Source organism: Lepidochelys olivacea (genome assembly GCF_965140295.1).
Source record: "Lepidochelys olivacea isolate rLepOli2 genome assembly, chromosome: 10".
NCBI lineage: Eukaryota > Metazoa > Chordata > Testudines > Cheloniidae > Lepidochelys > Lepidochelys olivacea.
The window spans coordinates 78,205,935-78,268,018 of NC_140420.1; the positions used below are offsets into that span (position 1 = coordinate 78,205,935).

A 62,084-nucleotide genomic window follows, 5' to 3' on the forward strand; every position below is an offset into this window, starting at 1 on the left:
TGAATTTTTCCAAATATTTGATGAATCAGAAAGTCCAAAAAAACCATTTTAGGTGAAACAAAACGTTTCATTTCAACAAAATCAAAAGGTTTCATTGCGATTTCAACCATTTCAAGTTGGTTAAAAAAAAAAAATTAAAGACAACTTTGAAACCAAAAATTTCAAACCTAAAAATCCAAACGTTTTGTTTAGAAAAAGGCTACCCGAAACATTTTGATTTTCTCTGATTTTTTTCTTTGTGACTGAAACAATTTGGTGAAATTGAAGCAAATTCACAAAAGGTTTCAGAGTCACCAAACCTACATTTTTTGCCAAAATCAAGCTTTGGCCAAAACCATTCACCCAGTTCTAGTGCAGTGCTTAATTTGTAATGAAAGACATGCTGGGGCTCAAGCAATTAGGTGCCGGGGCTCAAGCAATGTTTTTACCTTCATAACAGACGCAGCAAGCCCAGAGGTGCACTGCTGGACCTATGAATTGCCAAGCCGAGAAGTGCTGAGGCTCAGCCCTGGCAAGCCGTGGCACAAATTCAGCACTGTTCTAGTTTCTAAGGCATTAAACTCAGAACAGCATGGAGAAAAACAGGCACTCAGGCAGGTACTGATGGATTCCTGATCCTGCAAACACTGATGTACACAGGTAAGAAACCCATTTAGTTCAGTGGGGTACTGGGCTCTGTCAGCAGGCTCAGATGCGAAAGAGAAAGTGTACGAGTATGCTTGGCAGAATCCAATTTTTATATCTTTATCGTTTTGACAGAAAATCCTGGTGTTTATTTTTAAGCATTTTTGTTGATTTACGTTGTCACTGTTGCAGGAAATTATGAGAGAGCTGTCAGGCAACAGGTCTTTCCTGACAGTTGAGATATATAATACTTAAAACACCGAATCACCAACATCCCATGTCAAAACAGACAAAGCGCTTGTCTTCATGACGGCGCTAAAGCGGCGCTGATGTGGTCTGTCCGGCAGAGGTGAAAGTAAGCCGGTCTGGTCCGGCATACTGGCAAGAGCCCGTACGCCGTGCGGGACCGGACCGGCTTCCCCAGGTGGCGCTTTAAAGGGCCCAGGGCTCCAGGCACTGTGGGGAGCCCTGGGCCCTTTAAAGTGCAGCCCAAGCCCCATTGCCGGGGTAGCAGCAGCAGAGCTCCGGCGGTGATTTAAAGGGCCAAGGGCTCTGCTACGGTAGCGGCGGCTGGAGCCCAGGGCCCTTTAAATCGTCCCTGAGCCCCGGGGCTCCCAGCCGCCTCTGCAGCTGGTAGCTCCGGGGGTGATTTAAAGGGCCCGGGTATTTAAAGGCCCCTCCTCTTCCAGCTGAGGGCATGCCCCCTCACTCAGGACTCCGGAGTACCGGTAAGTCCTTTAAGTTACTTTCACCCCTGCCGCCTGGTGAAGACGCACCGTGTAAATGGGAGAGCGCTCTCCCGTCTCAGGAACGACTCCACCTCAACAAGAGGCAGAAACGACGTTGGCGGGGGAGCGTCTCCCACGGGCCTATCGCCGTGTGGACACCACTTTAAGGCGGTGTAACTTATGTCGCTGCGGGGGGTGGTTTTTTCACACCCCGGAGCGACGTAACTTTTTACGCTGGTCGTGTAGACCAGCCCATAGTACATGCCCTTAAATCAAATGCCAATAAGTTCCGGACACAGGGTGACCAGACAGCAAGTGTGAAAAATCGGGACCGGGGTGGGGGGTAATCGGAGTCTATATAAGAAAAGGACCCCAAAATCGGCACTGTCCCTATAGAATCGGGACATCCGGTCACCCTATCAGGACCCAGCATTATTCTGTACATTGTAATTATTATGGATGGAAATATTTCCCCTCCCGTTTTCGGTACGGGGAAATCAACGGTTACCAACATTTACCAAAAAGGAAAGGAGTACTTGTGTGGCACCTTAGAGACCAACATTTACCAGTAAAGGCCCAATCTTTCCAGGCGGGCGGCCCAGCTGCGGGCTTGGCTGGGCTGGGCACAGGCCTTGTGGGACAGGGCCACGCTCTCCTGGGGGGGGCCCATTCATTCTAGGCCGCCTGCTTGGGGCTCCTGACTTCTTTGGCTCCTGGAGGGAGGAGGAGAGTGACCCGGGATGGGGCCACTTCCCAGCCACCCTCCGCTGGAGCCCGGCACCCCTGAGCCAGCCGCGTTGGGGGGGCTCGGCTCCGGAGCGCGGCGCGGGGGCTGATTTTGGGGCGTCTCCCCCGGGTCTGGCCGGGGAGGAGCCCTCAGCCCGGGGGCGGGGAGGGGGGCACGGCTGGAGAGTGTCATTTGACACCATCTTGGCAACAAAGCCGCTGGCGGCTGCCGGGCTCCGCGCAGCGGCGAGCGGCGCCGCATCATGCCGGGGGCTTGAGGGCTCGCCGGGGCTCGGATCCCCTCGGGGCGCCGCCGGGACCCGAGCGATGCCGGGGCGCTGACCGGGGAGCGCAGCCCGGGCGCTCCGGCGGCTGCAGCATGGAGGACGGGCTGGGGTCCGAGGAGGAGACCTGTGAGTGGGACCCGCCGGGCGGCGGGCGGGCGGGCCGGGCTGCGGGGCTGGAGCCGGCCGGGCGGCGGGTGGGCTCGGGGCGGGGGTGGTGGGGCTGGGAAACGGGGCACGGCTCAGTGGAGCGTAGGTGCAGAGACGCACCTGCACACTCCGCGAGCTCACACTCACGTTCACACGCAGACACGCTCAGCCAGAGCACACTCAGGCACACGCAGCAGGCGCACCCAGAGAGACACGCACTCAGCGAGCTCACACACACGTTCACAGAGAGACACACACTCAGCAAGAGCACACACTCATGTTCACACACAGACACACTCAGCAAGAGCACACAGACAGACACACACTCAGCAAGAGCACACACACACGTTCACACAGAGACACACACTCAGCAAGAGCACACAGACAGAGACACACACTCAGCAAGAGCACACACTCATGTTCACACACAGACACACTCAGCAAGAGCACACAGATAGAGACACACACTCAGCAAGAGCACACACACATTCGTTCACACACAGACACTCAGCAAGCTCACAGAAACACATACATGCCGACACACTCAGCAAGCCCCCACAGATAGAGATGCACACACTCCCGCTCTTATTAATTCACACCGACACTCAGCAAGCTCACACCATCACACTCAGCAAGCTCACAGACACACTCAGCAACAGCACACACTCATGCTCACTCATATTCATTCACGCCCAGACACTCAGCAAGCTCACACAGATACAGAGAGACACACACTGAGCAAGAACACACAATCATATTCACTCACACACAGATACTTAGCAAGCTCACACACTCAGCAAGCTCACAGAGACACACACATGCACACTTAGCAAGCTCACACTCGTATTCACAGAGATTAACTCAGCCAGCTCACACACTCATTCACACACACACTCAGCAAGATCACTCAAAGACACACTCAACTGACACGCACACACACACAGAGGTGAAATCAAATAAAAATGGGGGCGGGGGGGGGTGAGAACCCATCGTTATCAGGAAAGGCAAATATTTTTAAAACTACCTTAAAATAAAACCCATTTGGAAGAGGATGGACTCTTTTACTCCTACACAGACTATTGTTAGTCTTTAGGTGGGAAAGGGAACTTTGCCAAAGTTGAGACTATGGAAATTACTTAAGAAACCTGCCCTTTGGGTTTCATTCATACATGAATGAACATGAAAATAAGACCAGGGATTGCTGTGCGAGGGATGCCATTTTTATTATTATGTTCCTGTTTGTCATTAGACTGTAGAAAATGGAAGTGAATTGTCATTATTTGTAAATCCATTATTGGGGGTTTTCTATAGCGCCCATCATCCTAGTATTTGAATGCGTCCCAGGTAAATCAGGTTTGCATGTTGAAGTCCCTAGGGATTTAGGATGTTTTTTACAGAGCAGGAATTTCCCTGCAGTTTCTATTTTTGATGCTCTTTCAGAATGGCTCTTCAAGAGTTCCGGACCAAATTCTGCCCTCAGTTATGTCAGCATAAATCTGCACTATTTCCTTTAGAGTCAAGGGTTTAGCTCTAGATTGACTGTACACTGGGGTGATTTAGGGCAATTGGGCCCACTGGGTGAAATCAGGGAAGTTACTTTTTTAATATTTTATTTTTACAGGAAACGTTAGAAAAACGGGCCCATTCTTATGGGCTTTGTAGAGCACCCTGTAGACACTGAGTGCTCCATGCATTATAAATAACTGTGGCATTCCAAATATTAAAGTAACACTCAGGGTATGGCTGAAAGCCAGAGACAATTAGACAGGAAATTTGGAAGAAATGAAACTCAAATCTTAATTCACCCCATTGTAGCAAGTGGGGATTGCATACATCTTTTATATGGAATTGGGTAGGTTTTGCGATCATTCTCAGTGCATAAACGGTAAGGCAAGTGGGATGTGGACTATAGTTTTAAATTTTCCTCACTCCTATTACTAACATATTAGACTATTGAAACAGAATTTTAAGCACCTAATTTACTTTGCATAATTTCTTTGATTTTCTTACTTTTGCATTTCTCTCAGTTTGGCTACTGAAATGAAACTGGTTAGTTTTCGTTTTTATTTATAGTCAGTGTCAGCTTTTGGATCTTAGGTCTCCAGTAAAGCAGGTGATGGTTTGAACTAAAGAAACCTCAGAAAATTCCATTCATACATAGGCTTTGTAAAATCTGGACAGGGATCTTTTCTGTAACGCATCATGCACTTCTATGACGGTAAATTTAATACCAATCATCATCCTATTTTCATCACATACTAATTCATGATCCCTCTAAGCACAGCATGGAGTGATGGTAACACTGCAAGGCTGAAGCAACCAGAATAATTGATCTTCTTTGTGTTCCACTGATTTAAATAGAACAAAGACCGTTATTTTAATACATTTTTGCCCACAAATTTCCTTTGCTGTTTTTCAAAATCTCTTGCCCAATAAGCTTTCTGCAAGTGATACTTTCAAAGCTGGAGGGGGGGAGAAACAAAGGGCCTGTGTCTGTCTGGGTGATGCTTTTGCCGGGGACAGAACTGGAATGGGAGTCTTAGAACTTAGTAAGTAATCTAGCTAGATATGCGTTAGATTATGATTTCTTTAAATGGCCGAGAAAATAAGCTGTGCTGGAGGGAATGGATATTCCTGTCTTTGTGTCTTTTTGTAACTTAAGGTTTTGCTTAGAGGGATTCTCTATGTTTTGAATCTAATTACCCTGTAAGGTGTTTGCCATCCTGATTTTACAGAGGTGATTCTTTTTACTTTTTCTTCTATTAAAATTCTTCTTGTAAGAAACTGAATGTTTTTTTCATTGTTCTTAAGATCCAAGGGTTTGTGTCTGTGATCACCTATGCAAATTGGTGAGGATTTTTATCAAACCTTCCCCAGGAAGGGGGTGCAAGGTTTATGGTGAGGATTTTGGGGGGGGGGAAAGACGTTTCCAAATGACTCTTTCCCAATAATAAACCCGGTTAGACGTTTGGTGGTGGCAGTGAAAGTCCAAAGGCAAAACAAATAGTTTGTACCTTGGGAAAGTTTTAAGCTAAGCTGGTAAAAGTAAGCTTAGGAGGTTTTCATGCAGGTCCCCACATCTGTACCCTAGAGTTCAGAGTGGGGAAGGAACCTTGACATTTGACGATTGAAGCTAGTGCCCAAACTCCCCTTGTCTTCGGTGGGAGCAGCAGGGCCGTCCCCTCTAGGATACTACTGTTCCCCATTCAGCTTTGTGTTAATCGTGGCTCTGTTGATGGAAAACCTTGGCAAGGTGTTTTGGGAGATGGGGGGCGGAGGGTCGTGGAAAGGGAGGAATGAGCAAAAGGAAAGTTGAAGTTATGTCTCTGCCACTCATGAAGCCTGGCATATGGATTATCAGAATGTATGGCAAAGAGTACACAGTTGATGCTTAATTGGTACTGATATAGATATAGAGAGAGTGCATATATAAACACACACTATGCACCCTCAGCTGATGTAAAACCACAGTGAAGTCAATGGAGCTACATCCATTTACAGCCACTGAGGATTTGGCCCAACAAATCTACCATCATCATCTGCCTTTAAAATCCCCAGCGCTCATCCATGCAGCAGATTTGTCAGGTCGAAACCATCCATCCAGTTCCGCCATCTGCCCTGCTATGCATCTCTTTGGCTTGACGGTCAGTTAGGCAAGATGGGGTGAGAGGGCAAGTTCCTCACACATGGTATCATTCGCCCAGGTTACATCATCCCACCCAAAAGCATAGCTCTGAAGATCCCTAAAAAATGGGTTTTGTCCTGCCCCAAAATAAGCAAAACCAGAAAGCTGAAGTTCTTCATATGCTGATTTGGAACCAATTTCTGATGTGTTTATAGCAGTTTAGCCAGTAGGGCACTGTCTGTCTCGCTCATGTGTGACTTTGGAAATCTCTCAAACTTTACCCTCAAACGCTGTCAGACACGGAGTATTAGTTTGTAACAATGAAACTGGCCAGTTACTGTTTATTTCTTGTATTGCAGTAATGCCCAAAAGCTCCAGTCAGGATCAGGACCCCACTAGTTAGGTGCTGTACAAATGTAACAGACGACATCACCCCTGCCCCCAAAGCGTTTATAATCTAATGTAAGACAAATTGCTTTAATAAATAGATGGGAAGGGATTGAGAGGATGAAGGTAACCCCGTTAATAACATACAGATACACTGGCTAGAGATCTCTTGCTGATTTGTTGCTCTCGGTTTCATTATATAATGGCATGTACATTTCCCCAGACTCTTGGTTTTATTGCATTCATTGTAAGGTGGATCGTAGCTTTCTATGAAAGGCAGTACAGCTATATTAAGCTACATACTCTATTACACACGTAATGGTGACATATGGTAGGTGACGAATACAAATATTGCATAACTGTAGTGTTTGACAAAATAGAATCATAGAATATCAGGGTTGGAAGGGACCTCAGGAGGGACCATCATCTAGTCCAACCCCCTGCTCAAAGCAGGACCGATCCCCTATTAAATCATCACAGCCAGGGCTTTCTCAAGCCTGACCTTAAAAACTTCTAAGGAAGGAGATTCCACCACCTTCCTAGGTAACGCATTCCAGTGTTTCACCACCCTCCTAGTGAAAAAGTTTTTCCTAATATCCAACCTAAACCTCCCCCACTGCAACTTGAGACCATTGCTCCTTGTTCTGTCATCTGCTACCACTGAGAACAGTCTAGAGCCATCCTCTTTGGAACCCCCTTTCAGGTAGTTGAAAGCAGCTATCAAATTCCCCCTCATTCTTCTCTTCTGCAGACTAAACAATCCCAGTTCCCTCAGCCTCTCCTCATAACTCATGTGTTCCAGTCCCCTAATCATTTTTGTTGCCCTCCACTGGACTCTTTCCAATTTTTCCACATCCTTCTTGTAGTGTGGAGCCCAAAACTGGACACAGTACTCCAGATGAGGCCTCACCAGTGTCGAATAGAGGGGAACGATCACGTCCCTCGATCTGCTGGCAATGCCCCTACTTATACATCCCAAAATGCCATTGGCGTTCTTGGCAACAAGGGCACACTGTTGACTCATATCCAGCTTCTCGTCCACTGTAACCCCTAGGTCCTTTTCTGCAGAACTGCTGCCGAGCCATTCGGTCCCTAGTCTGTAGCGGTGCATTGGATTCTTCCGTCCTAAGTGCAGGACTCTGCACTTGTCCTTGTTGAACCTCATCAGATTTCTTTTGGCCCAATCCTCCAATTTGTCTAGGTCCCTCTGTATCCTATCCCTACCCTCCAGCGTATCTACCTCTCCTCCCAGTTTAGTGTCATCTGCAAACTTGCTGAGGGTGCAATCCACACCATCCTCCAGATCATTTATGAAGATATTGAACAAAACCGGCCCCAGGACCGACCCTTGGGGCACTCCACTTGATACTGGCTGCCAACTAGACATGGAGCCATTGATCACTACCCGTCTGTTCTCTAACCTTTTGTAACTTTTCTGTTATCTCACAGACCACTATAGCCAACTGTTTAATGGACGCCATAAAAGCAGGAGTCCAAGAACTCTCATCCATCCACAGATATAGTGCTGTAAATGACAAGACAAAGAAACTTGCTGGTGTTAAAAGCCAGGGATGAGTTTCTAGGTGACGCCTGAACAAATATTGACTAGAATGAATCATAAATGACATTGTCCATCTGAAACTCTGACATTCCCAACAGCTAAGGAGTATGACTTGAGAGTTAGTTATGGGCAAGGTAGAAATTAGATTTTTCTCTTTCCAAATGTGATGCCCAATTCTTCAAAGCAGGTCATGCCTGAGAAGTCCTAGTACAGAGGTAATCCCATGACAGTCAGTAGGATCGCCCAGGAGAGTAAGGATAATTTACCTGAGTAAGGGCTTCTGGGATCCCCCACTTGTATGTTTATTCTAACTATTGTCTAGGATCCTCCCTTGACCATCACTTCAGGGCTAGCTGTTGGGACCATGCTGGATTGTCTAACATCCTATTATACTTTGGACAATGCCGTTCAGAGACTTAGAAAGGTGATCATTGCTGTCATAGGTAAAGCAAGAACTAGAAATCCCCATTTGTATTTGAAAGCCAGAATGAGGCACATTGTAGGAGCAAAGAGGTATAATTCACAAACCACATAAAGACTCAAGAGTGGGTTAAAATCTGACCATGCTTGATTTGACTAACAGAAATGTCAGAAAAACCAACCTTTCACCAGTTGGTCAACACAGACCTTCCCAAAAATTAAGCTGGACACTGGGTTAGTTACATGGCCCTTGTGCTGTGCAGATGCATCAGAGAATGTCACACTTCCTTGGGTGGATTCTTGAACAGGCAAATACTGGCCTATCACATCCTTCATCTTCCTTTTTTCTTCTTGCTGACATACATGTCCTGAGTCCACTGTCCATTGTAAGAAGTCAGGGGAAAGTAGGTGGAAAGACAGGGAAGGAAATGGTAACATCACACTAATTGTGGTGGAAAATCTAGTCCCAAATTCAAGGTTAAACCAATTTGGAACAATGGAGATGGAACACATGAAAACTTGAGCCCAGAACATATTCCCCCAGAGAAAAATCCATTGACGAGCCAAAGTTACGTAGAAAAATCTACAGCCTCTAGACCTGGTGTGTTCAGCGGGGGCATGGATTGGCCAGCTGTGGATTGGGCAGGGGCATGGCTCTCCTAACCCTTGGTGTATCCTGAGTTCCATGGGGAAATCCCATAGATCAAGAGATCCTTGCAGACTGGGAGGCCCAGACACCCTGAGCCCCACATCCACTGGGGCTTCTTCACTGGTATCTGGTCTAACATCACTGTCCAGGGGGGAGGAGGTACAGAGTGGAAGCTGATACTCATGGCTCCGTCCCATTCCTGCTCAGCCAGCTAGCGGGACTCGAACAGTGCAGAGTTCATGGAAGGGGGGTTTTGAGGGGAGGCTGCTGTACAATAGATTTGAGGTGGATTCCTTGTCCATCAGTGTCAGAGGGGATAATCTGGCCTCTGACGAGGAAGTTCAGGAGGCAACATCTGCATCTGAAGTGAAAAAAGCGGCCCCCAGAAATCTGTAATCCCGAATGGCAGAAGGATGGCAAGGGTGGGCCGTTGAGACCATCACTCTATACTAAGGATTCTCACTTTAAAATTAAGGGGCAAAAGTAGAGCAGTGCAGAGCAGCCAAGATGGATCCACAATCTGCTGAAACAGGTTTAGTGTCTGAATTAATAACTTGTCAGAGGAATTCCCCTGGAAGAGCAGCGGCACAGACAGAATGTGATCCATGAAAAAATCCCTCTGCAAAATGGCCAGACATGTTTCCTCCTTACAAATCCAGCTGTAGAGCCTCTCTGTCAAACATGCTGGAAAGATGCAGAGTCCAGAACTGGGGTTTGATCTCATTAGTTAGCAGGAAGGTTTATTCAACAAAGCAGGGAACTGGTGTGATGTGTTAACCCAGTGCCCCATCTGAAAAGTAAAGCCATTTAACTCGCTCCTACCGCTGCAGGATTAGTGCAGTTATTCTTAGCAGAAGTGATGTTCACAATAACCATAGTCTATTAACGTATTTAAAAACTAGTCCCTGCCACCCATGCTGGGAGATACTTAAGGAACCTCACTATACTATGCAACGCTGCTGACTCATGTTCGCCCTAAAGCAGTTACTGCTTAATTAAGACAAGGGGCCAGATTCTTATTAACACTAAGGCCCCTTTACTTTGCTCTGGCCATATAAAGAGGCCTTAAAGTGAGCATAGCTGTAATTTACACTCACTTTAAGACCCCTTGACAGCAGTGTAAAGGACCCTAGGTGTCAATAAAAACCAGGCTCTTCCTATTTTAATTACATATGAAAACCTCATTCAAAGAACATCAAGGTTGCAAAGTCAAGCACTCAGAGGTTAGGATACGCCAGTATTAAGGTTGCCCATGCAACCTTAATTCAGCCCCTACATGTGCATATGATACAATCTTTAACTACATCATTACATGCAAAGGCACATCCCTGACACCAAAGTGACCCCCTGCCAAATTCCAAACCCCTGCTCCAAAGCATGGAGGCGCTAGATGTTCTCAATCAAATGATTGTAAGAATTTTTTGAACATGGGCAAAACACTGTATTTTTGCCCCCAATCTCATTCTCAGAGCAGCTGTACTGTTCTTGCTGAAACTTTCCCCAATATATTTCAGCTTAAACACTTAAAAGTTTGGCAAAGTTCTAAGCAATTAGAAACAGGGTCTTTTAATGGGAAGTGTCGGACAACCTTCCTGTAACAGAGAGAAAAGGAAGCGTGGGGTTATAGCGGATATATGGGACTGGGGATGAAGAGGGGAGGAGGCTTATTTCCATCTCCGCCGCTGACCTGCTGAGGTGACCTTGGGTAAATCACATGAGCTTTCTGTGCCTCAGTTTCCTCAGCAGCAAAATGAAGGTAGTAAGACAATTACAGAGGGACGGAACAAATACCAGCAGAGGGAGAGTAAGATAGGGATGTGTAGGAAAGAGAGAAAGGATGTGTTTGCAGCTGAGGTTTGCAAAGAACGGGAGAGTCAAGAAGACAGAGAGGTGGAGGTGACGTGTTCTTCATGGCAGGAACTGCAGAGGAGAAGGCCCTTGCGCCTACAGGGAGGAGACTGTGTGGAGGGACAGAGGAGGCCAGTGCTGAATGACAGCGGGAGCGAAAGGGCCACGGGGAGACAAGATAGGCAAGAGCAAGTCCATGAGGCAGGTTTGGAAACCAGGAAGGCAATTTCAGTCTGGCTCCTGAAATGGATGAGAAGCCGGTGGAGCTGGAAGAGGACTGGGGTGACGCAGTCATGCTCCTGTACGTGTGGGAATGCAGGGAGCAGCATTGTACACACTGAAGTCTGGAGGGCTGGGACTTTAGCAGGCAATAGAGGAGGTAGAAGCCTAGCCAGTGAATTATCCTTCCTAAAGCCCATTTATGATGCGTGAGTGAGATGCAGGAAACATTCAACAGGAACTGCGATTACTTCTTGCTTCTGCTCAGCACCACCACTTACCGTTCTGCCTGTCTTGTCTTTTCTCGTGCTTCAGTGCTTCATTCAGAAAAAGAATTCCACAATGCAGCAAAGCGGAACGACATAGCCAGGATGCAAGAGCTCATCAGGACAAGGGTTAACGTCAAAGCCAAAAACAATGTAGGTGCCTTTTGCTTTCTAGCTGCAGAGGGGACCCTCAGAGCTGCAGCCAGCAGAAAGCGTTAGCATCCAAACTGTGTCTCCAGACATAAAAGAAATGTTACTCTCCTCATTAGTTGCTCCTCTGGGCAAAGCGTAAAAGCATCGACCCAGGGCCAAGTAGTCAATGGTAGAGCACATTCTTCACCGCATTGAAATCCAGGGAGTTGCACCCTGTATCAAAGTTGCTGCCCCAATGCAACCCCTCCTGGCTGGATGCGGCATTGCAGCATCTTTGCCTCAGTTTCCCCCCACTGTCCTTTGGCCTACTGCAGCCATAGCAGCGTCCTAGCTCTCCGGCCGCAGCACTTTGCCACAGAGTCCTTCACCGAAGTCCAACAAATGTAAACAGAACCAAATCTTTAGCCCAGCTGGGGTTAGCTGACAGCCATCTTGTCACAGACGTGCCGCTGCTGTTCTATGCTGGCCATCTGTCTAGCCACAGGCTTCTGGGCCTTGGTCAACCCCATGGGCTCAGGGGCTGGCACACTCCTCCCCTCACTCAAGAGTTCAGGCAGGCTACAGCTCCTCAGGGCCCCTGGCCCCAGTCAGGCTTCCGGCTCCCTCGCTGGAGTAGCCTGTCTGCTCCTCTCAGCCTTCCTTCGGGCTGCTTCCCAGAGAGAGGAAACACTCCACTCCCCCTCACTTCACATCTCGGTCTTCCCCCTGGCAACTGGGCTCACCCAGTTTTTCATGGGCAGGGGAAACAGTTCCCCTCTCACCCAGCTGGCCTTTATCTCTAATTAGTTCTGGCCCATTCTCCTGGTTAATTGGCCTCTCGGGCCCATGTTCACCCTTTCATGTATGGCGCAAACACCCCATGGCCTAAAAGGATTTGAAAGCTGTAAACACTGTGGAATGAGAGGAGTTGATTAGGGTGATTTTGAGGGGACGTAACTAAAAATGACGTCGAGTCTCAGGATGTTTACTAATAGTGAGGGTCATGTCAGCCTCCCTGGGTGATGACGCACAGAGTATGTTGCAGCTACAAAGACAGGCATTGATCCCACACTCAGAACTCCCCCTGTACTGATCAGCAGAGCCGTGGGAAATTGGGGTGCACAAGGAATTCAGACTTGGGGCCATACTTGAAGATTTGTTCCATCCATCCCTTTATCCAGGTGCCGCCATAGCTCTCCTAAGCGCAGAATCTGAGCAGCTTGTTCTTTGGATGGTACCACTCCTTTTATGGGCTGGCTTTTCCAAGAACAATGTGTTTGCAATATGTGTCCAGTCCCCTATTCCAGAGCAGGTCCTTGCGCGAGAACCCATTGTACTTACTCACTGGATGGGGCGCTTCATGAACAAATGGGTCCCTCCCAAGTATTTACAGAAGTGCTTTGGAAAATTATCCCTGAAGGCCATTGGTTGAGATTGTCCCTCCCTTTGTTTCCCTTCGGAGAGATCTCATGCATTTACCGTCAGTCCTACTTGCTTCCAACTCACTCTGGTTTTTAAAAGAAAGTGTGTTTCCCCACAATATAGAGCTATATGGCCCAAAGACCCTAGTGGCTCAATCCTACAGTCCTTGCATTGCAGTGGGAGCTTTGCCTGCATTTAGATTCCGGGGTCTGGCCCTGAACCTGCAAAATCCAGGGTGTCCACTTGCCCTTCGTCCTCTGTTTCATTGCAGTACCTTATGGTGCAAGCTGCAGAGTGGTGCGTGAATACGCACTGTGGGTGACATCCTGGCCCCACGGAGGCAATAGGAGTTTTGCCATTGACTCTGCTGCACTGGGATTTCACGCTGTGCTTGTATCCACTTTCACTTTCCCTTTCCTCCTTTCCAGACAGACAGGACTGCCCTGCACTGGGCCGCTGGAGCTGGGAACGAGCAAGCCGTGCGACTGCTGCTGGAGCTCGAAGTCCCGGTGGACGACAAAGACAGTGTATGAATGTGACTCTCCTTTGTAGCCTGTCTGCAGGGGTTGGGGGTGGGGATTTCTCCTAAATTTAATGTAGTGCTGGTAGAAGGCAAGGGACCCACATCAGCCAAGCTTCCTTCTGACTGTCTCAAAACACTAGGGGTGAGAAGGTCATTCAGGGTCAGTGAAATCCTTCACCTCTCTGCTGAGGCTGTGAACCAGGCTGCAAGGGAGGACTAGCTGGATGGGTGGTTTGTGGGACTCATCCGCTCGGTAACGAATGGAGCCCAGCAAACCAAGCCAGCAGATGGGAACAACTTTCTGCCAGTGGGTATGAGATGGTAGCCTCGACAAAAGGCTGCTTAGCGGTCGCTGATGCAGCTCGCACCCAGAGCCGGGGTCCTGGTGATGAGACAGGAAGCTGGGCCAGAAAACGGGGAAACACTGAAACATTTTATTTATTTATTTTTTATCTCCATTCAAATTTCCTTTGACATCTGGAAGAATGACGACCCGCTGCAATGTCGGGGGGAGCGGGCGGGGCAGGGAAGGGCGAGTGCAGGAGAGGTGGAAATGGCTCTGTTTCCTTTGACACAGTTCGGAATGAACGCACTTCTCCTCTCTGCTTGGTTTGGCCATCTGCGCATTCTTCAGATCCTCGTGAACGCCGGTGCCAAGATCAGCTGTGTCAACAAGGTGAGGCAGCTTCCTCATGCACCCTGATATCAGCTATTCATTGCCAGTAGGTGACAGGGAGAGAGAGAGGAGAGAGGTAATTTCAAACTAGTCTTCTGTGTGTAATTACAGTGGGGAAAACCTGGGAGTGCTGAGAAAGCAGGAACCAGGAAATGACTAGGAAACCTGATCTTTGTAAGCACTGCGGGGCTGTCTACATTGAGGACCCTGTTGCAGGGGTTGCTTTTGAGCTTCCGCACAGAGCATGATAGTTGTACCCGTACCAGTGTCTTCTGGAGCATCTGTCTCATAGTTCTAATGCCATTAGTCCTCCTCTTACATGATTCCATGGCTGTCTGGGGGTGTGTGGATCTTATCATTCATTTCTGTAATATTATAAGAAGAATATACCCATGGGCTTAAATTGAGCTATAGCCCTTCCTCCTTGCCATGGGCAATAAACTCCTCCAGATCTCTCAGCAGTCAAATATGTGTAGCAAACCCAGGGGAATATGACGGTCCGTATTCTGTGCTGTATCACTGCTTTTGAGAGACGTGATTGGGTGTCGTATCGCGACTTCACATTCCCCCACACCCAGACTCATGCCATCTGTATACATGACATTCCTGCTGAAGGAAAGTCACTTCCCAGAGGAGTGTTATAAAATTAATTCTTGTTACATTATGTCACGGTTATGGTGTTTGCACAGTCTGGCTGCTCTGGTGATGAGGGTGTGACACGCAGGAGCATCTGTAAGAGGTTGATGGTTAAAGGTTATTACCTCCCGTGACATGGCAGGGGCAGCAGCCAGCGATTCCAATAGCTGCTGTTCCCTCTGCGATATCTGACATTCGACTCCATCCTCTCTGAAGAGGATCTGGCCTGGAGAGTGGACTTTTTAGCCAAGCTGCAGGGAATTTTGGGGATTCAACCTAAATGAGTTGAAGTGGCCTTCCCAGTTTGGAGCTGTTCTAATCTCTGCTGGAAACCTTTGAAACCGGCATGTCTGTGTGTTGGGAACTTGTATTTTTATGAGAGAGGTCCACAAGCCAGTACACCCACCCTGCACAACAGAGAACACGAACCTTTCACTAACAATGAAATCAGAAGACTTGAGCCATTTTTATGGCAACTATACAAAACAACTAGAGATAGACAGTGAGTTTATTATCGTGATGGGACAGCTTCTTTGTGATCGTACATTTTTTGCCCAGTCTATGATAAACACATGCTGTAAACCCCCCTGACTGTGTAATGCAGGGAAAGATTTACATGGCATTAGGAAGAAACATTGCAACACTCACTACTATTATCAGCTGCTTTAGTCCCTTTCATCAGCTGTTGGTATTCTGTACTAATTTTAGAGAGGAGATACGGTATAATGGTTGGAGTGGGGGAGTAGCTGTCCAGGTTCTGTTCTTGACTCTGACTCAGTGTATGGCTGGGTAAATTACTTCATCTCTTCGCATCTAGTTTCATCTGTAAAATGGCTACAATAATTTTTGCTGCAAAGCTGTATACGGCTTTATCAGCTCAGGTTTGTATGGCACTTTGAAAGCGTAAAATGGAAGGTGCTATAGAAACGGACAATATTACAGTTGAACCTCAGAGTTACAAACACCTGGAGAATGGAGATTGTTCGTAACTCTGAAATGTTCTTAACGCTGAACAAAACATTATGGTCGTTCTTTCAAAAGTTTACAACGGAACAGTGACTTAATACAGCTTTGAAGCTTTACTATGCAGAAGAAACATGCTGCTTTCCCTTTACTTTTTTAGTAGTTTATGTTTAACACAGCACTGTACTGTATTTGCCTTTTATTTTATTTTTTGGTCTCTCCTGCTGCCTGATTGTGTACCTCCGGTTCCAAATGAGGTGCGTGGTTGACTAGTCAGCTCGTAACTCTGGGGTTCATAACTCTGAGGTCCTACTGTATTAATAAATAAGCAGTAGATGTGTTTAAAAATCAACCTCAGGTGGGCCAGAGCACGTCTGTTCATAGGAGCAGTGAGCAGCCATCTGCAGCCCATTCTGACCGAGCTGCTAGGTGGTGCCACCCAGGTTTTCTAACAGGAACAAGCTGTTAAAAAAAATCAAGCAATTCAGTTGTCGATTCAGTAAAGAAGTGTGGTTTCCTCCCTCTGCAGAACGGCAGGAACCTGCTGCACTGTGCAGCTCAGAGAGGGCACATCAATGTGATGGAGTTCATCATGGAGGACCTGGAGGACGTGCATGTGGATAAGACAGACAAGGTAGCAAGATGCTGGACCACTTCCAGTTTCATAGGGCCTGATCTTGCTCCATTGACATTAATGGGAACATTCCCATGGACTTCAACAGGAGCAGGATTAAGTCCTCAGGGCCAGATTTTGCACTCAGATGCACACAGAGGGCAAATCTGGGTTGTGGCTTTAAGAACATAGCAGGGCTGACTCCTCATTCACACCCAGATTCTTGATACCTTTACTGATGTTAAATAACACCTCACTCTAACAATACTGCATGCCTATGAAAGTCAATGACGCCACTCATGGAGTAAGGTGCTAGACAACATGGGCAAGGGAAGCAGTGTAGCCTAGCACACAGGACACTTGACTGTTACTGAGGAGATCAGGGTTCAATTCCCAGACCTGCCACCGGTTTGTTGGGTGACCCTGGGCAAGTCACTTCCCTCTCTGAGCCTCAGTTTCCTCATCTGTAAAATGAGGATAATGATACTGACCTCATTTGTGAAGTGCTTTGAGATGTATGGATGAAAAGTGCTAGGTAGGAGCTGGGGATTATTAATATTACAGGTATCACACTTCAACCTCTGGTTCTCAAGCAAAGGCCTGCAGCAGGAGGTGAATCTTATATCCCACCAGGGCTTTGGAGCTATGCTCTGGCTCTGCTCCAGCTCCAGGCAAAAACCTGCAGCTCCACTGCTCTGGAGCTGCTCCGCGCTCCAGCTCCTGGCTCCGCTCCAAAGCCCTGAATCCCACCTCAACGGTGATTTGACTCTGGCTCCAATCAGTAGAGAATTCTACAGCTAACACTCTCTCTCCCATGCTAGTCCCTTGGAGTTTCAATCCAGGTTCCATTAATTGAAGCCTGCTTCCCTAACATAGCTGATGCAGTGGGGCATGGGTAATAGTTTCCTTTTCTTATTACTGTATCTCCCACAGGTCTTTTACTGATTGATTGCTGCCGACGTGTTCAAGGTGCAGGCCTTTTTTTCAATCTGTTAATAAAGAAAGCACTTGCATTCACAAGGCACAACTCCAGCACCACATCCTGCCCTCCTGCACACAGACCCCTCACTGATGTCAATAGCAACCCTTTCTTTCCTTACCACACAGTTCCTGTAGTGATCCATTCGCTTTGCTGCTCAGAAAAAGTGGGTTGAACATGCAAATTACCTTTAGCTGAAACCTTTATTAAAATAAATGACTCACCAGATAATTGATGCTGCAGATCATTTTCCTTTTCTCTTTTTTAAACTGTAGTTTCCTTGTGATAAGCCTTTTACTTTCCCCTCTTCCTGTGAAATAAATATTGAGATTAACTTGCCCTTTTATTGTGCCAGATGAAACCAAAGTACACCAAAATGTTCATACCCGGGCGTGGTTCAGATCAGCTTGTTTCTATAGGATCACCTCCAAATTTAAAACAAAAAATGTTTTGATACTGGTGATTTATATTATCACCTTTAAGTTACAGCACTAATAACTGGGGGTTGAAATACAACCAGCCTGCCAGGATATGAGTATTCACAGAGACATTATTTTTGGGCCTTTAGCAAAAATCATGGTGTTTGTGCTTTCCCAGTTTTCCACATTTCTCCTTTCTTTTTTCTTTTACCTAAAGATGGACAAGACGGCGTTTCATCTGGCTGCAGAGCATGGGAGGTTAGAAGTGGTGGAGTTCCTGATTGGGTCAGGTTGTAGTCACAGTGTTAAAGACAAGGTATGGAAAGCAAAAGCCATTGGACAGGGCCAGAGAAATGTAACCAGGGACTAGATGGCTCGAGGGACTGTTAATGGGATACGGAGCTGGGTGGCTGGCTGAAATCTAGCGCAGGTGGGTTGTGAGCATAAGCTCATCAGCTAGTCGCACAGTCGTCTGCAGTGTCTGTGCCAAGGAAATTTCCGCCCAGCTGTTTGCAGTCCAAGTACACCACGGTAGTGGTGTAGTGGGGCAAGGACAGGGGTGACACGCTTCCCTGAGCTTTCTGGATGTCATAACTCTAAGGTACATTGTGATGAAGTTGCACCCTGACTCTACCAGAAAAAGCCGTCCCATTGGCCTGTCTGCAGGTAGATGGTAGGTCCCTAGTGGGGAGAAGGACACAGTGGGATTTCTATGCTTGGGCCCAGACTGAGAAGAATGACAGATGAAAGGATCATCTGTTCAGTCACCTAGATCAAGGAATGTACATACTCCTATGATTTGCTGAACATTAGGGGCACTCCTATATTATGGTTATGGGAGATGTCTCAGTAACTAGACAGATAAAGGAGACAGAAGACATTTGCCCCATTCAGAGAAGGTCCACGAGACCAATGCACCATCGCTCATGAGGGTGAAATCTGAGGCATTACTGACACTACAGTGATAACAAGATTCTGCTGCAATGGGGGACTGATACGTGTTCCGTAACAGTAATAATTCACATCACCTAGGATATAAATTTGGGAATCTGGGAGAAGCATATTATTGTTACAAAGTAATGTTCTATGTATATTAAGAGACTCCTAGACCTCCCTTTGATGCACTAAAGCATTTTCATCAGAATTGGATAGTTTTTTTCTTAAATGATGATTAGTAGATAAGAGAATGACTACAGGAATTGCGGTCAGACGAAATCACCCTAAATATTGGTTTGCAGAGAGTTGCTTTGTCTGGGTACTTGATCATGTAGTTTATTTACACACAAAGCAATGTTTATTTGCAGGAAAAGAACACAGCCCTACATTTGGCTGCTAAAAATGGGCACCCCACAGTGCTGCAGAAGATTGTGGAAATTGGACTGAGCCTAGAAGAAAAGAACATGGTGAGTGCAAAACAAACCAGACCAGAGCCTCCCTTTCATCCATAGAGGTGATCTCCCACGCCTGCTGATTTAACCAACTCTACTGGCCAGGACTGATGGGGACTGTAATGAGGTTAACCGGGGCTTGTCTCTCTCTGGGGCGGCGGGGACCCCCACTGCCTCATTAAGTTTGGGAGGAGGTCTAGCAGGGAATTAGTCTGGCCAAAGGAGTCTTCCTCCACGGCCTCTGTGAGGGCAGAAACAACACAGTTAGTTGGCAGCCCAGGTCCTAGGTCAGGGCGGGGCAATCGTGAGTCAGGTGCTCAGGCCCTCTGGCTGGGGCTGGGCAAGAACAGTATATAACCAAGGAGGCAAGGTCCTAGGTCAGGGCAATGGTAAATCAGGTGCTCAGGCCCTCAGGCAGGGGCTGGGCAAGAACAGTTTATCCACAGCGAGCCCAGGCCCTGGGTCCAAAGGCCTGGGAGAGGGGGAGATGGCCACCCGCGAGTTAGGGTGGCAGGGGGGATGCAGGCCCTCCCATTCCACTGCATCCCAGCCCGGGGCCCTAGCAGCAGCAGAAGACCGGCTGTGTCAGTGGGGATCCTGGCCGCAACACACTGACATGGGTTCTGGCAGTGCTGCAGCCAGACTGCTGCCCCCGGTCTACTTCCAGAGTCTCCCTCTTGAGGGACCTGGGTCGGGTGGTGTCCTCGGGGGTTCCAGCACCACGGGTTCCTCAGGATCGCTGGTGCAGGGCAGGCTTGGCCACTCCTCCAGGTAGCTGGCCTAGGGCAGGCTTGGCCAGCCCTTGTGTCTGCCATAGGGTACCTGGGGCTTCCCAACCGGGAGAGAGCCTGCAGGCGTCTGGTCTCCCCTGCGGCTGCTCTCTCAGTGAGCTCTGGGGTTGGGTCTTTATACTTCTTCTGCCACGCCTGACCCTCTAGGGGGTGAGCTCAGAATTCCCAGGCTCCGCCCACTCCGGTGTCTGGAGGGGCTGGTCACTCTCTGGGGCAGCGGAGACCCACACCACCTCACTACAGGGACTGTATCTCGAACAAGTTTATGTAGCTATCTGGTTTTATTTAAAATGCACTGATCCAAAGTGCTGGGCATGTGTACAGAATATCGGTGAAAGACAAAATACCTGTTGGACCAACAGCCAAGACCAAAATCCCTCATTGTGACGCTTGTTTATCTTCTCACCCCTGCACGTTCGGGATGCCTAAGCAGCTAATGAATTATGTTTTAAAATAAATCTTGCTGAAACAATGTTGACTTAGTCACTGAACAAATCACCCTTCTATCTGAGATCTTTCTCTCTACAGACGAACATCGAAAGTGTCTGTGATTGGAACATAGTTAAGGCTTTCTGGTTTTTTTCTGGTTTATGCATTTCATTTTGGGTGTTTATTTTCTTAGCAATTTTTTATTTTTATGTAATGTCCAGAAATCGGGAGATTCAGGGATTTCTCTTTGAATATACAGTAATATATAGTGTAATGAGTAATCTCTTTGTAATGTTCCCTAGTGCAACAACAGTACTGGTTCAAACAGCACTACATTAAAGCACATTAGGGAACCTTTAGTGCACACCAGCAGGGTCTACATGGACCAATTAATGTGCAACACATTAACGTGCTTCAGAAATCATGCTCCCGTAGTCTGCATTATTGCTCCATGTAGACACGCCCTTAGATACATGGAAGCATTTCTGCTGTTTATTGGACAAACAAACAAAAAAAAATCAGTATTGGGGATATTTTGTCAGTTAAAACCTAAAATCAGAAGACCTAAACATAGTTAATACCCTGGATAGCAAATACTGGCTCAGTAAAGTCCTTAGCAATTGCAGGGCACAGTACTAGTTAAGTTTATCAGCATTCCCCTTATACCCTATTTAACGCTCTCTTTGCGGAGTAAATAAGATTCTGGTAAGGTGACATTTGATACTCCCTGGGAGTACATATTTTAATTATTTTATTATAGTGTGTTCTTGTTGATGCACAAAAACATCTTTAGATCACATTAAGATTGTGACCTTGTTTAATCAAAGCTAGTAAATTACAGGGTTAGGCATGAAGTCCTTTTCAAACTGACTCTTTTGTACCTAGGTAGAATTGCACTAGCTAATACGTGTGGGTAAAATCACTTTGCTTACAGACCCGGGGGCAGATGGATTAAAGAACAGTGTATTAGATATGACTGATCAGAACATTCAGAGTCCCATGCTACACGCAAAACGGCCACTGCAGTCAGTATGGAGCGAGGATGTCACTGTATTGTTAGCATGTGTGTGTTAATTTCCTTCCTTTTTCTAACTGTAGTCTGGAGGGAGAATGAATCCCTGGTCCTTAGAACCATGATTTTAACACATCAGGGGTTCGGAAGACAAGTTGCCAAAGAAGCCCAAGTTAATGAGTGGATTCTCCCGCCCCACAGCTGTGGCTTGTCCTTCCCTATGAAACAGAGAGTAACACTTGCTTTATTAGAGGCTCTAACAGCCTAAGCTAGCATGCCCATGTCAAGCTTGTTCTGCTGTGTTTCCAGGATGGTCTGACTGCTCTGCACTTGGCTGTGGAGGGAGGCCACTACGACTGCGTGAAACTCCTCTTGGAAGCTGGTTGTGACATTAATGCCCAAACCCAGGTGAGCAGGAACGGTCTGAAGATGATTTTGTCTCTGAGCACCTCACGTTCGTGCTACCTGTAGCAACCATGTGGCTGGCACAGCCTTTCACACGAGGTCAGCAATGCACACACAGGGCTAATCTCCATTCACCTTCCGGAATGCTACTTCTGTTAATAAAGTATCGGTGCAGGTGGAAAAGCCATTTGCCAAAAGGCGAGGCGAAACTCATCTGAATTTTGTATCTTAGAGAAGATTCCCTCTAAATGGGTCAGTCCTGCATTCCTTGTACCTCCAAAACTCCTGATTTCACTGCAGGGCATGGGCAATCAAGGCCATTCAACCAAATCGTTGCATTCCCATGTGAAAGTGGCTATGGCTTTGGTTGTGGAGCTAGCCAGTTGAAATCTATCATCCTAGTATTGTCGCATCCTTAACTGTGTGCACTGATTTCCTCCCTTGCTCCACAGTGGAAGGAATGCAGGGAGAACTCTTGGGGTGGCCTCTAAAACAACAGGGATCACTGGGAAGCAGAACGAACAGAGGCCCCGCTGGAAATACGTCCTTTGGCTTGATAAAAGGTCCCAACTAATATCAGCTGTGTTGCTGTCTTTCTCAGAAAGCGATGACCTGCCTTCATTATACAGCACTCCATGGCTATGAAGACATGGCCAGGATCCTTGTTGATGCAGGAATCTACATAGATGCAGTTAATCATGTAAGTCACATTAAATGGCTTTAAGCATTGATGAACAGATAGAGCCAAATTCCAGCTTTCTTTTCTTGGTAAAAAAATACGAGGCTCAATTCAACACTGCAAAAGTATGTATTGCTACGAGCCTGTATTGTGGCTAATCACAGCACTCCATACAGCCAAGGCAAGATCTGCGTCGGGGAAAACGTGTCCTCTGATTCTGGGCCCTGCCTGAGAATGCCCCTGGGCAGCTCAGTTATGGAGTGCTTACCATACGGAGGGTCCCTTCATGTCGCGGGGCCAGAATTGGGTAGAAAACTGCTGCTCCCTCAGGCCACCCTGAGTCTGCATGCACCTGTGTGTAGACTATCACCAGCCATTGTCAAGAGAGCTGGTTCCAAGAAAGCAGAGTTGAGTTGCTAGTTGACAACAGTAGCTGCAAGCTTGTTCCCACTGACTTCAGCGGGAAGGCGGCTAAACCTAGCCGTAAATCATTCCCTTGCAGAACCTGGAACAATCCCGGCTGCAGTTTATACATTAAGCCAAAGGCTGCATGAATGGAAGTTAAGTTTCAGAAGTAGCCATTGTGTTCCAGCCAAGATGCCCTTGCTGTTAGGAACCAGGATGTAGGCTGACTGGCCTAGTGGGCAGAGCAGGCATCCAGGTCAGAGAATGGAAGCGGGGGTAAGAGCCAGAGTCAACTGCCAAGTCCCAGAGCTAGGGGGTTGAGCCAGAGTCAGGACCAGTAATCAAAGATAAGGATCGGAGCTGGGGTCGGATACTAAATGCCAGAGCCAAGGGTGGAGCCAGAAGTCAGAACACGGGGGCAGAGCCAGGATTGGTAGCCAGTGGTCAGGAACAAGGTGAAAGGGCAGGAACTGGAGAGTGGCATGGATCAGACACGGAGCAGGAGCAAGGCGGGAGCGAGGAGCTGGTCAGGAGCAGGGCTGGATCAGAATTGCAGGAGGCAGGCAAGAGCAGGGGCCAACGTGGAGGCAGCAGCAGGAAGTCTGCACAGCTGCTCAGACAGCCCACGTGGCTCACTTCCTGGCTTAGGTAGCGGGTACGAGCCAATCAGGCAGCTGCAGGCCTTGGGGGCTCCGATAGACCGTCCTGTGGTGATTGACTTTCCAGGTTTAACAAGATGGTGCTTTGCTCATCTCCGTTGGTGCTGACAAGTTAGCGTCAGCAAGCCATGGCCCCCATAGCCCCAGGATGCAGACCTGCATCCTTGGATCCTTACATTCCCCCCCTACAAGCAGACTCCAGGACCCCAAGCTGTGTGTGAGCTAGAGACCCCAATGTCTTTTCCCCCTCATATGCAAATAATGCACCTTTTTCCCACAGCAACATGCATCAGCCATGCACATTGCAGTGCTGCAGAACTTCCCAGCCATTGTTAAACTCCTCATCGACGCAGAGTGCAACTTGGACATCCCGGATGAAGTAAGGCTTGGAACCCTTCCATCTCTGAGACGTGAACCACATTCACCGAGGTTTTAAATCAGCCAGTTCTGAGCAGGAGTGGGGAAAAGAACAACACTTTTAAATGTGGAAAACGTGGAAGTTCAGGTCCTGAAACATGAAAACAGCTGAATTGTTCACATTTTCCAAGCAAATGCAGGGCCTGGCCCTGCAAGTGCTCTCTGTGCATGGGATTCCTATTGAGTTCCTTGGGTGATCGAGACACAAAGTTTGCCAATTCAGCCCCTCACCTCTGAGCTGTACACAAAGAGAATTTCAGCACAGAAGGATATTTTGAGACAGTTAAGAATGTCTGAAAATGGGGGGTAAGGTTGGATTTGGTAACACAAAAAGATCTTTATCACCCAGCATTTGATTTTAGTTATTATTCATTCTACTCTTGCAGTTATCTCAATGCACGCTTGCTTGCTCCATGCCTGCATCAAATTGCCACATTATTTTGTTTGGTTTCTTTTAAATTTCCTGGGATTTTCCAGAAGTCCTTCAGTATGAAAAAAAATCACTACAGGGGTATTCATATTGACCTGTGGCCTTACGTGCCATAGAATGTTGATGGGAGAATTACATGGACGTTGAATGGGCATGAGAGAGTACGGAACATGCTCCTCTGTTCACACTTAGCCTTGTCTCCCAGTACTGTTTTAAATGGCCATGTTTCTTCCCACCGTTCCTGGCCAGCATTTCCTCCCAGGTATTTCATCTTGCTTCTGCTTTCTTTTTACACAGAGGCAGCAGACACCACTCCATATTGCTGCAGAACACGGGAGACAAGACATAGCTGAGATGATTCTCATAGCAGGAGTTAACTTGAAGTTAATTGATAAGGTAAACATCCTTAGGGATGGGGTAGATGCGTGGGGATTGGGAGGAAAGCCATGTTTTGTTTGATCTCAGCCCATGAGTAAAACTGACAGTGTTCTTAACATACTAACATTTTCACGGCGTAAACAGTTAAAATAATGCTTTTTGAGGAGAGAGCAGAGGGTGTTGAATTTTTGAAGGGGATGTGAATGAGTCTTAGAAAAGTACAGGGTAGTTCACGCTTTGCTATGCAAAGTTCTCAGACCCAACTCCTGCTCCTGCCACATATCTTCACTTATACTAACTGAACAATGTTCTTCTGTAACAATCATAAATAACAAAGTATTGGGATTATAGTGCAAAGAAACATTTTAATGGGTAAAAAAAATAAAAGATCCAGTGTGTGTAGATCTGAAATACCCAGCATTCAGTGCTCTGCTTGCTGGGGAGAAAAAAGAAACCCCAGAACTCCAATTAACTAAAAGAATTTTAAGACGATCTGGCAAATTCTGTTCTTTGTTCTGAGAGTGTAGCTGGACATATTTGCATGTGTAGGAAGAAAACTCAAGAGCATTCAGCCACAGGTTAATATCAGAGCTACAATTCGCTATAAAGTTAAACAACAGCAGATTTTATAAACAAAAACCAAATCCAGTGACTTAGCCTTAGGTACAGAACCAAAATAACTGTCTGTTGTTGCCACCATCTGGCAGCTCTTGGAACTAGAGCAGTGGTGCTCAACCTTTCCAGACTACTGTACCCCTTTCAGGAGTCTGATTTGTCTTGGGAACCTCCAAATTTAAAAACTACTTGCTTACAAAACCAGACATAAAAATACAAAAGTGTCACAGCAAACCATGACTGAAACATTGCTGGTGTTCTCATTTTTACCATATAATTATAAAATAAATCAATTGGAATATAAATATTGTACTTACTTTTCAGTATATCGTACATAGAGCCGTGTAAACAAGTCATTGTCTGTATGAAATGTTAGTTTGTACTGACTTCGCTAGTGCTTTTTAAGTAGCCTGTTGTAAAACTAGGTAAATCTCTAGATGAGTTGATGTACCGCCTGGAAGACCTCTGCATCCCCCCGGGGTACACGTCTCCCTGGTTGAGACCCACTGAACTGGAGGAAGACACTGCACAGAGAAAACGTGCTTGCTATATTGAGGACATTTTATCCTCGGTACAAAGTGAGAACTCTTCATTACCAAAAAGCCAACCCCAACACAGAATTCCTCTCCTGGTATGCTGCATTTATTTCTGATAGATAGATTAGATAGCTATTCCAGTCCCATTCCTATCTATCTATCTATGCACACACTGAGTTCATGCAACATACTGTTCATACATTAATAGTCAAACTGACCTGTGTCGTTTTCTAGGAGATGGTTTCTGTTCATACACGAATTGCAGAACTTTGTGGGATTACACAGATCAGTTCCGATTCATACACCTCAATGAATCTGTTGAACAAAGGGCCATAGTTTGTCTTGGACTTAACATGTAGTACTGGGTTGTGCCCTCGGAGACATGGGTGCAAGCGTTCTTTACTCCGTGAATGTCTGTAAAGTGCTTTGAAGCCCCCTATTCTCTCAGTGGTGAAATCGGAGACATTTCGGGCCAAGTTGTGGTTGCTTCTGCCTGTGGGGGGAGAGGGCACGCAGAGAGGGCATGGTTGCTGTCGGAGAGAGGTATAGGGAACCTGGATCTGGGCGTGGCACCAGGCAATTAGCAAAGCTACCACTGGGCTCCCAGAGCGGAAGAGAAGGTGAGCACTGAGTGGCATTCAGCACTTAGAGTGACCAGCTGGGTTTGGAGAGTGGCTAGAGCCTGCCCCCTGCACTTAGTGCTCAGTGGTGCAGCAAGTGCCATTCTGAGACTCCCTCTCGCACCCCGTGGAGGCACTAGGCTTGCAAGGCACCCAAATCTACCTTGCCTATATAAATGTTGCTGATCCCCTTAGTTTGGCTTCTGTAAACCCTGCTCCTGTAACAACAGGTAAAAATAATTTTGCTTTATCCTCTTAAAGAGCTGGGAATAAAGTAATGGCGGATCACATTTGTCTAGCACCAGTGGTAAGTGGGGTGTTTCAGCTCCCACGTATGATGGAAGCTCCGTAATCACTGCAGATTGATGAAATGGCAGGATGGTCCAGTGGTTAACGTGCTGGCCTAGGACATGCGTTCAAGTCCCAGCTCCACCCCAGACTCCTTGTGTAACCACTGAGACATCACTTGTGTCTCTCTGGGCCTCAGTTTCCTATCTGTAAACTGGGGATAATAGCATAATCCCTACATTCAAGACTGGGAGGTGCTCAAAGACTATGGTGACAGGGGGGGTCTGATTAGTCTCTTAAAGAGACAAATGGCAAATATATATTTTGGGCACAACATTTTTTTTTTTTTTTAAAATCCCCTCAATTTCAGCAAGGAAAAACATCCCTGGATGTAGCTGCCCGGGGCAACCATATCAACTTGGTGGACATGATTATCAAAGCGGATCGATTTTACAAATGGGAGAAGGTAGGCATCATACACTGAGCCGAGTATCCTGAAAAGCATCCTTTCTATGGAGGCAATTCTCTGTGCTCACCGGAACGAGGGAAAGAGAAATGCAGAAGATCCATGGCAAACAGCTCTCTGTTTTCACTGCCCCGTTAGAAAAACAAACAACAAAGCAGCCCACAACTGTACCAAAGACTTTGCTTATTAATATAGGAGTCCTTGCTGTTAAATATCCCAGGCTGCACTGGGAGGAAGGGAAGCTGGATTTTCACAGATATTTAGTTACCAAAAGATCCAGATTGGTGCCTAGTGGGAGTTTATAAAGCACCTAAGCAGGTTACACATCTAGCCCCATTGAAAGTCAAAGGGAGTTAGACACTGTCACAACTCCCAGTCAAGTGCTCCCTCTTTGCCACTCACCATACTGCTGTGAGGGGATCCCGCCAGTGAATCCCCCGATGTTTTAAGCCTCTGGAGTCTGAATAGATCCCATGCACTGTTCCTATCTTGGGACCCCTAGACAATGCTCTTGGTATCGTCTACCTAGCAGCCCCTCCTAAGAGCTCAGACCTCGCAGTCCAACTGCTTAGTCCCTGGAACCAATGCTGACCCCCCAAGATATGCTCATAGCTTAACACCTTCTTCCAAAACTCCTGCTGCGTGAGTATTCTGGCTATAGTTTACTGCTCGCAGGGGCACGTGCTAGGTGTAGCAGATAATGTACAGACACTCTGCACACGATCCTAACACATTATTGCTCTTTCTTTAATAGCACGAGACACACAAAGTTCTAAAAAAAAATAAATCCGACCAGGAATGCCCTGGAGTCTCCAGGAATTAAAGATCGTCATGTGATGAAACCTCCAAAACTACGTCCATCCAAAATCAGCAAACCTAGCACCTTCTTACCTCAGTTCCCCCACCACTCCAAAGTCTTCTGGGCGATGGGGCGTCTGGGGTCATCCAGCGTCTTCCTGTTGCAGTGCACGGCTTGGGTTCAGAAACACAGAGCCTTCTCCCCCACCTCACTTCTTCTCTCTTTGCCAGTCCATCCCCTTCCTTCTACCTGCCCAAAACTTCCTGTCCGTCTCCCCTCCACCACCCCATGAGTTATAACTGCCTGCTTGGTCAGCCCTGTCTCCAAGCTGGAGAATTTCAGCTCTCTCCACTCCCCGACTTCCTTCAGACCAGAGGAAGAAGTATCATTCTCCCAACTCAAACAAACCCATTGGCCCAAGGTGCTTCACTGAGTAGACCATGGCTGAGTTCTAACGGCCCAACATTGTCCCTTTCTGGGAGGTACGCTTGTCAGCATGGTAGATACACACCGACAGAGGGACATTCCTGATACCACAGCTTTCATAGCAACACGATATTATCAGCCAGAGTTCTTAAATTGTAAATAGGTTTCCCAGATCACCCTCCCAAGCAGCACCTAACCTGTTTAGGCCTTCTTGTAAATCCCAGCAGGAGTTCTTGGAGGATGGTCTTGTAGTGAAGGCCTAGAGCCAGGCTATCGGATTCTATTCCAGGCCCTTAGACAGGCTACCTGTGTGGCCTTGGGCAGACACTTGCCTCCATCACAGGCAGTTGTGAGCTTTCATTCATGTTGCTGAAGCATGTTATTCAAGAGCGTCAGACAGAAGGCGCTGTAGAAATGCAAATTGTTACCTACATGGGCTTCTGTACCCAGGATGCCATTAACAAGATTTATTAACCCACGGAATTGGGCCAGGATGAAATAGGACAGTTAGTAAAACAGAAACATGCTGTGTCAGAATGAACTTAAGCTGCCCCAGGGGCAAGGCTGTCGGATATTACAGACCGGCCATTACAAACAAAAGCATGGTGAGTCTATTGCTGGAAGAGCACCTGGGCATTTTAGTCCAGGAAACGTTACTAAGGATGATGCTACTGCTAACAACCCAGTGTTAGTTTCCTGTTGTCATCAGAGCATCAGCCTGTGGAACATTATAGCCTCTAATCAGGTAATGCGAAGAGAGGGCATAGTTCAGCACAGCACTGCTAGCAGGAAAGTTAAATTGCTTTTTGGAAGTGAAGGGATTCATTGTTCAGGGTTGTGATATTGTGGGGGTGGGAGTGGTCTCTGACCCTTAAAGAAATGTGAAGCCTCACACTGAAACTCCTATTTTAACATCGTAGGACAGTCTCAACAGTGACTCTGACTCCTGGGTGGCAAAACACTTAACCTTTAAACAAGATCACAGGCTGGAAACGCAGCACATTCGCTCAGTGATGTGGAGATTAGCTACTAAATACCTCAAACCCAACGAATGGAAGAAGCTTGCACATTACTGGAAATTCACAGATGCACATATCAGAGCCATTGAGCAGCAGTGGGCAGGTATAAAGCAGATGGCCTCTCATCTCCACCAAGCATTTCCATCCCTTTAATCTATCTATTGCTAGTAGATAATTCTCCAACAGTGGCACTGGGCCACATGCTAAGGAAGCCACCTGGTTCAGATGGAGCAGCCACAAGATCGCGTTTGAAATGCTTTATAAAATAAATACGAAAATGTGTACTCACCTGAAAATGGCTAGTAGGAAAATCCACAGCTCCTAAACAAGGGGCCTGCTTCCTCTCCCTGGCTGCTAGAGAGACAGCCCAAGCATAGGAGTCCTTGTCCCTAAAGGGAAACTTGATTGCTGTAACTGACAAAGCAAGAGAGGTCTGAACTCCTTTCTACAGAGAGAGGGCATTTTCAGGCAAGCGGATAAACATTCCTTACTGTTCTGCACAGGGAGACCACAGACTTTCAACAGAGAGATTTTATTAGTGGTGCCCTGGTCTTAAGGGGAGCCAGCTTCCACCAAAGACCCTGGCCCCACTGGGCCGGTTTGTCCTTGGCTTGCCCCTCTGGTAATTAGGAGTAGACCTAGAGAAAAGCATTTGGAGGGCCACCAAAGAGAAACCTGCACTGCGACCCCGGCAACGTATGCCTGCCCTCCCAGGGAACAGGCAGTGTTCATTTTCCCTTTTGGCTCAGCACACGGAGAATTATGGGGGCAGTTAGAAGGGTATGTCAGGACAGACTGCATTCTGAGCTTGGAAATATCCCTGTGTTTGCAAATCACAGCTCTGAGTGGAAGCATGGAAAAGCCTAAAGAGTCATACATTTGACCAAAACATACTCAGCCAAATTCAGTCATTTACTTGCAGATGGCTTTCAGAAAACTTCCAGTTCAAGGGCCTGGGTTGCCATAAATAATTATGTGAATTCCCCCCCACCCCTTTTTTTTTTTTTTTGCAGCCTATTCCATTAAATCTTTGACATTACTTTGGATGTGGTACCAAGGCTTTTAAGGGGCCAGATTTCTTGTTGAAGCCAACCTATTCTGACCCAATCCTTTCAGCTAACCACAATTTCATTCACTTTCCCCTGAGGTCCGTGCCTTGTTTCCTACTCCTGTTTTGCCAGGGAGCAGCAGTTGTGGATTAAGAGTGTAAGCAAAGACAGAGGTGCTCTGAAATTCACACTATGAAGGTTACAAGAATGTCACGGCTGAGATATTTTCAGACAAGATGTAAGCATGACCCATTAAAAGAGACATAAATTTGTCCCATCAGTAAGAGACTGTAACCCTTAGTGTGCCCAGATAGATTAGGCCAATAGATCGGAGTAGAGACCATTCTCTTTCCTGCAACTTTGTTCTCTCTTAGAAACCTTCTAAATACCTGTGCAGCTTTTGAGCTCTGTCCTTCCAGGAGAGCAGGGAATGCCGCCAGGGCAGCAGTTAAGATGTGTCCCCTCCTGCAAAGCCAGACATAGAACAGTGCAGAAAGGGGGAGAGGGGGCTCTGGTTTCAGGGACCTGAGAAAGTTATTCAGCAAAATAGCAGAACATGAAGTACTTACACCTACAAAATGCAGACTGAATCAAAGCTACTATAGCACCAACCCATTCTGTCCCGGCCGACTGCAGAACCAGTGTGCTACCTGGTGTGAGTGCAGGCAGCTGAGAGTCCAAATGGTTTAAGAAGTTGGAGTTGCTGTTTAAAGAGCAGGTTTGTTTAATTTCCATCTCAGATCGCTTCAATTTAAAAAAAAAAAAAAGTAGCATGGCTGGGCAGCAAATAGGGCCAAATTTACCCTCACATCCATTCACTCAGTTCCCACCACCGCTGAAGGGAGTTCCACGGGTATCACGCCAGAACTGGACGCAGTCTACGGCCACCATGCAGAGTGAAATATGGTTTCATCCATGTATCATTCTTACCAGGTACTAAAAGCTACAGGGAGCATGGCCACAGAATGTTGCTTATTTGGCTTCATGGTGTGATCATAGCAGGAGAAAATCCAATCAAAGGACTATACGAAGGCCTGGTGGGGATTTGTAGAAGAGACTTAGCAGGTAACAATCCATCACTTTCCTTTTCCTTTGAGTAATACAAACTTAGCACCATTTGAATTAACCTTTTAATACATCTATATTTAATTTCTATAGCTGTTGCGTAATGTAAGTACAGCCAGTCCTTTTTCTAAATACAGAGTCTTAAGCTATTAACATCCTCAAAGTCCTCAGGAAGTTGTCTTTTCCCCGCCTTGTTTTATCAAGTATGCACATTTATACATACTGCTGGGCTGTTTCTCCTGCCGCTTTGTATCTCCCATTTGCCAGAAGCATTTACTCGAGCAAAAATACCCACACCCAGACACGTAGACCCTCCTTTAAGTAACTAGGATTAAAAACCAGACTGAGTAGACACCCCTCAGGAGTAAAATTAAAAAAAAAGAAGAAAACATCAGCACTGATGTTAAGCTGCCACTCAGCACAAAGGTACAAGTGATATTTCTCATTCCGCTTCCCCTAATGGGTGAGAGGAAAAACACCTATGATGTTTGTTTTACAGAAAGCATTAGGAAAAAGGCAAATGCAGAATCCACTTCTCCAAGGAAGTGTACAGCAATGTAACAACTGAAGGGGAAATGACTGTACGATGCTGCCTCAGCTGGTTTTCCCCTAGAACCACAGCGATTGAACCGGAATCATTGAACTATTCACTAAAAAGTGGCCATAAAACTTTTAAGGGCTTCTTTGTCATGACAAGTGGCACTTCTGCTGCTTCCACTTGAGTTCAGGTAAACGAAGAGACACATCAGCACATGCTAATCGTTTTAAAACATCTTTATACAAATGTGGGGTTTATTTGCTGTTGCATAGATGCTGGTGACTATAATACAAGCTAGGTGAAGTCTCATTTGTGATACTGTGACTACGTTTCAATCAGGACTCTGATATTTTCTTACTGTAATTTGTTTACATCTCATTTTTTGTATGTATAATTTTTTTAATTTTTTTTTTAAATAAGTTACAAAGGGGAGAACCTTTCTATTTAACATGTAGTAAGTTGTGTTCTTTACCCAAACCTCTTCAGTTTTTGTCTGTGTCACCTGTGGTTTATTGTTGGAGGAATGCTCAATTGTTCAGCTGCTGGTGTCAATACATTTGTTGTGGGGTGGGGAGGGGTGGGGTGGTTGGTGGGGGGATGTTATCTGGACTGTATGAAAAAAAGGGATCAGGTTTTGGATCCCAAAGCCTCAACAGTTTCTCATTAGCTGGCATTTTAAAGGCTACAAATTCCATAGTGCTGTGCAATTGAATGTTTGTTATTTAGAATCTGCCCTTTCCAAGGTTAAAGTCATACTATAGATTTGAGCCATCTTCACACAAATACACAATTTAGGGAAACCAAAGTACAGTTTTGTTAGAGAGTCAATACTTTTCCAATTCATTTTACCTTATATAGATGAACCACTTACTTTTTGTGCTCTAAAAGTGCACAACTCAAAAGCGAGAGGGATTTGAAGAGTCAATTCCCCTCCTTGGCACATAAACATCTGCATATTCCCTAAAGGGAAAAATGTCAGCATATGCGCTAATATGTTATCACCACACAGGTAGCCTTGCCTTGAGTGCCAGTACATGGTTTACTCGATTTTGGTACAGAACAGATAATCACCTGTTATTTATACCAACCCTCACAAAGAGCACACTTTTCTTAATGAACACTCAGCAATTTCTCATGTGAAGTTTTGTATTTTTTACAGTGTTTAAGGGGGAAATAAAATCTGTTCTCCAATAAACGAGAATATTTTTCCTGTAAGGTGATTGGTGATTTCTTTCTCAGTTCAATCTGTGTTTTATAAAACACTTTTTAAAATTCACATCCACATGCTGAAAACACTCTTATCCAACACAAGTAAATCAGAATTCACTATGATTCAAGCGGTTTTACTGTTCAAGAAACACCATTAAAGCAAATTTAAGTAGAATTTAACATCCTTCAACAGACCTTTTCTGATGGTAGCTCTGCACTTTGATGCTATTTACATCCACATGCAGCTCTGAAAGATCATGTTAAGCTACAGTAATTCTATTTAGTCAATTAGAAAAAAGCCACTTGTTGAAATTGAAGTTTTATTGAAAACCATTGTTACAGCTAGCAAGAAAGTTAAAAAATGGTAATGCTTTATATTTCAGGTAGAAATAAAGTAACTAACTTGCAACATAACTTATGAAGCAAATAAGTGATGGCAACATCGGCACTTCAGCATTTTTTTAATCCAAATATTCAACAAAATTATAAATGCGCTTTTAAGTACACAACCTGCATGTGCAATATATACAGCTAAATAAAAATATAAAAAAGAAATGGGCTTCCGTTTTAAGAATGTGGTGAAGACTTTGGTAGCAAAATGTATCTCAATTCTTTAAAACTGGAGTCTTCTCAAAGGTGCTTCCTTATATTCAAAGACAAGCTTAAACCAAAGTATCCTGTTACACTGCTGTAGATTACTGTTCTCAGTTGCATTACACTGAATATCATCAACCCTATTGGAGTTACACAGTGATAACCGGCTACCATAAGAAAAGGCAGATTGTAAACAGCGGATTATATACAGGAAGACAACCAGATTGGTTCACTGCTTTAACTGATTGTGAGAAAGCTACTGCTGCTCTTGTTCACTGCTGCTCTGAAGCTTGATTTTCTGGACTTCCAGTTCTTCTGCACTAACCATAGAAGGATCAATGGCTGCATATCGTGTACCGTGGAACTGCAATAAGTGTATCTGTTGGACAGGAAAAGGCACTCTGAAGCAGTAATACAGAGTAATGGGTAAGGTACAAGGTAAAAGGAAAGCAGCACTGCCTCCCCAGCCAGCAAAATCCAGGAACCGGTCCCCATTATAGTTCAGTCAAAGCACAGCATTCGTTCGTACACCAAAATTTGCTCCACCTACACGGAACACAAGAGCGCGGGTGGACTGCAGAGACATCAGGCACGTGAAAGCCAGCCTCAAACCCAGGACCAATCAGTGTGGCTTCTGTGTAGCCCCAACCCCTGCTCACCAGTTGGGTTCAGTGCCTGCAGCTCCCAAAGGTTAGGGAACAGCAGCAGATGAGGGTATGAGAAAGATGGGACTCTGCTAGGAAAGGTTTGAATTTCAGAGGCTTACTTGGATGTAGACGTTGACTTCAGCACTTCTGCAGAGATAAGGGAAATTGCCTCCTGTTTTAAGGTGAGCTCTTCTGGCACTGGGGTACAGTTTGTACATTTCTTCTTTTGCTTCAGTTGAAAGTGCACTCTGATCAAACACCTTGAAAACAATCAGAGTAATTCTGAAGCCAATCAAGTTTTTTGTAGCTACTTACCATAGCATACTAGAAGCGTGCTGCCCTTAGAATAATTCTAACAATCACCTCACTGCTTTCTAGCTTCTTTGTGGTGTGATATTTGCCTGGCAGTGAAATCCATCTCCAAGAATAGAGCCCCCCGTCTTACTGTGTGAGGCTTTGCCCTCCAGTAATAAACCGAGGAGTGATTTCCTATATTGTTCACATCTGCCTCAGTTATTACAGTCTGACCTCAACATGACACTGAAATTGATAGGGATGGAGAACAGTTGCATCTTTAAGAGCAACTAAAATTTTATAGGCATGTCATAATCCAGAAAATTGAAGTCATGCTGCCCTAGTTTATAGCACCCTGAGCTCAGATTGTACTGTGCATGATACCCCAATGACATTTTACATTTAATTCACAGGGTTGCATAATGAGTAGAAAGTAACATCTAACATGAAATTAGATCTTCCCTGTTTTCTTATACATAGGTGATGAAGTATTAAAGTTAACTCATGGAATAGCTAAATCCTACCCAATCCAACCAGGTGAAGCAATAGGCTAAAAAAAAAAAAACAACAACTTACGTCCATAATAGTTACAGGAATGTCTCGAATTTTATGAGGTTCCACATAGGAGTTCTGGCAGTTGAGGGTAAGTCTCGAAGCTAACTCACTCTGGCTCAGGCTTTCCAGCTTTCAATAAATGGAAATAAAGACTATGAATTCAGTTTCACTTGGGGAGGTTTATGGTAACATAGCAGAAGAAATGGGCAGAACCCAAATTTTGCTAAGGAGCGGGACCTAGGTTAGGTGTCCAGTTGCCCCAAATTTGAGTGGCACTGCAACCCCAGGCACAAGGTCGCCACAACACTCCCTCAGATTTGGTCCATCGTGATGGGGGGGCAAGGAGGAGGGTGACCAGGCCAAATACGAACGAATGACTTTGCACCCTGGTGCACGGGGTCACAATGCCACTCAATTGTTCTGGCCGCCCCTCCATCATCTGGTCTGGGGGGGCCACCTCCCCCCACCCAATCATTGCACGCCTGCAAAGAAATATGGTGGCTACTGGTCATTTTTAAAAAGAGCCCTGACCACTACTTCCTTAAGAAGGGCTTAAATTACAGTTTTACATCCCTACAGTACCCCCTTCCAGGCATGAGAAGCAGACTTCAAAGCATCCTCAACTACATAATGACAGAGGCACCCTGTAGGGTCTCCAGTGTCCCAGGTGCTGCTTCTCTAGAGGATGCTAGGGAGTCAACACACTTCCACATACATTAGCCTTCTTCTCTTGACTGGAGCTTGAACTTAACCACAGCTAGCTGGGCAAGTAACACTGTTTGCACAGCATCTTGAAAATATCAAGTGTCCCTTAAGGAACGGAGGCAAACAAGAGGCAGATCCTTAGCTGGTGTAAACGGTCATAGCTCCGCTGAAGTCAATAGAGCTATGCAAAGTAAAACCAGCTCAGGGTCTGCCACTTATTGTTTATCCTTTATATTAGATAAGTAAAGATGGCAGCAGTGTACCTATAGCATAACATATATGCCATCTCTAGAAGCCAGGTTAAACATGCCCAACATTACCAGAATTAGACATCCAGGACTCACCCTATCAACCATGAAATCGATTCCATCTGCCATTACAGGATCTACAGGACCAGAAGCAAAGTTTCCAAGAACAATTTTCTTCAGCATAAATGCAGGCATTAGCCAAAAGCTGAAATATAAACAAGAGATCACATGACTCTCTTCAAGTTTAAAGACCTCCAAAAATAAAAAAGTTGTGTTTTCTGGTATGCATCTCTCCTCTGCCCCCTCCCTGCTCTGCAAGAACACTTGTTTCATTTCAAATCAAGTGGTTTGTGCAGGACTTCACTAGGGCAATCATTACGTAAGCTTTTAAGATAACAGATGGAGCACTCAGTGTATAGGAATATAATACACTGAAAGTTATTGACTTTATCCTGCGAGAGTGTATTTTAAATGTATTCTTTGCCACACAGTGGTTTCATTCGAGCTTCTCTGTATATAGAGTTTAATATACCCAGGTAAGCAAAACAAAGATCTAGTCTTGACCCAAAAAGAAAAGGAGGACTTGTGGCACCTTAGAGACTAACCAATTTATTAGAGCATAAGCTTTCGTGAGCTACAGCTCACATCTGAGGAAGTGAGCTGTAGCTCACGAAAGCTTATGCTCTAATAAATTGGTTAGTCTCTAAGGTGCCACAAGTCCTCCTTTTCTTTTTGCGAATACAGACTAACACGGCTGTTACTCTGAAACCAGTCTTGACCCAGTCTTTCCCATGTCTGATTGCATCAGTCATCAAAGTTTGAGACAAAAAACAAAGAAACTTCTCTCCAATGTTAAAATTCCACGTTTCAAAATCCTGATTGTGAAAGTGTGCACCTTCCTGGTAACATGGCTTTTCAAAGTATTTTGCCACCTGCTTTTCCATTGCCTGCTCAGATTACCAGCAAGTAATCGGTTTTTGAAACTGCATTTGTCTAAAACTCTGACATTTTACTATAAAATGTCAATGTCAGTCTTTGACTTATCAATATTTCTCACCTGTTTGCAGTCCATGTCTGGTTAAAGATGGAAGTGTCACTGAAAGAATTGCACAGGATCAGAGACTGAACTCTGGGGGATTTGTGTGTGTATTCAGCAAATTTTTGAGCCAAAAAGCCTCCCAAAGAAGCTCCAAAAAGGTGAACCTAATTTAAATCCAAACATAAGTACATGTCGTGTAACAACTTAAATCAATCCTGAATATCCATGTATAACATATTACAAAAAGCATAACAACATTACAATGCTATTCCTTTCTTTGTATCCTGACATAAACTGAAAGCTTATTAGAAATAATTGAAGTTCACAATTTTATTTTCAACCCCAAAAACCTAAAATTCCTCTCAGATATTGTAATTAAAAAAAAAAAAGATACTTTAAAGACTGAAAATAAAGGCACAGGCAACATATTTGTCTCAAAAATTCAAATCAGGACGTTAGTATATTTATCATGCCAAAATCAATATGGTATGAACACTTATTTTAACCACTGTTCAATAGCTATTCCAGATTGACGATGCTGTGATAGGTCATTTACTACCATTACTTACTACGGGCATTGTTTATCTGTATTATCGTAGCACCCATTGTGCCATGGACTGTCCAAACAGAATAAAAAGACTGTCTCTGCCCCAAAGACTTAAGTCATTAATTAATAGGATTAACTTTGAGGTTTTAACTAAAAAATGGAAATTAATACAAAAAAACACATGCAATTTAAAAAAAACCCAAAAAACAAAAAAACAAGTCCTGACAGTAGTGACTAATGAATCAAAGCAGGACAACTTTTGGATCGTGTTTGCTTCGATTTTGAATTTCTGGTTTTTAATTAGCTTGCATCATAGCATAGACGTTTTCTGCATGTTTGTTCTTAATAAACTCTAGGCTTTTTTACCTAACATTTTTATAGCAACCCCACGTTATTTGCCAATCTCAGGGCACTAACTTTATCCAGTTGTAGGTGGTCTAGTAGTTTCCTGAATCCATCGCAGAACTCAAGGTGGTCCCAATACACTGGATACTGCAACTAGAGTAATAAAATAAAATTAAACTATAGTCCGTAATCAAATGAAGCTGTTCTTTGAGCAGCTGCTCTTTCATATCTTCAGAAGCACCTTTCGGCTTTCTGCTTAAAAAAATATTTAAAGCCCTGCATATTAAAGCCTGGCCAAACAGATGTAGATAAGACGTTCAATGTGATTACTGGATGATGTACAACAGAATGAGAATTTTGCATACTAGACTGATGTTGTTTCTGGAGTTTCCATACCATACAAAATCAGCAAAACTAAAATCATTAGCTAGTAAGATGTAGAGAGTCACTTAAAGCTACACTACTGTTTGCATAAATAAGGCTTCTACTAAAAAATTCAGATCCTCCCTGTGGAATTCACAGCAGCAGAGAGGCATCAAGATAAAGTGAGCTGTAGCTCACGAAAGCTTATGCTCAAATAAATTCGTTAGTCTCTAAGGTACCACAAATACTCCTTTTCTTCTTACTACAACTAAGTCCTTCTAAAAACATCTTGTGACTTAATATTTTCAGACATGCTAGCTAGGCCAATCAAGTTATATGCCTTTTCAGTAAACTCATCCTCTTAAGATAAAGGATGGCAACCCCTCATCTACTGTACAACTGACCTGTGAACAGGAGGCAGAGCTGAAAGGTTTCCTTCTGAAACAGACACTGGTCACTGCTGGAGGGAAACCAGATTGACCAATGTCTGATCCAGTAGAAAGACTTATAAATTCTACCCATATTAAAAAAAAAAAAAACATCAGCTTTGCTCCATTTTGAAAGATGGAAGGTGAAAGGTGCAAACTATGATGGAAGCAGACATAGAAAGGGGAATAGGACCAGAAGCGGTCAAGGAAAAACAAATGCAGTAAAGGCCTGAGGGGCAGAGACCCATAACTACATGAGGACAGTTAACCTAAAGGCTCCAGTATGACTGAAATTACCCACTCAGTTAAATTTTTAAACACCAGGTAACACTTCTTAAAATGATGTAGATAAGCGGTGTAGTCTGGCTGTATTTTGACCAAAGTTACATCACGTTATGTTGGCCTTTCAGAGAAGCCAACTACCATCGTTATTTTCCTGACCAATATCAAGCTGAATCAGAGAGGAGCTAACAGAGATCCAACTGGAGACAAAGCAAGGCAGTGGGAAATGGTTGCACTGGAAAGACTGTCACCTGCAAACTTAGAATTCCTCTTGTACAAAACTCCAAGAGAAAGTAATGAGTAGGGTTCTACCAAATTCACGGCCATGAAAACCCATCACAGACTGTGAAATCTGGTCTCCCCTCGTGAAATCTGGTCTTTTGTGTGCGCTTCTACCCTATACTATACAGATTTCACAGGGGAGACCAGCGTCCTGACCCAAAAGGGGATCATAGGGGGGTTGTAAGGTTATTTTAGGTGGATTGCAGTATTGCCACCCTTACTTCTGTGCTTCTGCTGGCAGGGCGCTGCCTTCAGAGCTGGGTGGCTGGAGAGCGGTGGCTGTTGGCTGGGTGCCCAGCTCTGAAGGCAGTGCCCTGCCAGCAGAAGCATAGAAGTAAGGGTGGCAATACCATGCCAGGCCATCCTTACTTGTGCGCTGCTGCTGCCGGCGGCTCTGCCTTCAGAACTGGGCTCCCGGTCAGCAGCTGCCGCTCTCCAGCTGCCCAACTCTGAAGACAGCACTGCTGTCAGCAGCAGCACAAAAGTAAGGGTAGCTGTACCGCAACCCCCCCCCCCCCCCCCCGACACACACACAACAACCTTGCAAGCCTTCCCTGCAACCCGACTCCTTTTTGGCTCAGGGCCCCTACAATTACAAGAACATCTTGAAATTTCAGATTTAAATAGCTGAAATCATGAAATGTAGGATTATAAAAATCCTATCACCATGAAATTGACCAAAATGAACTGTGAATTTGGTAAGACCCTATGAATGAGACATCAGCAAACGTCAACTCCTGATGTTCATGGAGTAAAGAAAAAAAAACAGATCACAGAATTAATTCACTAGGTATAAATCTAATATACATTTTTGTATGTTTCACCTACTCATTTTTGTGAACACAGGTTTGGTTTAGGCCTAGTTTTGCTACCCCAGAATATACCTTAGTATAGGCTTCCCTGGAGTTCTCTGCTTTGATTCCTCCAAAAATTATGAACTAAATGGACTTAGAAGCTGACCTTTCCCAGATGCATCTAAAAACTGTAATGTAAGAGCAAACAAACACTGAATGTTGATGTAGCATTGAGAATACTCACAGCAATAACTCTGTAACCCCATCCGGTCAGTGCCAAAATCTGCTGGAAAAACACATCTGCAGTTCCACTTACAGGTGGAAGAAATATGAGTGGGCACCTGATGATCTTAGGTCCTGCATCATATAGTGACCACACTTTACTGTCATCATCATCTACTATGATCTGGAAGAAGAGAATTTAGTGAAATTTGAATAAGCGTGATACCAGATATCTCCCTTTCAGTTTCTAGTAACGTTTTTCACAAACCTGTGCTACAAGATTTTTCTTTCAAACAAGTTCACCCTTTGCTCCCCTTCAGAATAAAACTTTTCACCCCTTGCCTGTTTAATAAATGTGATGTTTACACTGTCCGCATACACACATCTGGTTGTGAAACAGAAAAGAAGCTGGTCAGACTATCTGATACAAGCTAGATTACTTTTGGCACTTGCACTGGACTTCAGTTGTTCAGAACATCACAAACTTCGATAAGACAGTGACTGTTGTATTAACTAAAACCATACTGTTCAGAGATAAAGTAACTTGTCAGGTTGCAGAAATTGTTTTAGGTAGGAATCTTTTCCTTACCAATATACAAGTTACATAACCCCAGCTGAGCTAATGTTTGGTTTGAGTTTACCAACTTCCTGAATCAGGCACTCTGGTCCCCTGTATCACATACCAATTTTCATACCTAAAATTACTGTATAGGAATAAATCATGGGAACATCCCAATAGTCTGTTTACAAACAGGACAGACTCTCAGAAGATAGTATACCATAAGTAGCAGCACATGCTTGGCCAGGAAGAAAACTCCTTCTGTGGTGTGACTAGCCCCCTGCCTGCTAAAGGCCTGATCATCTATACCACCAAGAACATCCTCCGACTGTGAAACATCATCAAAGTTCTGGGTTGGAAGGACAGCACCCTGCAACCGACTAATTTTTTCTAGGCCCTGATATATGGAGGTAGATGGGGGTGGGCCAAGAACTTGCAGCTCTGGTGACTATTCAACACTACTGTCTTAAATAGACCCAGAAAATTGTGATCACTAATTTGAAACAATGGAGGTCTGATTGTAAAACAGGGACACTGTACAGAGGATACCCAAAGTAGTACAAGCTGGAATGGGACAGAGGGAGTGGATTTACTGTCAAGGAGGAATTCACTAGAATGTTCAAGGGAGAGAAGTTGGAGAGGCAGAGCAGCACAAGACCAACTGAAGCAGTGGCTAGCTTAGACCCCGGCCACTACTGCTGCCCTTACAGGCCAAAATCCTTCAGACCCTTGTGTTCTGCCTGTCTTATGCTAGGAATTCAAGACCCAAGAATGAAAATCCTACACAAATGCCATCTTTAAAGAATAAGAGTTTGAGAAGTCTCAATCTCCCATTTTCAGGGTTTGCTTTCCAGACATATTGCTGTGTATATTTAAAATGTTTTTTTAAAGGTACAAAACTCACCAGTAGTACAGAACTATAGGCCAAATAAACTCGGTGACCATAAAACCCCCAGACAAAGCCTATGCAGTACAACAGATGCATGACCTCTCTATTTATGTAGCTGTGATCCATTTTAAATTTACAACTTATTCAACTGGTAGCACCAAACGTTTTTTCTCATTGTCATAGCAGTACAACCCCTCTCGATACGCCGGGAATGCCAGATCACAAATCCTAAAATCTGCTCGGCTGACGACAAATCTGTGGTTTACAAGGAAGTCTGTACTTGAGGTTCAGAGAGCATGTGATTATCACATCAGTAGTTTTTGTAAGTTTCCAAGCAATTTAGAAAGGACTTACTGCCAGGACTTCTCAGAGCCCTGGAACTGCTAAGGAACTCGCATTTCTATTTTTACATTAAGCAAAAGAAAGTTCTCCTCTGCTACGTAAGATTATTAATTGAATCTGCTCATCATGGCCCTTTGTGTTTGTGTAACAAGAGTACATCTTCATAACTTTAAAATGAAACATACCTTACACTGAGTACTTCACTTGAGGATATTAACAAGTGTTAAAGAAATGATTAAGACTCAATACAAGTGATGGGGAACTGAGGTCCAGAGAGATTAAATTACTTTCCCCAAAGCCAGACAATTAGCAGCACCCAGAGTGTGGCAAGCACTTGTACCATTTGAGAGAGTCACATAATATGTAGATTTACTGTGATGCGTTTGCATCTGCAATAAATGTTGCACAGTTGAGTCACGCTGATTAACAGCTGATTCGGACAGGTTACTGATCTTCTTCTGTTCTGTTATACCACACTTGATTGATCATTGAATTTACATTTTGGGTGAAATCTAGCTCCAGTGAAATAAATGGCAAAACTCCCACTGACGTCAGAGCCAGAATTTCACCCTATGACTGTCTCAGAGCAGGATAATATTTTAGATAGTAAGATGTACTGTTTTACAGATAGCCGGTGTGACATTTTAAAGAGACGGAACACTCCACTCGTACAGCACCTCCTACCTGAGGCTCTCAAAGCACTTTATGAAGTTGAGTTCATTTATCCTCTGCGTTCTCCCCACCCCCAGCCCCATTTTACACTCAGGAAACTGTGCTATATGCAGTTTAAATGACTTGCTCAAAGTTTTGCAAGGGCTTCCTGAATGACACAAACAGCACAAGGGCTCCTGGCTCTACCCACAAAACCAACTTTCTTCCCCACCACACACATCTGCAAGTCACAACTTGTACCTATAAAGCACTTTTCTTTGTAACACTGTAGCATAACTATGGGAATGACTTCTCACATTTTGGAAATGCAATCACCAGTGGGATGGAAGGCAGAAGCCATTCTCCACCAGAAGTACTAGTAGCTTTAAGGAGAGGAAGTGAAGAGCCATTTCTCCAGTTGGAACTGCAGGGTGAATTTTATGTAAGCAGCATAGTTATCTGCAGTGGACTTTAGCCAGTACGCCACAGTAAGTACTCAGCCCTGATCCCGTTGCACTCTTTGGTCGTTACTGATCACAGGTAGTAAGGAGTACGGCTATAAACACATAGCATCACTCAAACTAGGATCAGAGGCAGAGTGAAAGACAGTCTTTAAAAACTGGTTTAATTTTCAGCATCCCACTAAGCCTCTTTCTAGAAGGAACTGGCTTCCATGTATTTATGATCTCAGCAGGAAGGGGGAGAAGTAGCAGTGACAACACGTGACGGGTGCAGGAAAAGCAATGAGAAATAGCCTAATATCTCCAAGCCTCTCATCCCCACTACTCCACAAAGACAAACTGCGGGAGCTCACTACGTTGATCTGGTGGCAGCACAAAACAGCAGCTAGGACTGGAGGGAAGAACTAACTATGCTGCTTTCTTGCCAGCCCTGTTTACCCTCTCTCTGAGTCAGAGAACCTTGCCTCCTCCTCCCTGCTGACCATATTGCTAACAATCACAGGCAAAGAGGGAAAGGTCTTATTCCTAGAAACAACCCCCACAATGTAGTATAATTAAAATTGAGCTTTTTCCCGTCAGAGACCAAGACTGGCTTCTTTAGGTTTCACCCACTACCCGTATTCATCACGATGGTATCTTTGACTCTGCCTACTTCAAAATAAAAAGCGACAATCAGTCAAGAAAGTTATGCACATACTTTGAGGCTCAGATAAAACCCTCCTCACTGATTACCCTGCAATTTATACATATTTTTATTTAATAAATCAATCAGCAGCAAGTGGAGAGTTATACTTGCTCAAGAGTTTACATGCAATGCAGTTCCTGTAGAAAGTGGCACAGTATTCCATACTCACTGACTCTTATGGGTGTTATTTCCATCTCATTAAATCCCCAGTATGATGATATGCAGGCTAAATTATGACCTCAGTACACCTATGCTATCTCTCGGCCTACAGGTTAAGTGCAATTACATCTGTGCATACCCATTTTGGGCATAATCTGGAGGCAATGGGACTACAAAGAGGTAATTTGGCCTGCAGCACCATTATTACTCATAATAATGTGTGAGATGGAAAGAATCCAAAGCTTGACTGTCAGAACCCAGGATGAATTTGTGAAGCTGACAGCAAAAGTATTTTACCAATTGCAAATGGAATGAATTTGACATGGAAATCAGTGAGATACAATGAGCAGAGAATCCCACATGCCTTTTATTTAAAAAAAGAGAGTCACTTCTTGGGGAGAACTGCACATGTAGATTTGGGACCAAGCATAAGCTGTATTTAAGAACAAAGATACCCACAGTAACTGTGGTTCAGATATGTTGTCTCTACATAGTGACCTGGGTGAAATGCAGCCCCTAGCATACTGGGCTGCAAGACTCGCTGCAAAGCAGTGCTCTTTGGGAATCTCATAAACACCCTTTTGCAGCACTTAATGTCCAGAGCAGGGGTAATAAGAGGTCTGCACATCCCAAACACTTGCTCTGGGCAAGCTGGGAAGATGGTTGGATAGCGAGAACATGCAGAAGCTCTCAAATCCTCCCCCACCCAATTATCGCAAATAGTGATTTTGCTCTCCAATATAGCCCATGCATCTTTCTACTTGTGGGAATCGAGAAAGCAGCTCAACCCTGAGGAAGGTGAGCTGAAACCCAAACCAAGCAACAAATCTAGATGAGTCAAGACAGTAGTGCTGTGTAAGCATATGAATTGCTGGGCATAGAGGGAAAGCCAGCCTCAGCCCCAGCAATGATTGTACATAGCAACCCTTTCAGCTCCACAACCGTTTTCTAATCTCAGCTTCAAATGTTTCTGGCCACAATAGCACAGTCGTGGCCCCCCAACAGGCACTGCTTTCCAGAAGGCTCCCAAAGCTCAGGTGGCACCATGAATCTCACTAGAGGTAACACACCACCTCCAGTGAAAGCTACATTAATATAAAAGTACTTGCTGAGTACTCAAATACCATGGTGATGGGGGCCATGTCGATACCTAGGTCTGCCACCTCCTGTGACTATTTTCCATTACCCACAAAGGCCCATTGCTTAGGCAATTTCCACCCCTGCACCCCATGACCCTTCAAAAGTAAGATACCACTTCATAAACAGACAACTAAAACCGTACATACCTTCTTAAGAGGAACTGTACTTCTGAACCAGTTATAGTCAGGAGAGACTTTAATCTCTCCCATGATGTTTAGATGAAACTGAGGTTGCGTAAACCTGAAACACAGACATGTGATGTTTCAGATCAAGAATGTAGGTTTACACTAATCCAGTGCATAGAAGCCTCATTGTGTATACAAAGGATACGTTTGTTTTTACCTCTTCGCAGTTGACTGTCCTCCCTTGTCAGTCTTCCAACTTGTGCCGTGTTTACTTATCCTTAGTTTTAGTTATAACAACTTAGGGATAGTCAGAAAATGTAGTCTCTTGATCAAATATTACTAACCCTCTAACTAGGAATCGATGGTGTCTTGTGCAATACGAACTTTTTATAACAAAGCATTCCAGTGTAGCAGCTCCTGAAAGGAAGACAGCATTGCAGGGTTTAAGATGTTTGTCAACAGTAAGTTATATTTTAACATTTTTTTAAGCCCGTTTTAAGCCCAACTGCTCCAAGGTAGCCTCTATTTGAATTTGTTGGTACTTCGCTCACAGTTCAGACAATGGACTGTATAAGTAGTTATGTTTCATAGGTCTACAGTCCATTTAGTCAAGCATTCAGACAACACCTCTCATTTAAGTATAATTAACTTAAAAGCATCTTAAAACATGTTAAAATGCTCTCTTCAGATTACATGATACCTATTGTAAAGAACAGTCGAAACTTCAGGGCTTGTCCACATAGGGAAATTGACCAGAATAACTATCGCAAAATAGCTTCCTGTGCGGATAGCATTCCAGAATAAAAATCACTTTATTCTGGAATAATTAGTGTACTTCTAAAATGAGAGTATTATTCTGGAATAAAAGTGATTTTATTCCAGAACAAAGTATCTACATGGCACTATTCTGGAATAGCTATTCCAGTCAGTTTCCCGATGTACACAAGTCTTAATAAGATTACCTGCACATTCTGAATATTATATATTCTATATGGGATCCTACTTATTTGTAGTAATGAAACTTACATGACTGACAGGGGACCCACATTTCACTGCCTGATTAAGCACTAGTTGATTAAGAACTTCCATTTGTACAGCAAATGATGCCAGATAATTTTTTAAGTTCATAGTTGTATGCTGACTGCTTGTTAACTTTAGTTTGCAAGGGAAATCCTGCTAGTGATTCTTTTCATGTGCTTACAAGAATATAGTGGATAAGGAATGCATAATAAGTTTTCTTTTATTAATTATCATTACACAATTATAATTAATGGCCACTTGTTCATTTTTCTTAGTAGAATAAGGCAATTGCTGATTCTGCAACAGATTCTGGTCAGTTTCCCTGAGGGCTAGTCTAAACGGTGTATAAAATCCATTAAAAACTAATTCATTTTGCACCTGCACTAAAGAGTTAGTTACAATTCACTTTCATGTCTTCAGAACTCAGATGCCCATTCTCCTGCTGTTTAATGACATGTGAACTCTGAAGGAAGGGCATATTTCCCCTCACCCCACCCATCGAGAAAAATGCACACCTCTTACCTACAGTTTTTAGTACTGTAGAAAGTCTCATTTTCACTATACAACAGATTCAGAGTTTTCCCATCCAACTGTGTTGGCTGTCATTTCAATTTTGGCTAAATTACTGTTTACAGCACATATTTTACCACTTGTGCTACTCTGGATGCACAAAAAAGGTATAACAGAGGCCAAATGCCTCTTCCACCCAACAGACTGCAAAGTGCAACAGGCTCAGACATTACTGGAATGGGAAGGGCAGCTGTGCATTAGAAAAAGAAGAGTAGTTCATTCTACTAATTTGCACCTGCCAAAAGTATGGCATACGGGATGGGATGATGCAATGAAGTACAGCAAAAATAGTAACTACAAACAAAAAAGTACAATGAACTTTATCCTTTTGTACTATATTTATTATTTGCATTATAGTAGCAGTCAGAAGCCCAAGTCAGGATCAGGGTCCCACTGAGAAAGACCTTGTATGAACACATGTAAGAAAATGCTAAACAGGAAGCATTTGTTTAGTCTGTTAACAGGAATGGCATGCTAAAGAATAATTTTGTTCACTACAAAAGGATTAGAAATCAATTCTAGCTATAATCAGTTCTCATCGTTCCTCTCCTATCTGTTGTTTTAGTACCATTATTAGGTGATGGTGATAGGTGCCAGTTACAACTTTGGACACAGGGTTCCTCAATCCATATCTTGGGTACAGGCAGCATCTGTTCAAACTTTTCCCTCTTATTCTCACTGTCCTGTCAATGTACCTCAACAATGACCTGAAGAGGCCCCCTCATTGGACTGATAAAGCATATCAATCTCCATGCCCATTCAACCCTTGGGATCACTACTGAGACTGCTAATAAAGATCCCAATCAATGCATTTTGTGTAGTGGACAGCTATCTGCTAGCAATTGGATTGAGGTCCTCAAACTCACGTCATGTAAGCAAGCCATCCATCAATTGATAACTAAAGCCAACCACCACCGCAAAACATTTCCCCTTAAATTTGCTCGGTTTTTAAAGTTTGCTCTGACCATGCCTGTACCCCTTTTGTGTTTGTCTCTCAAGAGTGCTTGTGCAAATGAATTTCAATGGTATGAAATTCGCTTTCGGTGAACACTCAAAGCAACATATGCAAGTGTGCACAGAAACAGAATAGTAAGTTCACACCCATAAGTATTTGTGCCATTAATGCTTGCACGCTCTTTGAAGTCATGAAACAGAAACAATGCCAGGAAAGGTAGCTGGGAAATCAACAAACCAATACAACTCATATGTAGTGAATATCAACAACTCTCAGACTAGCTAATGACCAAGCCAGTGTAGTTAGTGTATTTGAATTTTTAAAAAATGAATATTTTTAAACAAATACATGTAGGAAAATGTTGTGTGTTGATGTACATCCCATAAGCAGAAATAGAGATCAAATGTGTCTGATACATTTTTGAGACTCATTCACACCACCTCTCTAGTAACTTTCAATCACTAATGGTCTGAAGTGCTTTTGAGCCTGTTACAGGAGAGGGAAAGCGGCATATATTCTGTGAATTGTTTGGACGTCTATTCCCCCAAGCTGCATCTGATCTGCCAGCAACAGACCCATAGGAACCGCTACTCAGCCCACCCATCAAAATGTTTGCTCTCCTGACGTTTCTTGCTGCATCAGCCATGCTATTCCTGCTCCCATGGACGCAAAATCTGAATCAGTAAAACTTTGTCTGAAACAAACTCTGCTCATATTGGTACAGGCAGCATAGTCACAACAGCTGCAGGCGCTTTAACTTACTAAATAAATTAAAAGCGTCACCGCAGAGAGTAAAAACAGCACCTTTGGGGATGTGAGATTACAGGCCCCAACCCTCTCCGCATTCCTGCCCCCCATTCACTCGCCTCCCGCAGCACAGGGGCCAAAAGCCTTCTTCCCCCTCTGCTCCCCCATGAAAAAAAGGAGGACTTGTGGCACCTTAGAGACTAACAAATTTATTTGAGCATAAGCTTTCGTGAGCTACAGCTCACTTCATCCCCTCCCCTCGCACAGGGGGGCCAAGAGCCCTCCCCTCCCCTCCCCTCGCACAGGGGGGCCAAGAGCCCTCCCCCCCCCTCCCCTCGCACAGGGGGGCCAAGAGCCCTCCCCCCCCATTCACTCCCCTCCCCTCGCACAGGGGAGCCAAGAGCCCTCCCCCATTCACTCCCCTCCCCCTAGCACAGGGGAGCCAAGAGCCCTCCCCCATTCACTCCCCTCCCCCTAGCACAGGGGAGCCAAGAGCCCTCCCCCATTCACTCCCCTCCCCCTAGCACAGGGGGGCCAAGAGCCCTCCTCCCCCTCTGCCCCCCCATTCACTCCCCTCCCCCAGCACAGGGGGGTCCAAGAGCCCTCCTCCCCCTCTGCCCCCCCATTCACTCCCCTCCCCCAGCACAGGGGGGCCAAGAGCCCTCCTCCCCCTCTGCCCCCCCATTCACTCCCCTCCCCCAGCACAGGGGGGTCCAAGAGCCCTCCTCCCCCTCTGCCCCCCCCATTCACTCCCCTCCCCCAGCACAGGGGGGTCCAAGAGCCCTCCTCCCCCTCTGCCCCCCCATTCACTCCCCTCCCCCAGCACAGGGGGGTCCAAGAGCCCTCCTCCCCCTCTGCCCCCCCATTCACTCCCCTCCCCCACCACAGGGGGGCCAAGAGCCCTCCTCCCCCTCTGCCCCCCCCATTCACTCCCCTCCCCCAGCACAGGGGGGCCAAGAGCCCTCCTCCCCCTCTGCCCCCCCATTCACTCCCCTCCCCTAGCACAGGGGGGCCAAGAGCCCTCCCCCCATTCACTCCCCTCCCCTCCCCCAGCACAGGGGGGCCCAAGAGCCCTCCTTCCCCTCTGCCCCCCCCATTCGCTCCCCTCCCCTCTCCCAGCACGGGGACCAAGAGCCCCGCTGTGGCAGAAGAGAACGCGGGGGGGAGGCTCTGTGAGGGAGGGTCCCGCGCGGGCGAACCCCCCCCCAATCCTTACCGGCTCCTCCCGCGCGGGGGGATGGGGTGTCTGTCGCCGAGCCTCGCTCCCGCGTCCTCCCCGTGAGGAGCGGCCCAAGAGCCCGCTTCCGGGTGCTCGGCCTGCGTCCGGGGGGGGGCGGAGGGAGCGTACACGCGGAGCACGTCATCACACGGGCGCGCGTTCCCCGCGACCGGCGTCCATCGCGACCGAGGCGGAACAGTGGCGACACGTGACCTGAGGTCTCGGCAACGACCTCGGGGGCGGGGCTCACGTGACCGAGACGAAGCGGGGGGTCATATGACTGGTTCAGCGGGTCACGTGACCCTTGGCCGGCAACCCTGCTGGCCGAGGGGCACCCCCCCCCCCACCCGGACGCTCAAAGAAGTGGTGACTCCCTTGCTTCCCACCTGGGCCTCGCTCACCCCAAAGTGCCCCCTGGGCCCGAGTCCAGCGACACTGGGCGGCGTCCTCCGTGGTGACTCTGGACCAGTACTGCCAGCCCCAGGAGTTCAAAACCCACAAAGCAGGACCTCCCTGCAACTTATGAGATTGGCCTAAAGATCCCCAGGTTTCATAAAAAGAGAACAACTCCGGTGTTTTTTTTTCTTTGCCTTTCTGGTGTTGGAGTCGTTTAGGGTGCGCTTAGGACGAGTTTTAAAGCTTTTCGCTGTCTACAAGGGCTAGACACTTATTTAATGAAAGGTGAGATTCTTACCTAATAAACAAAAAGAAAAGGAGTACTTGTGGCACCTTAGAGACTCCTTTTCTTTTTGCGAATACAGACTAACACGGCTGCTACTCTGTTACCTAATAAACATGACTCCAAGAGCTGGAGCTTTAAGTAACCATGAAAATCACTGCAAGACTCCTGATAAAATATGAGAGTTGGTCTTATTGGGATCTAATCTGAACCCAGCCCCATTCCAGTGTCTATGGATAGCAGTTTCTTTATAATGACTTTTTTTAAACTAGTGAAAGCCAGTAGAACAGATAACCTTGCAGATATTTGTGTACTCATACGAGGAACTGGAGAGGGGAGCTCCAGCAGTTTTATTTCTATCAATGAGTTCAACTCTACTGCATGGTCAATAAGAGTTAGAGTGATCACCTTTGTTGGATGGAAATCAGGGAAAACTAAATGAAAATCCGGGAAAATGAAAAATAAGGGACAACACTTTATTTAAGAGATGTTTTAGGGAAACACCATTTCCCTTAGCATATGTATTTTTCTCTCAAGTGTACATTTCTACTGCCCTCAAGTATTTGATGCAATTATCATCAGCATCAATTAAATGTTCAAAATAGTACTTACCAGTTTTAATACATTTCAGTACACAGGTGGTCACCCCAATGAAATAAGGGACCCTCCCTTCAAGTAAGGAACATGTGGTAACCCTAATAAAAATGCTCCGCTTAGAGCTATGTGAAGTTATGCTGTACAAAATTTAAGATTAAAGGCTGATTTTTGCTCTCAAATGATTATCTTGCAGCTCCTGTGGTTTTCAACGAGAGCTGTACCTGTACATCTGACACCAGGATTTAGCACAGCCGAAGACAGGGTTTTGCTGTTGTTTTTACAAAGATTCTGATGAATGTTCTGTTTTTACTCTTTTCAAAACTGGCCATTTGGGATTTGATTATAATGGGCAGAACATGATGCTTCAATTCATTTTGGCAGGTACCATTCTGTATGTATCAGATTCTGAAAAGGCCCTCGTCACATTATAAGATGTCGGTTGATTACAACAGCTGCATAATTCAAATGATGAATCATTGGGGTGAGGGGAGCAAAATATTTCCTTTGGACACAAGATACATTAATACTCTGAAAGTGGGCAGTGAATTTGTATTCTCTACCAGGAAAGCCAAGGACCTAGGGGTAAAAATCCTTTGCTATGTGTTAGAAAGTGAGCTGAAGGTGGTTGAAATGTATTTTAACAGCAAAAAAAAAAAGAAGATAGCAACTTTTCCCTGAACCAATGCTGCAACAACAGGAAGTCCTGATGAAAAAGAGAGAGCCCACATTTTGGAGGGAAGTAATTAAAGGTGACCTAAGGGACCAAGGGGGGAAAGTAGGTTTGTGCCCTTTTTCTGCTTTATGCACATCTCCCATTGAACTCTGCCATGCCTCAAAGGGCAACATCTGGAATTTGTGAAGTAGAAAAGCAAATTACCAGTAAAGGCTTTCCAAACCAATGTTTACTTTATTCTGATTTCTGTGAGCCCCTCGCCCATTATGCTTGTGGAGAAGGAATAACTCTGGACTGCTGCTGCCGCCTAGAGGAGAGAGAGAATATCATTATTCCTCAATGCAATGTATTGCAATTTATATCCCTGATCATGCTCTTATGCATATGCTGACTTCACATGTGAATAGTCTCATTAGTTTTAACAGAACTACGAGTGCATACAGTTAAACGTGTTCATACGTGTTTGTAGGATTGAATCTTATTTTAGATAGTTTTCAGAGTAGCAGCCGTGTTAGTCTGTATCCGCAAAAAGAAAAGGAGTACTTGTGGCACCTTAGAGACTAACAAATTTAGCCGATGAAGTGAGCTGTAGCTCCCGAAAGCTTATGTTCAAATAAATGTGTTAGTCTCAAAGGTGCCACAAGTCCTCCTTTTCTTTTAGATAGCGTATTTCATACAAACTATCATCTGAACACTACACTGGATTTTCTAGATTTCTGAAGACGAAGCTTTGGGCTGAGGAAGCTATCATCCTAATCTTATTTCATAAATCTGGACCACTTTCCTGAGTTTTATTCAAAGTTCAATTCAAGTCTAATTAAAAATAGCGATATTAATGCCACAGAAGTCCAGGTTTAGCTAATTATCTTAAAATGTCTGAATGAACTTTGGTATACATTTGGCAACAAACCTTCATGTATAAAATAGCACACATACTTGAAGCCAACAGTACCTTTCCCCCAGACCTCCATGGTTTATGAGTGCAAGTCATTCCATTTCTATCGGTGCTTTTCAGTTGTTGAAAGCACTTCCCCTGCTTGTCCCATTCCAGGCCTTTCACAAGGAGCTCTGTAGATACAGCATTAGAAGCAAACACTGCATGGGACCTATCTGCCCTATGTCTGGCTGTAGATAGTGCTGTTAAACCTGTATTTCATAAGGCTCAAAATACATCCAAAATTTTATCAGAAACTACAAAAAAAACAACTAGTATTCGTGCTGCATATGGCAGTGTCTCTCTATATCAGGGGTTCTCAACCTTTTTCTTTCTGAGGGCCCCCCCTCCCAAATGCTATAAAAATTCCACAGCCCACCAGTGCCACAAAATCTGTTTTTTTGCATATAAAAGCCAGGGCTGGCCTTAGGGGGTAGCAAGCAGGGCAATTGCCTGGGGCCCCAGGCCACAGCGGGCCCTGCAAAGCTAAGTTGCTCAGGCTTCGGCTTCAGCCCAAGGTGGCAGGGCTTGGCATAGGCGTCAACTCCATGTGTGCTTCGGGGCTGGATCACACACAGGGGAAAATTGGTAGGTGCTCTGCACCCACCGGCAGCTCCCCGCCCCACCCCAGCTCACGTCTGCTCCACCTCTGCCTCCTCCCCTGAGTGCGCCGTGTCCCTACTTCTCCTGCTCGCTCCCAGCGCTTGCCGCTGGGAAACAGCTGTTTTGCAGCATCAAGCGCTGGGAGGGAGAGGGGAGGAGGGGGAACACGGCGCGCTCCAGGAAGACGTGGGGCTGGGGTGGGGATTTGGGGAAGGAGTCCAATAGGGGCAGGGAGGGGGTGGAGTTGGGGTGGGGACTTTTGGGAAGGGGTTGGAATGGGGGTGGGACAGGGGTGAAGTCGGGGCAGGGGCAAGCACCCACCAGTGCTGGGAAAAGTTGGTGCCTATAGGGCTTGGGGACCCAGGCTTCAGCCCCACACAGCGGGGCTTCAGCTTCCTCCCCTGGACTCCAGTGAGTCTAACCCTGGCCCTACTTGGTGGACCCCTGAAACCTGCTCGTGGCCCCCTAGGAGGCATCAGATCCATGGTTGAGAATCGCTGCGCTATATAACTCTGCTATCAGGGATGGACAGATGATTTGCAGGTGCCCTTAACACACAAAGGAATCAAGTAGTAAGTTTCTTCTTCTGCCCCATTACTTGAGAGGAAAGTCAGGACCAACTCATTGCAGTTCATCCATATGTGGCCAGTATCACAAGCGCTGCAAGTGTTGCTCAAATGCAAAAAGGAAACAGAACCCCCCAGCATCTGTCAGAGGTAGGTACATTCTACCCAGGATAAGTCTATACCATGTATTTGGGGGTTTGACCCATGTCTCTTTGTCATTTTTGTCCATTCCTGATCAGATTGCACGTTGTCCAGGGCAGGATGTTATGATTTACATCTCTTTCCCCAAAGCTGTACACAGTTTGGCCTCATTTTTTTAAATGTAAAATCTTTTCATCAGTTCTGACAATCTGAGGAAAGATCTTTCTCAAAGTCCTGGGTATTTTAGATATTGAAGTAAAATATATACACCTCCCCATTTCAGTTTCTCTTGGGTCATATTATAGTGTGTGGTCAAATCTTCCTGGGTTTTCACTGTTGACTATTTGTGTCTCCAATTTGTACCTTCATAATTACGGTTCTGTGTTTGGTAGAGTCTGCTTTAGCTTTGCACGTTTCACTGTAGTGCTGCGGGCTGGCAGAGTGACAGTTCTGTGCAAGGATTTGTCACGGTGATTTAATGACTTGAGCCACATTCCGTTTGGATTTATTGTTGGAATTTTTTTTTTGAGCTACGAGTGCTTTGAATGCTATTTCTGAGATGGCACCAGAAATGTATATTGATTGGGGCGGAGAACTGACCCAATTATTCTCTCCAGTCATTGTTGCAAGAATGGCTGTGTACACATAGTATTTGTTTCCAGAATTATAGCTGTAGGTTTTCATAATGCTACGGAGATCAGTCTGCTGTGCCCCCTATGATCAGACACAACACTGCAGGTGACCCCTGCCTCAGTTTTCCCTCAGACAGGGTATAAACAAGTCCAAATAGACCTTTGTAGTATTAAAGAGCACCTTCTTCCAAGGGTCTCATTTATGTAACAGAAAAGGACAACATGAAAACATAAAAAAGCTTCTGTCGGCTACTTTTCTGGAAACTCTCTACGTGTGGGTTAATCAGTCTTATATTTTGCTCCTCTAGCCCCAGAGCACTCTCAGGCTGAATTCCCTGACTGGAACTTGGGCCTCTTCTGGGCATTCAGCCAAATTCACGCTTTGCTGAGCCAGTCCCCCGTAGCTCCCCAGGAGTTCCCATGCCCAGTTTGTTCTCCTAGGCTACTTGGGTCCTTGTCTGCAAGCACATTTTGTCTGGGCCTGTTTCTCTCTCCGTAAGCCTCTGCTCTCCAGAGAGATACCTTTGGAATAGCTTCCTAACCAGCTTCCCTGAGGAGGCTCTGCTCAGGAGCGTCCTCTGTTTGGTGGCTTTCTAACTGAGTCCTAAGGAGTCAGCCCCTGAAATTTTGTCTCAATAGTGTCTGTTAAGGCTTTGTTCCCATTTAGTGGAATGGACTGAATAATTGTAAGCTGGCCTGTCTCCCCCAGCCCAGGAAGGACTAGTGCCTGGACCAAACTCTGTTCAGGTCATTCCTTCAAGACACAGTTTTATTTTTCATATATAGGATTCACAAATACAGTTGTGCGAGCTGGCAACACTGTGAAACCGGGGTAAATAGTGAGGTGCAAAATTTGCAGATGATACAAAACTACTCAAGATAGTTAAGTCCAAAGCAGACTGCGAATAGTTACAAAGGGATCTCACAAAACTGGGTGACTGGGCAACAAAATGACAGATGAAATTCAGTGTTGATCAGTGTGAAGTAATGCACATTGGAAAACATAATCCCAACTATATATATATAATGATGGGGTCTAAATCAGTTGTTACCACTCAAGAAAGAGATCCTGGGGTCATTGTGGATAGTTCTCTGAAAACATCCACTCACCTTGCAGCGATGTCAAAAAAGCTAACAGAAATGTTGGGAATCATTAAGAAAGAAATAGATAATAAAACAGAAAATATCATATTGTCTCTATTTAAATCCATGGTACGCCAATATTTGAATAATGCATAAAGATGTGGTCGCCCAATCTCAAAAAATATATATTGGAATTGGAAAAGGTACAGAAAAAGGCAACAAAAATGATTCGGGATACAGAACAGCTTCCATATGAGGAGAGATTAATAAAACTGGAACTTTTCAGCTTGGAAAAGAGACGATTATGGGGGGGATATGATAGAGGTCTATAAAATCATGCCTGGTGTGGAGAAAGTAAATAAGGAAGTGTTATTTGCTCCTTCTCATAAAACAAGAACTAGGGGTCACCAAATGAAATGAATAGGCAGCAGGTTTAAAACAAACACAAGGAAATATTTCTTCACACAATGCACAAGCTGTGGAACTCTTTGCCAGAGGATGTTGTGAAGGCCAAGACAGGGTTCAAAAGAAAACTAGATAAGTTCATGGAGGATAGGTCCATCAATGGGCAGGGATGCAAAACCATGCTCTGAAGTGTCCCTAACCTCTGTTTGCCAGAAGCTGGGAAGGGGTGACTGGGGATGGATCACTTGATGATGACCTGATCTGTTCATTCCCTCTGAAGCACCTGGTATTGGCCACTGTCGGAAGACAGTATACTGGGCTAGTTGGACCTTTGGTCTGACCCAGTATGGCCATTCTTATGTTTTGTTATTTAGCTTATTGAAAAACTTGAAATGATTGGGTCCTTTGGTTGTTTTTTGATGGCATGATGTGACCAACATCTTTCTTATTTCTAATTATGTTGTATTCACACATTTGTACCTGAATATGGCTTGATTTCTGTTTGTAAACTGACATAGCTATTTCTTGTATCAATTTCCCACCACCTTCCCAGTTCACTCCCCTTTCCTACATTCCCCTTAGTTTAAATCCAAAAATAAAATACCAACATAACATATAAATCAGTCCCCAAAGACCATGCTTTGCTGAACCCTGAACTCCTGTACTCTCTCCATGAACATTTGAGAGGTACAGTCCAGAGGAGATACATTCTCCACTTATGGGACTTCAACCCTCACCCTTGGGGGTAGATTACCATCTGATTGTTTAAGTTACACAAGGGAGATTTACAGAGCCCATAAGGGCCCCTCCCCTCTCTATTTTCTCCAATCTCTGTCACCTGTGGATCACCCCCTCCCTCAACCCATTGCCCACCTATTGTCTCTACTTTTTAAAATATTGGACATAGCTATCCGTTATAATTGTAAGCAGAGTCAGGATGAGCTCCACCCTGACACCTTGTGGTGAGGTGTGGCAAGTTGTGGAAAAGAACTTTAGGGGCCTATCTTATTTGCATAGGCACACCCAACCCACCTAGAATGAGGCTATAGCTGCCCAAATGGTCACTTTGGCTGCTGTGGGATCCCCAGTGTCTCTGTTATTGGGACAGGAAGAATAAATTGTTATTACCCTGATTATGGGAACTGTGCTTGGAACTGTACTTGGCCTTTTGTTATGATGGAGGGACTCGCCATCAACTAAGTAGCACTCGCTAGGCAAGGGTCATGGGTTCCAAAATGCTGTCAATGGAGAAAGGTTGGGAAGAGGTATTAATACTTGGTGGTATGGGCTCCCTGGTGAGGGCCTTACATGTTAATTGTACTTCTTCCTCTCTCCACTGTGGAATATCAGAGCTAATTTTGATTCCGTTAGGAGTCTAGTTAAAGGCTGCTGAGCTCATTTTGGGCTAATGGTGCACCAGCACTGAGGCGCCCCTACTACAAGCTGAATTCACAAAAGAGCTGAACTGACTAAGAGCTGAAATCACTGAGTGTTGTGTTAAGTAGTGGGGGAGCCTGAAGATCTATTGTGGAGCAGTTTGTGGGATGGCTGGAGCGTCTTGTGGACTGGCTGGTAGACCAGTTCATGGGATGGCGGGAGGGAGCTGCTTGTGGGACGCGGAGCGGAGCAGTTTGTGGACTGGCTGGTAGAGCAGTTCATGGGACGGCGGGAGCTGCTTGTGGGCTGCGGAGCTGAGCCAAGCAGTTCGTGGGGCGGCTGGTGGAGCGGAGCGGAGCAAAGCCCTATGGAGCTGCGGGGCAGTCAGCTTCAGATTATGTAAAGTGCCCCTTACCTCTCTGTTCCCCCCCGCCCCCATCTCCACCCAGGTTGGGAGGTAAAGCTCTGCAGATAAACTTTCGAACTCTGGGGCTGCCCTGACCAGGGACAGAGACTTTTGGGTCATTGGACTTTTGGGACTTTGGGTGATTTGGGGTTGCTGGACTCAAGAACCAAAGGGAAAGGACATGCCCCAATTTGCTTGGGGTGGATTTTTGCTCATGGGTTGTGTTATGAATCCTGTTGGTGGTGTTTCCCCAACATAATGCCACATTGTTTCTCTCTGTTATTAAAAGGCTTTTTGCTACACTCAGACTCTGTGCTTGTGAGAGGGGAAGTATTGCCTCTTGGAGGCGCCCAGCGTGGTGGTATATATTTGTCCCAGATCACTGGGTGGGGGCTCGAGCCGGTTTTGCATTGTGTTATTGGAATGGAACCCCTAGATACTGAACCCGGTGTTGCTGCCAACTCTGACGGGCAGAAGGGTTACATAATCATCCCAATTAAAGCAAACGTCATACTGTTTTCTTTATAACATGAACACAGTTATTGTTCAACTGTTCATTCCTAATGACTCCCCAAATGTCTCTTCTGGTTACTCTTTGGGTACCTAAGTCCTTCTGTTCAGCTTCACTTCTGCCATTGCCAGTACATTCTCTAGACCCTTTTGTCTTTTATTTTCTTATCTTCCTTTTCTTGGGTTTTGATTCTTGCGTGTGTGCGCATTCTGTCTGCCTGGGGGTTAGTTGTTTGGGGAGGAAGAAGGTTGGGAGTGGGGGGGATGGAACAGGGATCCGCGCATTTCTAGACAACTCCAGCGACAGCTAGCCTAGTAGCAAAAACATCCAGAGGAGTGAAATGCAAAGGGATCTTCTGCATGAGATTCAATCAGAGGGAAACCAGAGAAAGGGAATAAACCCTTGACAGAAAGGAGAGGGGGAATGAAGAAAGTTAAGAATATGGGGGAGAAAGAAAAGGAAAGACAATAAACGGGAAAAAAAAGGAGAGGAAGCAAACGAAAGGCTAGGCAATTGGTGCCGTGGAAATGGTGACCCTGCAAAGCAGTGTTCGATTCCTTGCACCAGTTCCGCCGGCCATCTTTTATCTTGAGCCGACAGGTTAGTGAAAGGGAGAGCCCAGAGCCAGCGGAAAGACTAAACCCAGGCAGACAAAATGCATGCACAGGCAGATAGAGAGAATCAAAGTGATGTTTAGAGAATTCAGAACCAGCAATTGCAGCAAAGCCCCTCAGGCGTGGTTTGGGGGGGTTGCTGGCTTGGAGCTGAGCCCCAGGATGTAGAGGAGGGGTGACCCTCTGGTGCAGGGGTGGGCAAACTTTTTGGCCCGAGGGCCACATCTGGGTATAGAAATTGTATAATGGGCCATGAATGCTCACAAAATTGGGGTTGGGGTGAAGGAGGGGGTGAGGGCTCTGGCTGGGGGTGCGGGCTCTGGGGTGGGGCCAGAAATGAGGAGTTCAGGGTCTGGGAGTGGGCTCTTGGCTGGGGCAGGAGGGGTGGGCTGTGGGGGAAGTGAGGGCTCTGGCTGGGTGTACAGGCTCTGTGGTGGGGATGAGGGGTTTTGGGTGTAGAAGGGTACTCTGGGCTGGGACCAAGGGGTTCAGAGGGTGGGAGGGGGATCAGAGTTGGGGCAGGGGATTGGGGCATGGGGGGTGAGGGCTCCGGCTAGGGGTGCAGGCTCTGGGGTGGGGCTGAGGATGAGGGCCTTGTGGTTCAGGAGGGTGCACTGGGCTGGGACTGAGTGGTTTGGAGGGCGGGAGGGGGATCAGGGCTGGGGTGCAGGGGGGTGGCTCAGGTGGTGCAGGCTTCGGGCAGCGCTTACCTCAAGCAGCTCCTGGAAGCAGCAGCACATCCCCCCTCTGACTCCTACACGGAGGTGCAGCCAGGCGGTTCTGTGCGCTGCCCTGTCCACAGGCGCTGCCCTCGCAGCTCCCATTGGCCATGGTTCCCAGCCAATGGGAGCTGCGGGGGCGGAACTTGGGGTGGGGGCAGCGTGCAGAGCAGAGCCCCCTGGCTGCACTTATGCATAGGAGCCAGAGGGGGGGGACATGCTGCTGCTTCCAGGAGCCGCGTGGAACAGCCCCCGACCCTGCTCCTTGGCTGGAGCACCAGAGCGGGGCAAGCCCCAGATCCCACTCTCAAGTGGGAGCTTGAGGGGTGGTTTAAAATGGCTGGTGGACCAGATGCTGCCTGTGGGCCGTAGTTTGCCCTCCCCTGCTCTGATGGGATTTGATCAGCACAAAGAATAACCTTTTCTATGTCTGAAGAAACCAAACTGCCCCTTGTGGACAGCGCGGAACGGAGTTCCACAGGAGCCTTGTCTCAAGGTAATGTCTGCTCTGGGGGAGGCAGGTTTGCTTTGCTCAGGACAGCTCATCCCTGCAGGGGCTAATGGAATCTGGACCTTGTCCCCAGGGAGCAGAACCTCAAAGAGAGGGCTGGAGGGGCAGCCAAATGCCCAGGTTAAGAGGTAGGGGGGACCCCAGCCCTGCCCCATGTAATCAGGACAGCCAGAAACCTCTTGCCAGCCCCCTACCAGCTGAGAGACACAAATAGAGCCGTCAATGATAATAACTCAGCTGCCAAGACTATCCAGCTGGAGAGGGAGCACCCAGCATGGCTGCTGCTTTTTGTTCAGCAGCTGGGACTATTCTCTTGCCTGAGCAGGGTAAGCGTAGAAGTTAGTAATGGGCGGCAGGTTTAGTAGAGTCCCAAGGAATTGCCCAGCTAGACCAGTCAGCTTCCCATTCCTTGCACGGGGATTTTGATCAGTTAACATTTCAGTGGCCAAAGGCTCAAAGACCTGTTGACAAATGTTTTTTCCTGCATCGCCCTTGCCCAGGGAGTGGTGCCTGCCCTGCTCACTAACGGTTTTTAACTTTTTACTGAGCCGAAGATCATAACTTTCCCCCCAAGGGTGGTTGTGTACCCTCCCCTCTTCCAGCTTCCCTTCCCCCATTAGATCTGGCTTTTCACCCTGTGCCCGCCATCAAGGAATCAAACTGAGCCCCAGTTATGTGCTAAGCATTTATTCTGCCAGAAGGGGCTCTAGTCCAGTGACTACAGACTTTTCCAGACTACTGTACCCCTTCCAGGAGTCTGATTTGTCTTGCATATCCCAAGTTTCACCTCACTTAAAAACTACTTGCTTACAAAATCAGACATAAAAATACAAAAGTGTCACAGCTCACTATTACTGAAAAATTGCTGACGTTCTCATTTTTACCGTATAATTATAAATCAATTGGAATATAAATAGTGTACTTACATTTCAGTGTACCGTAGATAGAGCAGTACAAAATTTTAGTGTTGTACTGACTTTACTAGTGCTTTTTATGTAGCCTGTTGTAAAACTCGGCAAATATTTAGATGAGTTGATGTGCCCCTGGATGACCTCTGCGTGTCCTCAGGGGTACACATAACCCTAGCTGAGAACTACTGCTCTGCTCAAACCCTTGCTCTCATTCACAGCCTCTCTGGCAACCAAGACCCTGGAATGTGCTTTCTTCCGACTAGGACAGGGGTGGCCAACCTGGGGCTCCGGAGCCACAAGCGGCTCTTCAGAGGTTAATGTGCGGCTCCTTGTCTAGGCACCGACTCCGGGGCTGGAGCTACAGGCGCCAACTTTCCAATGT

The 62,084-nt window shown here is 45.6% G+C and overlaps 2 protein-coding genes across 3 annotated transcripts; one reads left to right on the forward strand and one right to left on the reverse strand.

Annotated features, from left to right (window-relative positions):
• Positions 1-2,292: 2,292 nt before the first annotated feature.
• On the forward strand, positions 2,293-32,654 carry ANKDD1A (ankyrin repeat and death domain containing 1A; the record flags this gene model as incomplete). Of its 2 annotated transcripts, XM_084641354.1 has the most annotated exons (15): positions 2,293-2,491; positions 11,537-11,640; positions 13,470-13,568; positions 14,142-14,240; positions 16,369-16,473; positions 18,068-18,166; positions 19,155-19,253; positions 21,780-21,878; positions 22,477-22,575; positions 23,899-23,997; positions 24,763-24,861; positions 27,273-27,368; positions 29,514-29,715; positions 31,595-31,726; positions 32,226-32,648. In XM_084641354.1, the coding sequence occupies 15 exons, from the start codon at positions 2,458-2,460 to the stop codon at positions 32,285-32,287; spliced, it is 1,527 nt and encodes a 508-aa protein (XP_084497480.1). In that variant the 3' UTR covers positions 32,288-32,648. The 2 variants fall into 2 exon arrangements, with proteins under 2 accessions (XP_084497480.1, XP_084497479.1); XM_084641353.1 differs by lacking the exon at positions 2,293-2,491 and having other exon boundaries at positions 11,440-11,640; positions 32,226-32,654.
• A 937-nt stretch (positions 32,655-33,591) lies between these two features.
• On the reverse strand, positions 33,592-50,552 carry SPG21 (SPG21 abhydrolase domain containing, maspardin). Its single transcript, XM_084641355.1, has 10 exons — positions 50,338-50,552; positions 46,047-46,246; positions 45,851-45,944; positions 40,841-41,002; positions 38,520-38,600; positions 37,574-37,719; positions 36,613-36,721; positions 35,585-35,692; positions 34,834-34,974; positions 33,592-34,446 (listed from the first exon to the last, which is right to left on the reverse strand). The coding sequence occupies exons 3-10, from the start codon at positions 45,911-45,913 to the stop codon at positions 34,324-34,326; spliced, it is 933 nt and encodes a 310-aa protein (XP_084497481.1). The 5' UTR covers positions 45,914-45,944; positions 46,047-46,246; positions 50,338-50,552; the 3' UTR covers positions 33,592-34,323.
• Positions 50,553-62,084: the final 11,532 nt, after the last annotated feature.

Coding starts and splice junctions, on each gene's coding strand:
- SPG21 (XM_084641355.1), bottom strand. CDS start 45,913: ATGGGAGAGATTAAAGTCTCTCCTGACTATAACTGGTTCAGAAGTACA. Junction 36,722..37,573: donor CAGACATGGACTGCAAACAG/GTGAGAAATATT, acceptor TTTATATTTCAG/CTTTTGGCTAATGCCTGCAT. Junction 34,975..35,584: donor TTCCTGTAACTATTATGGAC/GTAAGTTGTTGT, acceptor ATTGTTTTCAAG/GTGTTTGATCAGAGTGCACT.